This window comes from Triticum urartu, chromosome 2A (assembly GCF_056163025.1).
Source record: "Triticum urartu cultivar PI428250 chromosome 2A, HENAU_Tu73, whole genome shotgun sequence".
In the NCBI taxonomy this organism is placed as follows: Eukaryota; Viridiplantae; Streptophyta; class Magnoliopsida; order Poales; family Poaceae; genus Triticum; species Triticum urartu.
Window position 1 is genome coordinate 458366904 of NC_141874.1, and position 72089 is coordinate 458438992.

General features: G+C 44.8%; 1 protein-coding gene across 3 annotated transcripts; it reads left to right on the forward strand.

Moving 5' to 3' along the window:
* The first annotated feature begins 23757 nt into the window (after nt 1-23757).
* On the forward strand, nt 23758-27710 carry LOC125537774 (uncharacterized). Of its 3 annotated transcripts, none has more exons than XM_048701088.2 (4): nt 23758-24051; nt 24661-25036; nt 25133-25264; nt 26371-27710. In XM_048701088.2, exons 2-4 carry the CDS (start codon nt 24680-24682, stop codon nt 27586-27588), a joined length of 1707 nt encoding a protein of 568 aa, XP_048557045.1. In that variant the 5' UTR covers nt 23758-24051; nt 24661-24679; the 3' UTR covers nt 27589-27710. The 3 variants fall into 3 exon arrangements, with proteins under 3 accessions (XP_048557045.1, XP_048557046.1, XP_087400219.1); XM_048701089.2 differs by lacking the exon at nt 23758-24051 and adding an exon at nt 24066-24269; XM_087544093.1 differs by lacking the exon at nt 23758-24051 and having other exon boundaries at nt 24280-25036.
* Nucleotides 27711-72089: the final 44379 nt, after the last annotated feature.

Sequence of the window (72089 nt, forward strand, 5' to 3'; positions counted from 1 at the left end):
CGAGTCGACTCATCAGGACCTTGCATGCATAGGGAGAGCTGGCGAGGCTTGGGAGGACGCTTGTACGTGCTGGTGAAGTTGCGAACGAATGCTTCGATGAAGTCGACCCAGCTGTTGATGCTGCGGGGCTTTAGGCTGTTCAGCCATGTCTGAGCCGTGCCCTGGAGCATGAGCGGAACGTACTTTACGGCGACACGCTTGTTGCCATTTGCTATGCTGACAGCCGTGGAGTAGTCGACTAGCCAGTCTTCTGGCTTCACGGAGCCGGTATACTTGGGCGTGTCTCTTGGGAGTGTGAACCCTCTGGGAAAGGGCTCGTCCCGAATGCGGGGCTCGAAACAAGGCGGACCCAGCTCGTCTTCTTCTTCCAGCGCCAGGGACCGGTGAAGTCGGTCGATCCGGTGGCGGGCGTCATTCTCCCCGACTCCCTCTCGGCGGCCAAGGCGGTCACCGAGAGTCGGATGGTCAACAGGCGGCGGGGAGACTCGCTTCTCCTTGCGGGGAGGGGGAGGCGGACAGTCGTCCCGTCGTTCCACTGCTCTCGGGCGGCCATCTCGGTCGCGCTCTATGGTAATCCAAGTCCGACTGTGGCTGACAGCCGGCTCCTTGTCCTTCCTTCCTCGGGTACCGCCAGTCGGCATCCGAGACGACGCCGCCTTGATCTCGGTGCGGGTCGTCGTTTGGCCGCTGCGGTGCCTCCGTGCAGCAGCCGGCCTCATTCTGCGCGGCGGCCGCGTCGAGGAGCCGCTGGGCTCGCTCCATCATGAGGCGGCACTCTTCGCCCTCGAAATTGTCCAGCTCATCCGCCGCTGCCTGGGCGGCTCGGATGTTCTCCGCTGGCGTGGCATACACGGAGCGGCTAGCCCCAAACAGGCTGGCAATGGCTACGCCGCGCTGCTGAACCGCGCCAAGGCGGCTGGGCCCTGCCGGAGCCGGCGAGCCGCCAACAGCGCGATCCATCTCCCGCTGGTAAGCTTCTGACAGGCGTCTCATGCTGGCTAGCTTCTTCGGCCTTCAACAAGCTGAAGGCGGCGCGCTTCTAACATCTCTGCGTCAGCATCTTCTGGAATGGGCGCAGCTAGGTCTTGCAGCGCCGCGCCGAGTGAGTCGGACGCCCTTCCACCAGGGAACTCATCATGACTGATGACCAACACCTCAGTGACGGTGCTACCGTCGCTCTCCGCATGGGGGAGAGGTTTGTCGTAGACCACCATGTTGGAGGGGAAAGCGTCGACCGACACGGTGTCGGAGTCGACCAGCATCGGGTCAGTGGAGCCTACGGACTCCAAGTCTACGGCGGGCTCGCCGGAAACGTGGAGTTGATCGAGGAGGCCCGCGAGGAGGTTTTCGGGGCCGCCTACGCCTGCGTCGGACGCAGGTTCGTCGGAGAGGCGGACCTCGCCGACAAGTTCGGCCAAGGAGCTGGCTGCACAGGCGATCTCCACGCCGCGCAGCGCGTCGACGCAAACTTCGTCTGGCATGCCTGGCTGGCTGCGCTCGTGAGGGAGGAAAAGGGTTCCCGTCCAGAACAGATCTCCGGACGGCGGTGCACCATGCCCCACGGTGGGCACCAAATGTCGGGGGTTTGGTGCGACATATGCCAACGGATGGCTTATCATGGTGGGGGCGAGTAGAACGTCGCCGGTGCCTGGAAACGGGATGAGGCGAAGACATGCACGCCAGCGAATCTTACCCAGCTTCGGGGCTCTCCGGGGAGATAATACCACTACTGCTGCTCTGCGGGGTCTCCGCATGATCACTATGGTCGAGTGTTTACACGGTTGCTTCTTGAGCTGTGTATGTGGTAGGAGAGGGCAAGGCTAGCTCTCTCCTTCTATCTGTATGGTCTAGAACTTCTGGGATCCAACCCTTCGCATGGGTGCCCTGGGGGGTTTATATAGGCCTACCCCCCAGGGGTACAATGGTAATGCGACTGGGCGCGGGCCCAGCCGTCAGTGTCTCTGACCTCCGACTTCTCCGCCGCCTGCTGGGGCCCGCCGACTGGTGGGCCCCACCGACTGGTCTGGTACGGAGCCGACAGGCCGCGTCTGCCGCGGGCGGGTCTTGCCGGCTGCTGATTACTGTAGCCGTGCTCCTGATGATGCAAGCTTGGTCATGGGGTCGTGGCAACAGCCCCGCCGCCTGGCGGGCGATCACTATGGCCACTCCCCATCTCTTCTTGATTAATGGCGCGTGGGCCCGGGGGAGGGCTCGGCCGACTCCCCCGGGCCGACTCCCGTTGGGTCCGACTGGCGGTGCCCCCGCCGTCTCCCGAGGTCTCACTGGTTGGTGGGCCCTGCTACCTCCAGGCCGTACAGACAAGCCGTCGTGGGCGCAGGACTAGGTACAGTGGTGCTGATGTCAGGGCCGACTGGGCAACAGTGCCACGCCGCGGGGAGATCTTCCCAAGTACGGCGCGCTGTAGCCATGCCTGCCCTTGGTAAGGGGCGGGGAGTGGGCTTCATTGTAGCCATGCCCCTGCCCCGTCCCCCTCGATGAGGTCACGGTTTGCTGGAGGCGCCGGCCGACTCCCCAAAGCCGGCTTCTCTGGAAGTCGTCCCTGGGACTCGGCTGTGAGCGGGCAGTCGGCCGCCTTGCCGTAGACTCCCCCGGAGGCGGCTCTTCGCCCTGTGGTCTTGAGGGGCGCAGCCTGCCCTGATGTCTTGAAAGGTCGTGGGGCTCGGGTTGGCCTACCCATGGCCCATTACTCCGACACCGTCCCTCGCTGACGCCAAGCTCTGGCCGCGCACCAAGCTTCTGTTGCAGCCGCCGCTGCTCCTGTTCTACAGGAGTTGATGAGACAGACCGCTCGCTCGCCTCCCCTGCTTCGTGCTTGTGGGCATCGCAGCCGCAGCCCAGCTGCCGCCCTCCTTCACGTCCTGCCGTCGCCACGACCCCTCCCCGTAACAGGAGCTCCGCGGTCTTCCACACGGCCATGGGCGTTTTGGAGTCGTATGCCTCCTGCACACGTCGTGGTTTCCACCAAGTCCATCGAAGGCCACCCTACAACAACTACCAAGTACCCCTTCGTTTTTTCTAAGACCGTCAAGCCCCTCGACGACAAGTGCACGACTATGCGGATTGTGCCAAGTACCACGATGTCGAGACCCCTCAAGTTCGACTACACGAAAACGCCAAGTACCCCTACGCGCGAAGATGCCAAGACCGTTTCAGGATTCACCAAGTACCGCTACCGATGGTTCGAACGACTTCGAAACGTATATCACTACTGCCGCACGAACATCTACGGAACGTGTACCAACCATCGCCAAAGAACCGTGAACGTCTACCGATGACCCTCAAGTTCGTCCACGATTGCTATGTACCTCTATCATCGACGTGAACCACTACTTCCACTACGACATGAGTACAACTACTACCACTACGAACGTGGCGAGAACGTCTACTTCCTCTACTTTGCACCGAACCGATACGCTTCAAAACACATGCTTCGAAGGTATAACCCCAAGACGACCGTCCGAGAATGTTTGCATGTGTTGTATGAGATGCAGCCGTTGTCTGCACCATGTCTGGATTGATTCTCGCACATTCCTCGTTAGCCTTGTCGCGAACCCGTGGGACACCCAGAATCTGGGATCATCACACCATCTTTTGCACGCTCCCGCCACACTTCCTTTGCACCGGCATCTCCATGAGCTACCGGAACCGATATGTTGCGTGGCATCATTTTCGGATCCGTTGCCGTGGCACCCCTTTCGTTTCCGCCACAATGACAAATGCCCCATATCTTATAACATGCCAACATTTTCATAAATATTGCATAAAACTTGCACATGCCATCCGCATCATGATAATAACCTTTAAAATGTTTAAACTTGTTGTTTGCCTTGTTTTGCTATATTGCCATGTTAAAATGCTTTAATTCATAACTAAATAACTGTAGCTCCAGACTTAACAAACTTTATATGTAAATGGGGTAGAAAAATTCCTAGTTTAACATGGTGCACTCTTCTTGCATGTTTAATAACTCTAAAATATGGTTTAGGGCAGAACAGTACCAAACCTAAATATATGCACATGAGGATTTTCCGGAATTGTTGTTTGTTCTTTCCGGCCTCATTTAAACTTGGATAGATAGTTAGTTTACTTATGCTTCACCCCCTTGCCATGTTTAATAACATTTAACATTGTTGGGTACATGACGAGAGAGAACTAAATAATTGACGTGGTGTTTCGTCAATATGCAACGGAGTTGCATATTGAGCTCCACTTAATTTGTAGTATTGTTTGTGCACTTTGCCATGCCATGCCTATTTAAACTGGACATGCATCATACTTGGTTGGGCATCATGCCATGCTTATGTGGTGGTTGTTTACTATGTTGTTTGCTTCTTTCCGGTGTTGCTTCTTCGGGTGAGTTCCGTTAACGTCGCGTTTGTGAGGATCCGTTCGACGTCGTCCGTTTGTCTTCTTCATGGACCCATTCTTCTTCCTTGCGGGATCTCAGGCAAGATGACCATACCCTCGAAATCACTTCTATCTTTGCTTGCTAGTTGCTCGTTCTTTTGCTATGCCGCGATACCTACCACTTGCTATATCATGCCTCCCATATGGCCATGTCAAGCCTCTAACCCACCTTTCCTAGCAAACCTTTGTTTGGCTATGTTACCGCTTTTGCTTAGCCCCTCTTATAGCGTTGCTAGTTGCAGGTGAAGCTTAAGTTTGTTCCATGTTGGAACATGGTTATGTTGGGATATCATAATATTTCTTATTTTAATTAATGCATCTATATACTTGGTAAAGGGTGGAAGGCTCGGCTTTATGCCTGGTGTTTTGTTCCACTCTTGCCACCCTAGTTTCCGTCATACTGGTGTTATGTTCATTGATTTTGTGTTCCTTACACGGTTGGGTGTTATGGGGACCCCTTGACAGTTTGCTTTGAATAAAACTCCTCCAGCAAGGCCCAACCTTGGTTTTACATTTGCCTCACCTAGCCTTTTTCCCTTGGGTTTCCGGAGCCCGAGGGTCATCTTTATTTTAACCCCCCCCCCTCGGGCCAGTGCTTCTCTAAGTGTTGGTCCAAACTGAGCGATGTCCGGTGCCCCCTGGGCAATCAGGGTCTATGCCAACCCGATGTCTTGCTCATCCGGTGTGCCCTGAGAACGAGATATGTGCAGCTCCTATCGGAATTTGTCGGCACATTCAGGCGGCTTTGCTGGTCTTGTTTTACCATTGTCGGAATGTCTTGTAACCGGGAATCCGAGTCAGATCGGGTCTTCCTGGGAGAAGGAATATCCTCCATTGACCGTGAGAGCTTGTGATGGGCTAAGTTGGGACACCCCTGCAGGGTTTTGAACTTTCGAAAGCCGTGCCCGCGGTTATGGGCAGATGGGAATTTGTTAATATCCGATTGTAGAGAACTTGAAACTTAATTTAATTAAAATGCATCAACCGCGTGTGTAGCCGTGATGGTCTCTTTCTGTCGGAGTCCGGGAAGTGAACACGGTTCTCGTGTTATGCTTGAACATAAGTAGTTTCAGGATCACTTCTTGATCACTTCTAGTTCACGACCGTGCTTTGCTTCTCTTCTCGCTCTCATTTGTGTATGTTAGCCACCATATATGCTTAGTGCTTGCTGCAGCTCCACCTCATTACCCCTTTCCTACCCATAAGCTTAAATAGTCTTGATCTTGCGGGTGTGAGATTGCCAAGTCCTCGTGGCTCACAGATTCTTCCAAACAGTTACAGGTGCCAATGATACCAGTGCAGATGACGCAACCCAGCTCAAGTGGGAGCTCGATGAAGACCTTTTCATTATTGTGTTTCGTTTCCTTTCGATCGGTAGTGGAGCCCAGTTGGTGCGATCGGGGACCTAGCAATAGGGGTGGTCTTTCTTTATTTTGGTTCCGTAGTCAGACCTTGATTGTATTCTGGATGATGTAATGATATAATTATGTATTGTGTGAAGTGGCGATTGTGAGCCAACTCTTTATCCCTTCCTTATTCAGTACATGGGATGTGTAAAGATTACCCCTCTTGCGACATGCCTACTATGCGGTTATGCCTCTAAGTCGTGCTCCGACACGTGGGAGATATAGCCGCATCATGGGTGTTTCAAGTTGGTAATCAGAGCCTTCCCCGACTTAGGAACCCCCTGCTTGATCGAATCGCTGATGTTGTTGAGTCTAGAAGAAAATGTTTTGAGTCTTTTAGGATTATATATATATATATCGGATAGTAGGATTCGTTTACTCCTCAGTCCCTTCGTCGCTCTGGTGAGGCCTCCTAACGTAGAGTTTTGACTCTTCTCTTCTCAAATTTCATGAAAAAAATTAGGATCACGCGGGTATCTTGGAATCGTTCTGATGGTTTTGTGATGACAACATTGTTCTTGGTGCCTCCTGACATTTAGGGGTTGTGGCAGTGTCCCGGGGAGTTGAGCTCTGAGGTGTTGTCGTCACAATTTTATCGTTGCAGTTCTGGAATACCTGAGTTTCGCCGACATCAAAAATCTCTTTTTATGCAGTTGTTGGTGAGATAACCTCGACGCCACCCAGTACTGGGGCGGGAGTTCGGGAGTATTGCCATAACTCGTATAACGGATGCTTTTCGAAGGTTGACGTAAATGATTTCCGAAGGTTTCTTGGTTATGTGTTGAAGGATGGATACAGCTGGATGAAGGATTTGCTAGTTTTGGGTGAGATATTATGCTTCCCCTGTATCCCCAACACCTGATTGCATAACCAGAAAGTTTCGGGAGTTTATAAGTGGGAATTCAAGTAGCTCTTAGGATATCTTTCCGACAGATGCATGATATGAGATTGGGGTTCGACGTCTAGTGGTCCGCCTATCCACGGTTGGTTTTACAGTGGTCTCGTTGTGTCTTAAAGAGTCCTTGGCCATGCTGACTCGGGGACGCTTCGTATGTCATGTGCACTGCCTTGTACATGATGGTGTTGTACGATCGATCCCGTGTGGGCCCCACCACGAAAACTTCGGACGAAATCTCTATCATATGTTTGTTCCGGCTTATTTTGCAAGCCAATCCTTTGTTTTTGTTTTCAGTTGTGGTATTCGAGTTGCTTCGAAGTCAAGTGTTGATTCCATACCTTTCCTAAACGGAGTTCTCATACTCCGATGTGAATACCAATCCTTCTTGATCATCGAGATTGTCATCTCAATTTCTTCTCTACCGGCGTGCTTCTCTTCAAGTGGATCCGATCATTTCAACATTTGCAAGATACAATCTCAGTTCTTCTCAACGGTGTTCATTTCATTCATCCCAAGCTGCCTTTGTTTTCCCACCCTCCCACCCTTTTCTTCAAGGACTTGGTTTTCTTAATCAACTATCATTTTATTGATGGGAAGTCTCTCCATTCTTATCTTTCAATGTTCTTATCCGGTGATTCTCATGAAGATGCTAAAGGAAGCTTCAAGTTTATCATTCTTTGTTCTTCTTATCCTCCCGGTGAAATAAGTTTCTCGTCTTCTTGTTCATATCAATCCAATCTATTGTTTTCGTCAGTGGCAGTATTTCACCTCAAGATGTTTTCAATAAGCCCACAACAAGCTTAGTCTTTTCGTTGTTGGTTTTTCCAACAACTCCGTTATAACCTTCTTGGAAGGGTGCTCCCCAAGCTCTTTTGTGGCAAAAGTTGGCATTTTCTTCTCTATTCTTTTATTCCAATGATCTATCTTCTATTATTTCTTCTGGAGGCATTGTGATGTTTCACTCTTCGACCCATCATTCCATTTTTGTCAAAGATCATGTTCTTTCCTTTGCTAATCCATTCAACCGGAGTGTCGTGTCCTTCATTCAAGTTCTCTCATCTTATCAAGTTATACCTCCCTTCTCAACCGGAGTGCGGTCTAAAATCTTTCTTACACCTTGAGCCTTCCTTTCAATAGTTCCGGAGGTAGTGTGTTTTTGATTTCATCAAGTATCTTCTCATCTTGTCAAGTTCATGTTCGATTCCTTCCATTTATAGTCGGAGTATTGTCCAAGTTATACCAGTCTTATTCCATCTCTATCTTGAGTTAACCGGAGTGTTATCGTAATTGATCTTTATCGTTCCTTGTACATCTCGTTTCAACCAGAGTGCTTGCATGTACTTCTTGCCCATTGCAACCCTTTTTATTATGTCTTTCAACCTACAAGGTTCTAGTAATGTTCCTTGTTCCTCTTTTTCTAACGGAGTGTTTCCAACTTTGTTCGTCTTCGTTGTATCCTTTCTTTCAATTTGTTCGACCACTCAAGGTTCATTGGTTTCACTCGTTTTTCAAAGAAGCAACTTAGTTGTAACTCTTCTCTTCCTCTTTCGTTTCCATCCGGTGCCATCCTAGATCTCGGGACGAGATCCTCTCGTAGTGGTGGAGTGTTGTGACGCCCCAAGACTGGAGCTCCAGAAGACTTCCATCTTTTCCGAGTTTCGTCGTGTGTTTTATTTTCTTGCTCTATTTATATTGCATTTCATCATGTCATCATGTGCATGGTGTGATTTCTCATACATATTATGTTGTTGCATGTTCCATGCATGAATCTCGCATCATCACCTTCTCCTTCCCTCCACTTCCTTCTTTTGACAAGTGCCATTTTTCCCTTCTCCTTTAATGTTCATTTTCTCGCAAATAGTCAAACTTATTGTCCTAAACCCCTCCGCCAAATTTCACCTCTTTTGGAAATGTTTTGGTTAGGTTTTAAAATGGCTCAAGTTTGAATTTAATTCAAACTTGAATTATTTTTCAACCTCTAAAATCCCCCAAATCATTTTTTGAAATAGGGCATAATTCCAGGGTCCTGAGGATATTTTCATATCTCTCACCACCCCCTCCAATCACTCTGTACTTTTGTCCTTTTATTTTTGTTTGAAGAAATAGAAAAGAGGCAGCAGTAGTCCAGCGCAGCCCAGTCCAGCACCACCAGTGATTAGCCAGCCCAGCTGGACATCCCTACCTTCTGCGCCTAAGGCACACTAGCGGCCTGACCTAGCCGGCCCGAGGCCCAACCGCGCCCCGTGGTTACCCTAGCTAGCTCGATCCCCTGGCCTCTCCCTCTCGTGTTCTCCCCTCGCGCCGCCACAGGGAGAGCGCTGCCCGATCCCATCCCCGTGCGACCGAACCTCCCATCTCCCTCATCTCGAACTCGCTCTCTCCCATTTCCCCTCGCTTGCGCCGCCAGGAGAGCGAGAACGCACGCAGCCCGATCCCCATCTCTCCCTCTCGTCCCCGAGGCCGCCGCCACACATCGCTCACAGGGGAAGCGCTCGATCCTCCTCCTCTCGCTCGTTTCCCTTCCCCTCCTTCCACCTAGTGACCTCACCGCCCGAGCCGCAACCACGGTGCCCGAGCTCCACCTCCTCGTCCCCATGCCCACAACAGCAGAGCAGGAGCACCGGCGCCCGCCTTCCTCCGCCTCGCCCGTGTCCTCCTCTGTACAGGATCCGTCCCCGATTCCTCATCCCCCACGTCCTCGTTCGATTCCTCGTCATCGTAGCCTCGCCAAGTCCTCTGCTCCGTCCAGGAAGTGGGCGCCTGTCTTCATCTCCTGAAACGACCCCAGTCCGTCGAGCAGGGACGCCACGGCTATCCTCTTCTTCAGATCAAGGCTCCGGTAGTCGGTTCCGGTTCCCCTCAGCAACACATCGAGCTCCGGCCGGTCCAGCCTCGCGCCTTCCTCGCCGTCCCTCGCTGACGCCAAGCTCTGGCCGCGCACCAAGCTTCTGTTGCAGCCGCCGCTGCTCCTGTTCGACAGGAGTTGACGAGACAGACCGCTCGCTCGCCTCCCCTGCTTCGTGCTTGTAGGCATCACAGCCGCAGCCCAGCTGCCGCCCTCCTTCGCGTCCTGCCATCGCCACGGACCCTCCCCGTAACAGGAGCTCCGTGGTCTTCCGCATGGCCGTGGGCGTTTTGGAGTCGTATGCCTCCTGCACACGTCATGGTTTCCACCAAGTCCACCGAAGGCCACCCTACAACAACTACCAAGTACCCCTTTGTTTTGTCTAAGACCTTCAAGCCCCTCGACGACAAGTGCACGACTATGCAGATTGTGCCAAGTACCACGATGTTGAGACCCCTCAAGTTCGACTACACGAAAATGCCAAGTACCCCTACGCGCGAAGATGCCAAGACCGTTTCGGGATTCACCAAGTACCGCTACCGATGGCTCGAACGACTTCGAAACGTATATCACTATTGTCGCCTGAACATCTACGGAACGTGTACCAACCATCGCCGAAGAACCGTGAACGTCTACCGATGACCCTCAAGTTCGTCCACGATTGCTATGTACCACTACCATCGACGTGAACCACTACTTCCACTACGGCATGAGTACAACTACTACCACTACGAACATGGCGAGAACGTCTACTTCCTCTACTTTGCATCGAACCGATACGCTTCGAAGGTATAACCCCAAGACGACCGTCCAAGAACGTTTGCATGTGTTGTATGAGATGCACCCGTTGTCTGCACCATGTCTGGATTGATTCTCGCACGTTCCTCGTTAGCCTTGCCGCGAACCCGTGGGACACCCGGAATCCGGGATCACCCCACCATCTTTTGCACGCTCCCGCCACACTTCCTTTGCACCCGTATCTCCATGAGCTACCGGAACCGATATGTTGCGTGGCATCATTTTCGGATCCGTTGCCGTGGCAACCCTTTCGTTTCCGCCACGATGACAAATGCCCCATATCTTATAACATTCCAACATTTTCATAAATATTGAATAAAACTTGCACATGCCATCCGCATCTTGATAATAACCTTTAAAATGTTTAAACTTGTTGTTTGCCTTGTTTTGCTATATTGCCATGTTAAAATGCTTTAATTCATAACTAAATAACCGTAGCTCCAAACTTAACAAACTTTATATGTAAATGGGGTAGAAAAATGTCTAGTTTAACATGGTGCACTCTTCTTGCATGTTTAATAACTCTAAAATATGGTTTAGGGCAGAACAGTACCAAACCTAAATATATGCACATGAGGATTTTCTGGAATTGTTGTTTGTTCTTTCCGGCCTCATTTAAACTTGGCTAGATAGTTAGTTTACTTATGCTTCACCCCCTTGCCATGTTTAATAACATTTAACATTGTTGGGTACATGACGAGAGAGAACTAAATAATTGATGTGGTGTTTCGTCAATATGCAATTGAGCTCCACTTAATTTGTAGTATTGTTTGTGCACTTTGCCATGCCATGCCTATTTAAACCAGACATGCATCATACTTGGTTGGGCATCATGACATGCTTATGTGGTGGTGGTTTACTATGTTGTTTGCTTCTTTTTGGTGTTGCTTCTTCGGGTTAGTTCCGTTAACGTCGCGTTTGTGAGGATCTGTTCAACGTCGTCCGTTTGTCTTCTTCATGGACCCGTTCTTCTTCCTTGCGGGATCTCAAGCAAGATGACCATACCCTCGAAATCACTTCTATCTTTGCTTGCTAGTTGCTCGTTCTTTTGCTATGCCGCGATACCTACCACTTGCTATATCATGCCTCCCATATTTCCATGTCAAGCCTCTAACCCACCTTTCCTAGCAAACCGTTGTTTGGCTATGTTACCGCTTTTGCTTAGCCCCTCTTATAGCGTTGCTAGTTGCAGGTGAAGCTGAAGTTTGTTCCATGTTGGAACATGGATATGTTGGGATATCACAATATCTCTTATTTTAATTAATGCATCTATATACTTGGTAAAGGGTGGAAGGCTCGGCCTTATGTCTGGTGTTTTGTTCCACTCTTGCCGCCCTAGTTTCCGTCATACTGGTGTTATGTTCCTTGATTTTGCGTTCCTTACACGGTTGGGTGTTATGGGGACCCCTTGATAGTTCGCTTTGAATAAAACTCCTCCAGCAAGGCCCAACCTTGGTTTTACATTTGCCTCACCTAGCCTTTTTCCCTTGGGTTTCCGGAGCCCGAGGGTCATCTTTATTTTAACCCCCCCCCCCCCCCCCCGGGCCAGTGCTTCTCTAAGTGTTGGTCCAAACTGAGCGATGTCCGGTGCCCCTGGGCAACCAGGGTCTATGCCAACCCGACGTCTTGCTCATCCGGTGTGCCCTGAGAACGAGATATGTGCAGCTCCTATCGGGATTTGTCGGCACATTCGGGCGGCTTTGCTGGTCTTGTTTTACCATTGTCGAAATGTCTTGTAACCGGGATTCCGAGTCTGACCGGGTCTTCCTGGGAGAAGGAATATCCTTCGTTGACCGTGAGAGCTTGTTATGAGCTAAGTTGGGACACCCCTGTAGGGTTTTGAACTTTCGAAAGTCGTGCCCGCGGTTATGGGCAGATGGAAATTTGTTAATATCCGGTTGTAGAGAAGTTGAAACTTAATTTAATTAAAATGCATCAACCGTGTGTGTAGCCGTGATGGTCTCTTTCCGTCGGAGTCCGGGATGTGAACATGGTTCTCGTGTTATGCTTGAACGTAAGTAGTTTCAGGATCACTTCTTGATCAATTCACGACCATGCTTTGCTTCTCTTCTCGCTCTCATTTGCGTATGTTAGCCACCATACATGCTTAGTGCTTGCTGCAGCTCCACCTCATTACCCCTTTCCTACCCATAAGCTTAAATAGTCTTGATCTCGCGAGTGTGAGATTGCTGAGTCCTAGTGGCTCACAGATTCTTCCAAACAATTGGAGATGCCGATGATACCAGTGCAGATGACGCAACCCAGCTCAAGTGGGAGCTTGATGAAGACCTTTTCGTTGTTGTGTTTCGTTTCCTTTTGATTAGTAGTGGAGCCTAGTTGGGGCGATCGGGGACCTAGCAATAGGGGTGGCCTTTCTTTATTTTGGTTCCGTAGTCGGACCTTGATTGTATTCTGGATGATGTAATGCTATATTTATGTATTGTGTGAAGTGGCGATTGTGAGCCAACTCTTTATCCCTTCCTTATTCAGTACATGGGATGTATAAAGATTACCCCTCTTGCGACATGCCTACTATGTGGTTATGCCTCTAAGTCGTGCTCCGACACGTGGGAGATATAGCCGCATCGTGGGTGTTACATATCACCATCTTCATATCTCAAAACAATCATAAAGAATCAAACTTCTCATAGTATTCAATGCACTTTATATGAAAGTTTTTATTATATCCCTCTTGGATGCCTATCATATTAGGACTAAATTCATGACCAAAGCAAATTACCATGCTGTTTAAGACTCTCAAAATAATATAAGTGAAGCACGAGAATTCATTAATTTCTTCAAAATAAAACCACCGCCGTGCTCTAAAAAGATATAAGTGAAGCACTAGAGCAAATGACAAACTACTCCAAAAGATATGAGTGAAGATCAATGAGTAGTCGAATAATTATGTAACTATGTGAAGACTCTCTAACGTTGAAGAATTTCAGATCTTGGTATTTTATTCAAACAGCAAGCAAAACAAAACAAAAGAAAATGATGCTCCAAGCAAAACACATATCATGTGGTGAATAAAAATATAGCCTCAAGTAAAGTTACCGATACATGAAGACGAAAGAGGGGATGCCTTCCGGGGCATCCTCAAGCTTAGGCTCTTGGTTGTCCTTGAATATTACCTTGGGGTGCCTTGGGCATCCCCAATCTTAGGCTCTTTCCACTCCTTATTCCATAGTCCATCAAATCTTTACCCAAAACTTGAAAACTTCACAACACAAAACTCAACAGAAAACTCATAAGCTCCGTTAGTATAAGAAAATAAATCACCACTTTTGGTACTGTTGTGAAATCATTCTGAATTCATATTGGTGTAATATCTACTGTATTCCAACTTCTCTATGGTTCATACCCTCCGATACTACTCATACATTCATCAAAATAAGCAAACAACATAATGAAAACAGAATCTGTCAAAAACAGAATAGTCTGCAGTAATCTGGAGAATTAAAATACTTATGTAACTCCAAAAATTCTGAAAAATTAGGAATACCAGGATAAAAAGTATATTGATCTACTTCAGTTGGAATTGGTATTTTATCGCTCTCTGGTAAAAAATGATAATTATTTTCGTGAGTGCATACTTTCTGTTTTTATCAGCAAGATCAAACAACAATCACCCAAGAAGATCCTAAAGGCTTTACTTGACACTTTATTGAAACAAAAGCTATAAAACATGATTACTACATCAGCATAATCATGTGAACACACAAAATAGGAAGGGTAAATATTGGGTTGTCTCCCAACAAGCGCTTTTAGCTAGGCATGATGATTTCAATGATGCTCGCATAAAAGATAAGAATTGAAATATAAAGGGAGCATCATGAAGCATATGACTAGAACATTTAAGTGTAAAACACTTCCTATGCATAGGGATTTTGTGAGCAAACAACTTATGGGAACAAGAATCAACTTGCATAGGAAGGTAAAGCAAGCAAAACTTCAACATTTTCAACACATAGAGAGGAAACTTGATATTAGTGCAATATGTAGAAGCATATGTTCCTCTCTCATAATAATTTTCAGTAGCATCATGAATGAATTCAACAATATAACCATCACATAAAGCATTATTTTCATGATGCACAAGCATAGAATTTTATTACTCTACACATAAGCAAAATTTTCTCATGAATAGTAGTGGGAGCAAACTCAACAAAATAACTATCATGTGAGGGATAATCCAATTGAAAGTTAAAATCTTGATTACAATTTTCATGGATATCATTATTCTTTATAGCATACGTGTCATCACAATAATCATCATAGATAGGAGGGATGCTTTCATCATAATAAATTTTCTCATCAAAACTTGGGGGATAAAAAATATCATATTTCATCAAACATAGCATCCCCAAGCTTGTGGCTTTGCATATCATTAGCATCATGAATATTCAAAGAATTCATACTAACAACATTGCAATCATGCTCATCATCCAAAGATTTAGTGCCAAACATTTTAATACATTCTTCTTCTAACACTTTATCACAATTATCGGAATCCTTATTTTCATGAAAGACATTAAAAAGATGAAGCATATGAGGCAACCTTAATTCCATTTTTTTGTAGTTTTATTTTATAGACTAAACTAGTGATAAAACAAGAAACTAAAAGATTCGGTTGCAAGATCTAAAGAAATACCTTCAAGCGCTAACCTCCCCAAAAACGGCGCCAGAAAAGAGCTTGATGTATACTACACAACCTTCTTCTTGTAGACGTTGTTGGGCCTCCAAATGCAGACGTTTGTAGGACAGTAGCAAATTTCCCTCAAGTGGATGACCAAAGGTTTATCAATCCGTGAGAGGCATAGGATGAAGATGGTCTTCTCTCAAACAACCCTGCAACCAAATAACAAAGAGTCTCTTGTGTCCCCAACACACCCAATACAATGGTAAATTGTATAGGTGCACTAGTTCAGCGAAGAGATCGTGATACAAGTGCAATATGGATGGTAGATATAGGTTTTTGTAATTTGAAAATTTAAAAACAGCAAGGTAACTAATGATAAAAGTGAGCGAAAGCGGTATTGCAATGCGTTGAAACAAGGCATAGGGTTCATACTTTCACTAGTGAAAATTCTCTCAACAATAATAACATAATTGTATCATATAACTATCCCTCAACATGCAACAGAGAGTCACTCCAAAGTCACTAATAGCGGAGAACAAACGAAGGGATTATTGTAGGGTACTAAACCACCTCAAAGTTATCCTTCCTGATCGATCTATTCAAGAGTTCGTAGTAAAATAACACAAAGCTACTCTTTCCGTTCAATCTATCCTAGAGTTCGTACTATAATAACACCTTAAGACACAAATCAACCAAAACCCTAATGTCACCTAGATACTCCAATGTCACCTCAAGTATCCGTGGGTATGATTATACGATATGCATCACACAATCTCAGATTCATCTATTCAACAAACACAAAGAACTTCAAAGAGTGCCCCAAAGTTTCTACCAGAGAGTCAAGATGAAAACGTGTGCCAAGCCCTATGCATAAGTTCACAAGGTCACAGAACTCGCAAGTTGATCACCAAAACATACATCAAGTGGATCACGTGAATATCCCATTGTCACCACAGATAAGCACATGCAAGACATACATCAAGTGTTCTCAAATCCTTAAAGACTCAAGCCGATAAGATAACTTCAAAGGGAAAACTCAATTCATCACAAGGAGATAGAGGGGGAGAAACATCATAGGATCCAACTATAATAGCAAAGCTCGTGGTACATCAAGATCGTGCCATATCAAGAACACGAGAGAGAGATATCAAACACATAGCTACTGGTACATACCCTCAGCCCCGAGGGTGAACTACTCCCTCCTCATCATGGAGAGCGCCGGGATGATGAAGATGGCCACCGGTGATGATTCCCCCCTCCGGCAGGGTGCCAGAATAGGGTCCCAATTGGTTTTTGGTGGCTACAAAGGCTTGCGGCAGCGGAACTCCTGATCTAGGTTTCTTTTCGGGGTTTTTTGTATTTATAGGAATTTTTTGCATCGGTCTCACGTCAGGGCGGTCTCCGAGTCATCCACGAGATAGGGGGCGAGCCCAGGGGGTAGGGCGCGCCCTCCACCCTTGTGGATGGCTTGGGACTCTTCTGGCCCAACTCTTTTACTTCGGGGGCTTACTTTGGTCCATAAAAAATCATCAAAAAATGGCACATCAATTGGACTCCGTTTGGTATTCCTTTTCTGTAAAACTCAACAAACAAGGAAAAAACAGAAACTGGCACTGGGCTCTAGGTTAATAGGTTAGTCCCAAAAATCATATAAAATAGCATATAAATACATATAAAACATCCAAGATAGATAGTATAATAGCATGGAACAATCACAAATTATAGATACGTTGGAGACGTATCAAGAACCAAACACATCAAGAGACGCTTCAATTCCATCCGCGATCAAGTCAAGGAGGGAGACATAGAGATTTGCAAGATACATACGGATTTGAATGTTGCAGACCCGTTGACTAAGCCTCTCTCACGAGCAAAACATGATCAGCACCAAGACTCCATGGGCGTTAGAATCATTACTATGTAATCTAGATTATTGAATCTAGTGCAAGTGGGAGACTGAAGGAAATATGCCCTAGAGGCAATAATAAAGTTGGAATTTGTATTTATTTATATCATGATAAATGTTTATTATTCATGCTAAAAATTTATTAACTGAAAACTTAGTACATGTGTGAATACATAGACAAATAGAGTGTCCCTAGTATGCCTCTACTAGACTAGCTCGTTAATCAAAGATGGTTAAGTTTCCTGACCATAGACATGTGTTGTCATTTGATGAACGGGATCACATCATTAGAGAATGATGCGGTGGACAAGACCCATCCGTTAGCTTAGCATAATGATCGTTTAGTTTTATTCATATTGCTTTCTTCATGACTTATACATGTTACTCTGACTATGAGATTATACAACTTCCGAATATCAGAGGAACACCTTATGTGCTATCAAACGTCACAACATAACTGGGTGATTATAAAGATGCTCTACAGGTGTCTCCGATGGTGTTTGTTGAGTTGGCATAGATCGAGATTAGGATTTGTCACTCCGTGTATGGGAGAGGTATCTCTGGGCCCTCTCAGTAATGCACATCACTATGAGCCTTGCAATCAATGTGTCTAATGAGTTAGCCACGGGATGATGCATTACGGAACGAGTAAAGAGACTTGCCGGTAACGAGATTGAACTAGGTATGATGATACCGACGATCGAATCTCGGGCAAGTAATATACCGATGACAAAGGGAACAACGTATGTTGTTATGTGGTGTGACCGATAAAGATCTTTGTAGAATATGTAGGAGCCAATATGAGCATCTAGGTTCCGCTATTGGTTATTTACCGGAGATGTGTCTCGGTCATGTCTACATGGTTCTCGAACCCGTAGGGTCCACACGCTTAACGTTCGGTGACAATTTGTATTATGAGTTATGTGATTTGATGAACCGAAGTTTGTTCGGAGTCCTGGATGAGATCACGGATATGATGAGGAGTCTCAAAATGGCCGAGACATAAAGATTAATATATTGGAAGGTTATGTTTGGACACCAGAATGGTTTCGGAAAGGTTCGGGCATTTTCCGGAGTACCAGGGGTTACCAGACCCCCCCCCCCTCGGAGTTAATGGGCCTTCATGGGCCCTTGTGGAGGGAGGAGGCGGTGGCCAGGTGGTGGAGCCCCCCCCCCCAGCCCAAACCGAATTGGACTAGGATTGGGGGGGCTGCGGCCCCCCTTTCCTTCTCTCCTCCTTCTCCTAGTCGGAATAGGAAGGGGGGTGGGGGCGAATCCTACTTGGACCGGGAGTCCAAGTAGGACCCCCCCCCATGGCGAGCCCCCCTTAGGCCGGCCACCTCTCCTCCCCCCTTTATATACGTGGGAGGGGGCACCCCAAAGACACACCAAGCCTTCCCTTAGCCGTGTGCGGTGCCCCCTCCATAGTTACACACCTCGGTCATATCGTCGTAGTGCTTAGGCGAAGCCCTATGCCGGTAACTTCATCATCACCGTCGCCACGCCTTCATGCTGATGGAAGTCTCCCTCGTCCTCAACTAGATCAAGAAATCGAGGGACATCATCGAGTGAAACGTGTGTTGAACGCATAGGTGCCGTACGTTTGGTGCTTGGATCGGTTGGATCGCGAAGACGTTTGACTACATCAACCACGCTACTAAACTGTAAGGATGACTTGAGGCATCACCAAATAGCAGTATCTCCACTGTGTAAAATCCAGGAGATTTCCCTCTCGGCAGTAGCTAAGTGCAAACCAATTGTACTACATAACCTCGTTGTGTTGCAAACCTTAACCATGAATTTGCAGACCATAGCCATGTTGCGAGCCCTAAGATCTCTTACTCCCAGCCCTCCATTCACCCTCAGGAGCGTGACCATCTCCCATGCAACAAGGCACTGTCCCCCGTTAGCATGGTTCTTGCCTTGCCATAAGAAATCCCTCAGAATCTATTCAAGCTTGTCTAACGACTGTTTGGGCCACATAAAGCATCCCATAAAGTAGCTAGGAATCACTGCCAAGACATCATTGATCAAAGTAAGTCACCCTCCCCAGGATAAGTGTAAGTGCATCTAGTGCCACCCCTAGTTGGTTTTGGAGTATTGACGACAAACCTAGTTGAGGGACTAATGTGTTTGTGAGAATTGCAGGATAACATAGGTAGAAGTCCCTCATTGATTTGGTTTTCCTACCAGAGATGACCCCTAAAAATGTATGAAGACATTGAAGTCAAAGGTGGTATATGAAGATATTCACATTGAAGACTATGACAAGAGAAGACATCGCATGAAGCCTATGGAGCTTGAAGACTTAGATCTTTCGTAGGTCTTTTTCTTCCTCTTTGTTGAGTCATAGAAACCACCGTACTGTTAAGTGGGGTCCAAGAGAACTAGTCAGAATAACTGAAGTGATGCTTAAACAAAACCTATGTCTTCGCGTGAAGACTTTGAGAGCAAATCTTGTCCAGAGTCGGACAAGTCAGCTTTGCTTGTAGCCCAAGTAAAGTTGTCGTGTGAGTTTGAAATCTGACCGTTGGAACACGTGTCAGTTCCTTAGTGACCCAGGGTCATTTCGGACAAATCAGGTCGGGTTGCCAAGTGGCTATAAATAGCCCACCCCCTACAACCATAAACGGTTGGCTGCTCAGATTCAGAGTACGGCTTTTGTCTTTTGAGAGCAACCCACCTTGAAGTCTTTGAAAGAGAATTCCTTGCGAGAATAAATCCCTAACCACCCAGAGCCAAAGAGAATTAGGCATCACTTAAGTCTTCTTGTCGGTGTGATCTGAAGACTTATTACACTTGAGGACTGTGCATCCTCCAGCCGGTTAGGCGTCGCGTTATGAGCATCCAAGAGACATTGTGGATTGCCGGTGAACGAAGTCTGTGAAGGTTTGGGAGTCTACCTTGAAGACTTACTAGAGTGATTGGGCGAGGCCTGTGTGACCTTAGCTCAAGGAGAATACGGTGAGGACTGGGTGTCCTGAGCTGCGTGTTCAGGACTGGGTGTCCGGGACTGTGTGTCCTAAGTTTTAAATACCTAGCCGCCCTAACCAGACGTACAGTTGTCACAGCAACTGGAACTGGTCCAACAAATCATTGTCTTCAACGAGTCACTGGTTTCATCTTCCCTTCTCTTTACTTAATGTTACTCCTTGTGAAGTCATTGTATGATTGCACTTTCTTTTATCTTCACTGAGTGACTGCGTTTTCTGTTTGGCTTCATAATATCTTCCTACCTGATCCTTACTACATTGCTGCTATTAGTCATTGTGCTTTCACTCCATTGAATACTTGACTATGGCTTGCCTAGTGTAGTCTACCTTCCGCTGCAGGGTAATAGGTTTATTTCTATCGTTTGTCTTCATAACTTCCATGTTTTGAAGACTTTCATAAAAATCGCCTATTCACCCCCCCTCTAGTCGATATAACGCACTTTCAATAAGAAAGTGGCAAGCCAGCCAGCCAGCCTCTTGTCAACCTTATGGATCACGGGCATCAACATACCATGAGTGATCTTGTGAGGGGAGATAGGTAGACCCAGATATGTACAAGGATAGGATTCAGTCTGGCACTATAGGAGATCAACAATTTCCTGCCAAACTGGTTGGTCCAAGCAAATAGGAACAAAAGTGCTCTTATGATAGTTAATTTTCAGCCCAGTGAAACCAGAGAAAGCATCCAAAATCCCCTTAATAATCCCCACTTGCTGAACATATCCTTGTATCAATAGCAACATGTCATCCACATATTGTAAGACAAAAAACAGACCGTCGGCTCCAAGTGGGTGTTTGAGGTTTCCTATCATGTACTCTCTATTGCATAGTTGCTGCAGAATGTCTGTTGCTAGAATGAAAAGAGAATGTCTGTCACCTTGTCTCAGCCCACTTTTGGATAAAATTCTTTCCCCAAGGGTGCCATTGATTAGAATTCTAGAAGAGCTAGACGACGCTATATCACTAACCCATCTGCTACCGAAGCCTCTGGTTGTGAGAATGTGGCATAGAGCATAGGTGTCTTCCTCTTCTTGACCTGTTGCACTAGCTCAACCGTGAGTGCAAAGTTTTCAACTATGCAGTGACCAAGGAGAAAAGCAGACTGAAGCAGATGAATGAGGCTTGGAATTAATTGTTGCAACTAAACTACAAGGACCTTGGTTGCCAACGTACACTATGTACTAAGGAGATGGGTTTGAAATCCTTCATATCTGTTGGGTTCTTTCTTTCTGGGATGAGCACAATATTGGCGAAGTTGATACCCTGTAGGTTGCTGCCATGGTCATAAAATTCCTGAAAGAACCATAACAAATCCTCCTTCAGCAGTCCCTAAAAACTCTTGTAAAACTCATTTGTGTATTCATCAGGCCCAGGCCTCCGATTGTTGGGTGTTTTTTGAATTACAGTCGTGATTTCGCCCCGTGTGAGTGGCTCTTCCAGTGAGCTTAAATCATCTTGGTTATACAATTGAAAGGGGTCCAAAGTGGGCAAGGAAGGGGAATGCTTCCCGAAGATAACAGTGAAAACTCAGTAGCAATCGTAAGCTTGTTCTGATCACGGAAAAATTCTATGCCATCCTTAACAAGTAGCATGATCTTATTTTTTCTGTGCTGGCAATTGGCGGTTGTGTGGAAAAACTTCGTATTTTCGTCACCCAAGGTGCAACCTCGTATCTTTGCCCGGCGCCTCCAAACACTGGTCTGCCATAGAATCTGGCTCCTTTCTCCCAGCCCTTGTTCTTCTCAACTTGAAACTAAGCAAGGTTGATGTAGAAAGTTTCAAGCAAGGTTGATGTAGAAAAGAAGAATCTGGTGCCTTTCTCCCAGTCGTTGGCAACCAATCTCGGGCTTCTGGTATCTGTAGCCAATGGTTCTCGAACCTGAAGAAGTAGCTCTTAGCTGTGTCTGTGGAAAACTCGACACTAATCAGCACATGGCCAGATGTTGTTGCGGGAAGGGAAGTAGGCATAGTGTTGAGGAATCCTAAGCTCGATTCAGTGTTAACCAATACTCTATCGAGCTTGACCTGAGTTGGCTCCACCCTCTTGTTCGACCAAGTGAAACTTCTGTTAGCAACATCGATATCATCCAATGCATTCCCTCTGATCCATGAGTTGAACCTGTCCATCACTGCCCAAATTTTTCTCCCATGCGATTTTTCATGTGCAAACCTGTACATGTTAAAATCCCCTAGGATGACCCAAGGTCCAGTCACTTGCTCCGCAGCTTGTTCCATCACAACAAACCTGTACATGTTGAAATTCCCTAGGATGACCCAAGGTCCAGTCCTTTCCTGCAATTTCTCATGTGCAAACCTGTACATGTTGAAATTCCCTAGGATGACCCAAGGTCCAGTCCTTTCCTGCGATTTCTCATGTGCAAACCTGTACATGTTAAAATCCCCTAGGATGACCCAAGGTCCAGTCACTTGCTCCGCAGCTTGTTCCATCACAACAAACCTGTACATGTTAAAATTCCCTAGGATGACCCAAGGTCCAGTCCTTTCTTGCGATTTCTCATGTGCAAACATGTACATGTTGAAATTCCCTATGATGACCCAAGGTCGAGTCACTTGCTCCGCAGCTTGTTCCATCGCAACAAAAAGTTTGTGCGTTCATCATCATCACGTGGGGCATATACAGTGGATAAAACAAAGCTGTCGTTGTTACTCCTCGATTGGAAACATGCAAAGATGCTAAACCTGTGCTTGGTAATCTCAGAGCCGCACACCACATTGTCATCCCACGCCACAAGCAAGCCACCTGAAGTGCCGCAAGTCGGCGTGTAGATGAATGATCATTGATTTGGGTAGGGAGGAAGGAGGCTGCCTTCATCGTGTCCACCACCTGCAGTTTAGTTCCCTGCAGGAGACTGACGCTCGATCGACTAGACAAGAGTGCACCTTTGACTAATGAGTATTTGTCAGTATCACCAAGTCCGCTAACATTCCAACTAGCAATCCACATGATGAAAAAAGATGTACCCAAAGACAGGATCAAGGAGGAAGCTAATTAAGCTCAATAAGGATACTTGATTAATAGAGTGCTCAGGAGAGCTTACATAGCTTGAATTGCAAATCTTAAGTAAAGGAAAACATGCAGTACAACGCAGATAGAACGCCCAAAAGGACCACAATATAGGATGAACGACTACAACACATGACACATGCAGAGAGAAGCAACATATTGAGGTGACCCTGACAAGCATGCAGGCGATTCTTCTTCTGCCGCCTAGAAGTGGGTATTATGATGATATCACGGGGAGGGTAGTATGTAGTCATATTTCCAGATGTAGCCAAGCTTGATGGATCTCGTTAGTGAATCTCAATGTTATGCTTCGTGTGGTTGCTTTACGAAAAAGGGTTTTCCACTGCTTTATATATAAAGCACCCTTCGTGTGGTTGCTTTGCCCTGGATAGATGGACACGTGCCTTGGATTTTCTAACAAGCGGACGCACCGGCATTGCAGCTGTGACTCTGCAGGCAGACGAGCAGCATAACATGACCACGACGGCGCACATCACACCGCAAGTGAGAATTTGTTTGAACTTTCAGCTGATTGATTAAACGGCATTGGTGTGGTTCAAGTTGACACACGCGTAAGGTCTCCACACTCTCCGCACGTACGTAGTTCCGCCATTGCTCAACGGCTCAACCCACCTACCTACCTCAAGCCCGGCCCTCGGTTTCGAACACCCGCCGCACGCACGCACCTGCCCTGCTTACAGTTTACAGCAGTACTGAATACTGGTAGTACCGGCCACCCACCCATCGCGTCACCTCAACGGCGGGCGGGCGTACATGCGACAAGGCCTAATCATATGCGGCGCACCACGGCGACAGCTCACTCGCGCTTGCACCCCCCTCCCTCTCACTGCCGGCCGCCCCGCCCCCGCGTCGACGAGTAGTCCTACACAGTGCATAGGGTGGTGCACGCACACGCGCTCACTGACGCGCCCATCATCATCCCTGTCCCCTACCCCTCCCCCACTCGTGCGCTGTGCTGGTGTTTGCGCCGGCTCCAGCAGGCGCAGCTCACAACCAAAGCCTGCTGCTGCTGCTCATCCTCATCATGACGGCGTGTGCAGCCAGCTGATCGGGCGCAGGCGCCTCCCTTCATGCACCTGCTCTTAATGGGTACGCACTCCTCATGTCGCTTCTTCTTGGATGGTTTCTCATTTTCTAGGCCATTTTTGAGGTTCCTGCTGCGCCCTTCCTGGCGCTGCTCTGCTCTCCTCTCCTCTGCGCATTTCTTGGTTCTAGACTTCTCTCTTCCTTCTTGGAACTCCATTTATGCCCCTCCTCCTCGGTCTTTGCGAAAGCGTTTTTCACAAGCTTGTCATCTTCTTGCTGTGGTAGGTACCGCTCCTATGCACGTAGTTTACTTATAACCACGTTTACTTCTTGGGTTGGGCATTCGCACCTGCATTACTCTATTCGTTCAACAAGAGGTTTTACTAGCAACAGATTCCAGTTTGATTTAAAGGGAAGGGAATGGTGCATTGGTGACGGTCACATCGCATCGCCCCCTTTCGCCACTTCCTGCTTCTTATTCCTTCCTCTAAAGCTGCATCCATCCCATCTTTTTCTTTTCCGCTTTTGCTCTTTCCCCTTTGATCGGTTTCGATGCCGCCACACTCTTCATCTTGACCGCATCACTCACCACCACCCACATTGTGCTGCCTGCCATTGCTCTCTCTGTCTCTGTCTCACTCTCGCTCTTGCTCTCGTCTTGCTGGGAAGCAGAGGAACTTCCGGGGCTGCAATGCCGGGACGCGGCGGGGAGGAGGGCGCGGCGGTGAGGCTGGCCAGGATCCGCAAGCGCCGCGCGCTGTCCTCCTCCGACGCCTCCAACGCGGCGAGGAGGCTGAGGTCCAGGAGGCCTGCGGTGCTGCTGATACGCAGGGGGAGGGAAGGAGGCGCGGCCATGTCGGACTCGTCGTCCCGGAGCCGGCATTGCCGTCGCCAGGTCGCCGACGGCGCGTCGGCGAGGAGGCTCGTCACCGCCTTCTGGCAGTCGGACAAGGACAGGCTGTTCGGGGAGGAGCAAGATGTCCTGCTCATGGACAAGGACGCGTCGGCGCGCCGGAGCCTGGTTCCTCGGAGCAACGCCTCCACGGAGGTGAGAGATACTACTTGGACTTAGATTCATCTGTTTTGGTTGCGTCATTTGTCGAATCTGTGGTGTGGTTGGTTAACCGATCTAGCGGTGGTGTAGGTTTCCAAGAGCTCAAGAAGCAGGACCAAAATCAAAATGTTTGAGGAGGCCGGTGGCCGGAAGGGGAGCTGCCACAACGGCCATGGACAGTGGCCTTCAGCAGATGTCATGAGCAACTGCAGCGCAATGGAGGTAAATCCGCACCTTCTTTCCTTATCTTAGCTCTAGTTTTTTTTCTTTCCTTTTTCCGAGAAATGTTAGTTGTAGTTGTTGAGCCGTCAGAAGAAAGATTTTGTACTTCATCATCGAGTCTGGACTCTTGAGCAGGTGAATCTGCAACATTTCTACTATTAAACACTTAAATCTTGCATGCAAAAAAAAAGGGAACCAGCAAATTCTTACCCACCCTGACAACATAGATGAGTTCAAATGCTATCTAATTTCTTAATTCAGTCAGTATTGACGTGGGTAGGTGCAAAATTTCCAGTACTTGTTTAACTGAAAAAATATGAGAATCCCTTGATAGATCTTAGAATAGGAGAATAGGTTGTCTTAAGCCTGAACTAGCTCTGAGTTGCCGAGCTAGTGATGATTTTAATCAGAGCCTAGCTAGTTGCTAGCTAAAGGAATCTCTCCCCTCAGAAAGGACTTTCGACTTGTTGTTTCAAACGTAGCACACCTTTAAGTGCAAGTTGGTTCCTACAAATATGCAAACATTTGCGGAACTCAGAAATGCTTGTCCAAGAAGCATCTCAGTAGCCACCACCTTACAAATGCTATATGAGTAGAGTAGTGTATGCGTAGGCGCCGCCGTGCTGAGTTATAAAGTCACTGATAATTTTAGCGCTGTGCACCTTTAAGTATGAGCTGGTTTTGTAAAACATGAAAGCAGAAGCAAATGTGGGACGCATCTCCAAGGAACCATTTTCAGATGCACATGCGTCTCGTCCACTTGTGCATCAGTCTATCAGCTAGGCTTGATTGTTTATCCAGCAGCTGAAATGGCTCCGTAATAACTTTCCTTACGTCTAGGTCGTTAGGGGGTGTAGTTATTGGGCAGTTGCTAGTACTCCCTTTTAGTATATGGGTGGTCAGAATTATTGAAGCTAATTTCCGATTAGAAAGACCTGTATGCCTTGTCTCTGATTTTATTATCTATACTATCATATACTACCACTTTTACCTTCTGAATTGGGCGATTTCTACATTTCATATAAGAACCTTGCTATCTATGAATTGAAATAAAAAAAGAAGACAGGAGTTGAAGTTAGCACTAAACTTTGTCATTCTGTTTTCAGATTGGCACACACCCTCAAGACGATGTTTCAAGATGCCCTGAAGAGAAAGCAACCCAGCTGAAGGATCTGTATAACAGCTTGATTGCGTCCAAGGAGCTCGCCAAGGTGCTAGCACACATCTGGGGAGAGCTGAACCCATCAACCGTCTCACTCATCTCTGCGCTGCGCTCCGAGCTCGATCTTGCGCGCGCCCACGTGCGAAGGCTCATCAAGGAGCAGAAAGCAGAGCGCAGCGAGATCGACGACCTGAAGAAGGAGCTCGTGGAGGAAATGGAGGCCTGGAAGGCCAAGCAGAAGGAGAAGGCCGCGACCGCCCTGCAGTACGTCGTCACGGAGCTGGACAGCGAGAAGAAGTCGAGGAGAAGAGCAGAGAGGGCGAACGAGAAGCTCGGCGCCGCATTGGCCGACGCCGAGTCCTCGCTGCGCGCGGCCAACAAAGAGCTGGAGAGGGAAAGGAAGTGCAGAGGGAGGGTGGAGATGATGTGCGGCGAGCTCGTGAGAGGCATCGGCGAGGACAGGGCCGAGGTGGAGGCGCTCAAGAGAGAAGCTGAGGACGCGCAACGGGAGCTGGAGAAAGAGCGGGAGATGCTCCATCTCGCGGACGAGTGGCGCGAGCAACGGGTCCAGATGAAGCTGCTGGAGGCGCGGCTTCAGTTCGAGGAGAAGAACTCGGCGCTCACCCAGCTGCACGACGAGCTGCAGGCGTGTCTGGACGCCAAGAAGGGCCAGGAGCCTGAGAAAACCGATCAGATGCCATCAGCCCGTGCGTCTGAAAATGGAGGCGCTGCCTCTGGCCCTGTTCCAGCTCCAGACAATGCTGGTGACGGAGGATTCAGTGAGGATTGCGACTCGGAGGGGAGTGACATGCACTCGATCGAGCTGAATGTCGACGGCAACGGCAATTTGCATACCTGGAGCTACACTCCTTCGTCGAGGCGCGACCGGAGAGTGGGTGCGACGACGCATGGATCGTTTCCGGAGGACAGACGGACGGATGATGCCGGCTCGCGCGGCGGCGACCGGAAAACGTCCCGGGAGACAGATGACGCGCTGGAGGGGGACTGGGCAGAAGGGTGCAGCCACGGAGTGCTCAACTTTGATCATGACGAGGAGAGGTACCAGGCCATCAAGGATCTCAGGGAGCAGATGCTGGCTGGATCTGGGCTCCTCATGTCACAGGGCAGAGAAACTGCTCAAAGTCAGTACTGTATCTTGTGATGTTAATTGAACTTGGCCGATTACTGAAGTGTACCGACCAATCACTGCTGATGTTAGTTAGATATGACTTGCTCAATCAGACAGGGATATATAGTCAGGGTTTGTCTTTGTTGATGAGTTTTCTTTTGCACGAGTGCTTTGAGCTCTTGAAAATTGGGGATGCGGTTCAAGTGTACTCAGTTCCATGCTTGTAGTGTTATGTATATTATTATTACAAGGAGTATGTTTTTTTGCAGAAAACTTTCGATCTATTCATCTTTAGTCATGACAGTACAACAAGCACCAGAAATAATAGAGATTATATCCAAATACGTAGACCACCTAGTGACAACTACCTGCACTGAAGCGAGCCGAATGCGCGCCACCGTCATCCCCTCCCTTGTTAGAGCCGGACAAAACTTGTTGTAATAGACAGTCGGAAAATGGTCATGCTAAGGTCCCATGGGACCAGCGCACGAAAACCTCAACCGCCGCCGATGAAGAGTAGCATAGATCGGAAGAATTCAACCTAAAAACACACAAACGTAGATGAACGACGACCAGATCCGAACAAATCCACCAAAGACAGATTGGCCAGAGACACATACCCACATGTCTGACGACGATGCTAAACGCACCACCGGGACGCGGGCTAGATAGGAAAAACCTTATTCTATCTTCATGGAGCCATCGTCGTCTCATCTTCCTAAGCAGGACTCAAACCATAACAAAATTCGAAGAAGGATAAAAAAAATGAAGCCCTCCCATCGGAAAGGGACGTGATCCACCGCGCTGGAAGCAGAGGAACTCTAGGTTTCTTTCAAGAGGAGGCGGCTGTCCTTTTGACAGATGAATATGTATGCTATTGTCATAGTTATAGGTTCGGTGAGTGTTTCATGCAAAAGTAGACAAACAATTTTGCGGTGAAGAAAGCTGATGAAAACAAGCAATTGCTTAGGCGCTAAATATAAAAAATAATAGAAGAATTCTACAAGTTTCTCGGAAATTTTAGAAACACTATTCAACCAGTTTCGGTAAATATTAAATCACGATAATGTTGGAATTAATTTTGGAAGCTATTCCTTTCCGTTCAACGTGTTATCGACAAGTTCAAGCCGGCTCCAGTAGGGGAGCAACGATAACGACTCGTTCTGATGGCGTTAGTGACCGTTCGGTGGTCTCGAAATCTCGATATAATTTTTATTATGTTTAAAATGTTTTGTACTTCTGATGAACTTTTATAATTAATCTGATCCATTCGCAAAAACCTATTTTACTGAGAATATCCATAAAATTAAATAAATTTTAGCAACCTCAAAATATTTACTAGACAATTTACGCGCATCATTTTTATGTGTCCAAACTTATTGTAAAGAAAGAGATGACCACTGTATATTATACAGCGATTGATAAGACAATCTTATTTTAAGCCTACTACCACATAATTTAGAGATCACGACAAAAATATGATGTACGATGTTTTTATTTCTTAGTGTTGTCGCTGATAACTAGATAAATATATAGTGAGAGATATTGTTGTTGATATACCATCTCTTAACTTAGAGGATAAACCTTGTTGTTTCCTCTGATTTATCTCCCTTTCACCTCATGATTTATCCCACTGTCACTCCTAAGATAGTGACAGTGTCCCGAGCTCCCGGCTAAGGGGCCTCTCATCATGGATAAAAGTACACAACAATTTTGCGGTGAAGAAAACTGATGAAAACAAGCAATTGCTTAGGCGCTAAATATAGAAAATAATAGAAGAATTCTACAAGTTTCTTGGAAATTTTAGAGACACTATTCAACCAGTCTCGGTAAATATTAAATCATGATAATGTTGGAATTAATTTTGGAAGCTATTCCTTTCAATTCAAGGCTGTTATCGACAAATTCAAGCCGACTTCGGTAGGGGAGCAACGGTAGCGGCTCGTTTTGGCGGCGGTAGTGATCGTTTGGTGGTCTTGGAATCTCGACATAATTTTTATTATGTTTAAGATGTTCTGTACTTCCGATGAAGTTTTATAATTGATCTGATCCTTTCGAAAAACCTATTTTGCTGAGAATATCCATAAAATTAAATCAGTTTTAATAACCTCAAATATTTACTAGACAAATTACGGGCATCATTTTTTATGTGTCCAAACTTACTGTAAAGAAAGTGATGACCACCGTATATACGGTGATTGATAAGACAATCTTCTTTTAAGCCTACTACCACATAATTTATGAATGATGATAAAAATAGGATGTACAATGTTTCATTTCTTGGTGTTGTCGTTGATAACTAGATAAATATGTGCTAAGATACAATCTCTTAACTTAGAGGATAAACCTTTTTATTTCCTCTGATTTATCTCTCTTTCACCTCAGCATTATCCCAATGTCACTCCTAAGATAGCGACAGTGTACCGGGCTCCCGACTAAGGGGTCTCTCAACATGGCCTCTCGGTCTGACGCGCCAGGCTGAGGAACCCTTGTAGGTTCCGACCTAGGCCACATAGGGCGGCCCATGGCATATAATCAGAAGGTTCTACAAGAGTTGACGTACATGACAAGACACTGGATTCGTGGAGGACTTTGCCTCGCGTACGTAGCCGACTAGGATCTTTTACCCTAGGACCCCCTCCCCCCGGTATCTATATAAACGAGGGACCTGACTCGTAGACATCATCGTTGGACATCTCACATCATTACAATCTCGTGGTAGATTACATCTACTTTGTATTTACTCCAACGCAATAAACACAGGCAGGACATCGGGTATTATCTCCTCAGAGAGCCCGAACCTAGGTGAAATATCGGTATCCTTGCTACCCTCATTCCAAGACATCTAGCTTAGGATCCTCTACCTCAATATCTGCCGGTTTAGGTTCCGTCAGATAACACCATTGTTAGAAAAAAGATAGCATCATTGTACATGCTCTAAGTCATAAGTCATGCCCCAGCCATTCAAGTCCTTATCTGTGAGGGCTTCGATGGCCTGGACAACAACTAGTTCTCGAAATCTTGTACAATCTCTAAGTCATAAGCCATGCACCAGCCGGTCAAGTCCTTGTCTGTGAGGGCTTCCATGGCCCATGGCCTAGACAACAATTGGTTCTCGAGTTCCCACCCAAAATTCTTCTCTACCGCCCAAATTTTCAGGACCCCCCCCCTCACACACACACACACACACACACACACACACCGACTACTAGTGAAAAATGTCCACATGGCATGCCACTTTCTAGGCTCATGGTACCATTTTCTTTAGTCAGGGTCCAATCAAGGTAGGATTGTCAATCTACTAGGGTCAAAGCCAAAACCTGGTGGTACGATCGCATCGAGGTTGATATGCCCGAGCATGGTTACCTTGATTTGGATTGATCCTTGTAGTATCATGCGTTTTCCTCTAGAAACTCTAGATTTATGGAACCATTCGAAGATCAGGTTTTATTGAGTATTTCGGCCAACGCCTTTTTTGTTATGAAAATTCATGGAGGAGGGTAGACAGATATTTTGACACAAGTATGAGCGAGTGGAATGGGTAAAGTATAAATGCTAATGTGCTTGTACATATTACTAGTTGTTTGTCTTAGGTGAATTCAAAGTTGCGACGTTAGAGTGCAGAAAAAAATTGACCAGACCATAGACGTTGGAAGAAGGCTCGACAAATATATGAAGAGGAAATAGCTAATGCTTTGTACAGAGGGACGTCGAGAGAGGAGTAGGAACTTGCCAACCAAGTCTCTAAGTTTCTGTTATGTGAGGAAATCATGGTAAGACAACAATTTTGAGTTGACTAACTGAAGGAGGAGGAGGATAGCAACACGGTTGTAGCGACCTGACCTCAGACGGTCAAGTCTCTGTGCTTAAGTGTCATCCCTGAATCGGTATGCTGACACACATAGTACTCGAGGATTTATAACAGAGGTAAATCACATGTATAAAATAACATAAATACTATTACCTCAATCCAAATAGCGGAAATAACAACAAGGTTGTGGATTCTCATCAACACCAACGACAAAGTTGAGTGTAGAAATGTAACATCCCAAAATTCTAAATTTTGGAATGTTATAAACACATAGATAGATTGATTGATTGTTTGGTTGATTGCGTGAATTGAGTGAAATTCGAATTCTTTTTGAAAGTTAAATGAGAGGGAATAAAAGGACTTTCTCAAACTTTCATATTGGTTTTCTGATCTTCGTAAATTCAAATTCTTTTCAACACAAAACCCCGGAGAGAAGATGACATGACTTCTTCCATTTATTTAAATGACGAGGGGTGTTGAAAATATTTGAATTTCATTTGAAAATATTTCCAATTCAGAAACTTTAAGCAACTCAATGATTTTCACGAGAGAAGATAAAATGACTTCTTCAAATTATGAAATATGAGTTGGGAGTTTCAAAGAATTAAATTCAAAATTCTTTTGAATTTATTTTTCAAATTGGAATACATTAGATCATCATGCATATCCTATTTTCTTGCATTTTGGTCGATCCTAGAAATTTCACGCAACTCAACGACCTTCGGAGAGAGTTGGAGATTTCGTTATTTTCATATTTGAGAGTTTTCTCGAATTTAAAAAGAGGGTCATTTGATTTATTTATTTCATCTTCAATAATTTTTCCGTTATCAAAAATATAAGAGAGGGAATAATATGACTTTTCCAAAATATAGGAAAAATGAAGATTTAATAAATAGATCAAATTTCGTTTTTCGGTGTTTGTTTGTTTTTCTTTGGATAGGGAAAAATGCGCGTTTTAAAAAAAAATTATTTTAGGCCCGGAGAAAAGTTCATTTTGTTCGGCTCATTTTTATGATTCGGGGAAAATTTACTTTATTAGTTTTGGAGTCCGGTAGATTTTATTTTTCTGTGTTTTTCCGAGCGCGGAACCGTTTAAAAAAAAACTCAGCGCCTTGGGCCAAAGGCCCAAGCCGCCGCCTTTGTCTTTTGGAAGTCCTAGTAGGACTTTTGTCCTACTTCCGTATATTCCTTTTTTATTTCTAGATCTTTTCCTTTCCTCTTTTCTATTCCTATTCCTAGTCTATTTCTTGTCCCCTACCCCAAGTAAACCCCCCCCTCCCCAATATAAATACCCAAGCACCCCCCCTCTAAATCATCAAACCCAAAGCCTAGAGCTCCATCTCACCCCGCGCCCCACACCCCACGCCGCGTCGCCGCACCACCCAAGCCGCGCCTCACCCCGCGCCTCTCACCCGCGCCGCGCCCTGCGTCACCCGCCGCCGCGCCCCTCAACCGCGCCACGCCGCCTCGCCCGCCGCCTCACCCGCGCCGCCGCCCTTGTGCATCGCCGCCGCGCCCAACGCCGCCATACACCGCCGCCGCCGCCATGCGTCACCACGCCGCCGCCGCCCTGCGTCAACGCCGCCGTCGCCGCCGTTCGCCGGAGGTACCGCGCCGCGTCACTTCTTTCCCTCGGTTCGGTTTTCTTATAAACCGTTCCGATTCTTTTCTTCTCTACCGATTCATTTTCTCTCCGATTCTTCGCCAAACCGTTCCGGTGTTCTAGATCGGTTTTTCGTTTCGATCTCTTTTTCTGAAACCCTAGATCGGATTCGTTTTCTTTTCCGATTTAGTTGCTTTGGACCGTTCGCCGGACCGTTTGTCCTAACGAACGTGATCACCGGATTCTTCTAGGTTAACGAACGTCCGTTCGTATAACCGTTCTTCTTTTTCTTCTCGTCGGATTTATTCCGCGATCGCGATCTCAGATCCGATCTTCGTTCTAGTTTATCTTCTCGCCCGTTTATCGGAATCAGGTGATTCAAGCGCCTGGAGTTTCGTTTCGAAACCGCCGTTCCGTCTAATCAACTTGAACAAGTTTTTGCCACAGTAAAATTTGACCTAGTTTCAACTTGCTAGAACCGAGTTGTTTTTCCGCCGTTTTCCGCCGGTTGTTCGGTTCTTTCTTTCTTTGCAACCGGAGTTCTTAAGTTGAACTATCTGGTTCGTTCTCTTGTTTGAGTTTTACTTGTGCATTAGATGAGTACTTATTGTGTGGTTACTATTGTTTGCTTACGATAGATTGACCGGAGTGTGACGAGTAGATCTATCAAGAGTTTTGAGTGCGAATCATCTTCATCAACATTGCAGGCAAGTTCACACTTTGATCATACCTTTTCTACAACCCATGTTTTATTGCATTAGATCAATCCTCACACATTGCATGATTAGGATCTAATTAAATTGTGGGATGGGAAGTAGATGAGGTAGTACCTATTACCTGTATTATTATGAAACCTTTGGGAGTTACTTCTACGTTTGCTTATTATGCCATGCTATGCTAGTAGACGTGGATTGGGTGAGTGATATCCATGACAGATGTGAGTTGATAATTTTAATGGTTTATCTAAGGTGGCAACCTAACACACATCTGGGTGGATTGAGGCACCTGATGTCTATCAGGACTTGCCTGTTTTTTTTGGACCGCCACCCAGGCTCAAAGGGATCATAAGATCTTTCATGCTAGAAACTTCCGTGTGCAGCCACAAGCCATTATGGGCTCTGGCATAGTTGACTAAGTTGTGCGAACTCTTACGGGGTGGACTAGCAGATGTAGGGGTTGTAGGTGGTACGGTCTACCCCACATGTAAGGTGCTAGCGCTTCTGAAAGACTGTGTCTCGATCATCCGTTTCTCAAACACCCTGTAGTGCGAGAAACCAAACGGAGGCGATCGAGTCTTGTGGGGAAAAGTGCGCAAACCTCTGCAGAGTAACAAACTAATCATGATTAGCCGTGTCCCCGGTTATGGACAACTTGAGTATCTAGTACTTGAATATCATTGTGAATCTCAACATGTTACTTCTAATTAATGTTGTTGGGTTTTAATTATTTTTAATTGGGATTGAGAATGCTGTCAACCATTCTCAATGTTTCACAACCACCATGATAGTTAAATAAATTTATTCCTTTGTAGTAGGGAAAAATTGGCTTTACGCAAAAACCTTATAACCATAGAGCTTTCCACCAGCCAAATATGCATGTAGTGATAGCCATTGTTCATTATTCTCTATGGTGTGAATTTGCCAGTACATTCAATGTACTGACCCGTTTCGGGCTGCAACGTCTCATGTTGCAGGTTTCTTACGATGAGTAAGTGATATGTTAGGGTTACGGTTTCTACACTCAACTTTGCCGTTGGTGTTGATGGGAACCCACAACCTTGTTGCTTCCGCTATATGGATTGAGGTAATAGTATTTACGTTACTATATACATGTGATTTACCTTTGTTATAAATCCTTCGAGTACTGTGTGTGTCAGCATACTGATCCAGGGATGACACATAAGCACAGAGACCTGATCCATTCGGGTCGGGTCGCTACAAGATGGTATCAGAGCACATGTTGACTGTAGGACATGACCCTAGAAACTGGCAAGCCCATAGCAAAGATTTTTCTCTACAACTTTCCCTTTCAAAAAGATCTTTTACCTCTGTTCTCTTCCGAGCTTATTCAAAAATTCCCTTTAGTGAGACCATACCCCTTTCCCTTTTGACCACACGAAGATTCGACTAATGAGACCACTCCAAGAAGTACAGGATATCAGACTAGTAAGACCATTCGGAATGAAGAGGATTTTACCATACATTATGATAATGGAAACTACAGCTGTTGAAGACTCTGAAGACTAGGAGAATTGGAGGCTCTGAAGAATCCCTAGATTTGTATGACCTAGGAATGGCTACCCTTATGGAACTTGACAGATTATGGAAGTTGACAATACCCGAGATCAAGGTGTATCGAAGAAAGACTGAAACAAGGAGTACGAGAACTCGAAGAAAATCCTAAGGCAGGGGATATCAACTATGGAAGATAGCTCATGGCAATGACAAGGGCAGAAACACGGTTATCCGTGATGTCATCACCCGCTAATGCTATTGTCACCGTGCTGAGTTAAGGATGCAAGTCTTCAGAATGGATTTGATGGAAGAAGGCTGACAGAGCACCTATCATAAGATGAAGTTTTAACCCTAGCCGGTGTATCACCAGGATCTGGAGTATTACATCAAGAAGTTTAAGGTGGAGCTCCAGGAAGTCGTATTAGACAAAGAGCATTTCGTGAAGAACTTAGGTCCAAGAAGTTGAAGTAGCCAAGCTGGAGGAGCAAAACCTCTAGATACCGAAGATTTGTCGGGAACTTAAGGACAGTATGACCATGGTTCATGAGAAGGATGTTGAAACCAGAAGTTTGAAATGCAACTCCAGAATATTACAGGATGTCACGAGAGACTTCGCGTCAACAGAGTTGATCCGGCAAAAGAACTTGAGAAGGACAAGCATGATTGGAAGAAGCCATTGAAGGCATGAACAAGGCTTGAAGAGTTTGGAGACGTTGAAGATTTATTGACCTTTAGAAGACCAAACCCCTGTTATATACCTACGTTAGATGCGACGATTGTGAGCTGTCACTTGTTTGATGTTTTTCGACAGCCACAACAAAAATCTGTCTTTTCAAAACTGTTGTTTGCATTGTGTGTATCCCTCTTGATCTCTCTTATCTCACCCCAAAACCCATGGACCTAATATAGGATGAATGGAGATGAGCTTGTATTTTCAGGACCGAAGAGTCAATTGGAGACAGACCGATGGATTCAGAACATGGAGGATCATATGGAGAACAACCCTATAGTCGGAAAGGATATGGCCCAGCATGCTCTTCAATGCTTTGAAAGAGGTGCTGCTACTTGGTGGAGGATGTACCAAACCATGAATGGATGGCAAGGAGTAACCACTTGGAAAGAATTTAAGTTGACTTTGCCAAAGTCTCAGTTTGTGTCCCAGAAGTTGAAGCCTTATGGAAAGGATATGAAGAAAACTTGTGCATGCAAGCTTTGTGGAGAAATAGGACACACCCATAAAGAACACAAGGATGAATGCCCTAATTGTGAAGGAAGTCACCCAGTTGTAGAATGCCCAACCAGGCAGATCACTTGTTTCTTGTGTGAAGGGACTACCCACTACCCTGCTCAGTGTCACATTTACCCTTTGGTACAAAGAACCATCCAGCAGAAGGAAGAAACAATGAAAGGAGCCCTCATGGAAGGTTTAGAAGAACCTGTGATGAAGAAAGAGGTGGAGGACACACCCAAAGAGGAACCAATTAAACCCTACACCAAGTCTTGCTATTCATGTGGAGAAGAAGGACACATCTCCCAGAATTGTATGAATGGGGATCTAGTAGAATTCCCGATAGAGGAAGTAGAATATGACCCACAGGAAATAGAAGCCCTGATTGGAATGGAAAAGTCCAGAAAGAGAAACCGATTGGATTCCAGGAAGGACCTAAGTCATATCACCTGTTACAGGTGCAAGGAGTCAGGGCACTACCTCAACAGTTGCCCAAAAAGGAAACCTCGATACTTGCCAGAAGTAATATGTTTCAGTTGTAATGGAGCAGGGCACTTTGCCAGAGGTTGTCCGAAGGAGAAGGAGACTTGTGATAAATAGTTGAGTTTGTAACAGAAGTAATATAGTAGTGGTAGTGAGAACATTTTCTTTTATATAGAGGTAATGAGTTGAGGCATGTAATGGAAAAACAGGAGATTGTAATGATTTGAGAATTAATAAAGTTAGCCTCGTTGGTACTGATATGGATTTTATGAGTTGCTACTCTATGAAGGAGGATTTTGACCATTTTTGAGGATAAGAGAAATATGGTCTATGGAAGATTTGTGCATTTTAAAGGTGGTAGTACCCTGTAAGAACCCTTGACCCCCAGAAAGGATAAAGATACTCCACTGCGTGGATTTTGGACAAAATGAATACGAGTTTTGTCTCGATATGTGAGATGCCCCAAGAGTATGTGGGATGAAGTTGGAGACCGACAGTTGTTTGGACCAAATGTGATCAAGGAGTCAGAAGAGAATGTTAAGTTGATTCGAGATAGGCTGAAGGTAGCTCAGTCCAGGCAGAAGAGTTATGTAGACTCACAAAATCAAGGAGGTAGTCTATGAAATTGGAGACAGAGCATGTCTTCATGTGCTCCCTCTGCGAGGAGTTAAACGGATTGGAGTTAAGGGACAGTTAGCCCCGAGATTTGTAGGACCATACCGAGTTTTGGAGCGTATGAGAGAAGTGGCCTACAAGTTGAGTTACCCGAAGGACTGTCAGGAGTTCAAGATGTGTTTCACGGTTCCCAGTTGAAGAAGTGCCATGCAGAGATGGCCAATATTCCCTTGTAAGGACGCTTGACCGCAGAAAGGATAATGATGTTCCACGAAGTAGAGTATGGACTTCATAAGTATAAGTTTTTTATCTCGGTATGTGGAATAACCCACGAGGATGGGGAGATAAATTACTATTGGATATAAAGGAGGTATGATGTCGGAAATATGGATCAATGGAAACTCCATGATGAGTCAGAGTAATCATGTCCTAATATTGGTGCCAATAGAAGGAAGGAAGATGATACAATTGGATGGATTTAAGAATACTAGGAAGTTGGATGTTGGATTAGAGATCCCTGCCCCGATGAAGAGTTCAAAGGATTACAAGTGATGAGATGGGCCATAACCCACAGGCCCAGGACCTGCGAAGAAGCAAGCACATTCTTGCTGAAGGAAAAACCCTGGAAGAAGTTACGATTTTATCGACAGGCGATTTTATAGGAGTTTACGCAAAACCTGAGAGTTGTGAAGGAACGATAGATGTTTGTCTGGCTTGCAGAATCCATGGATTATCCGAACTTGGTTCGTCGACAAGAGAAATTCTGCAATGCTTGTGAGGATGACCGAGTGTTAGAATGCGAGATTCGCTAAACTGTATACATGGTAATGATTTGGGTGCGGGATGGATTGATCACCATACCGACTTACTCTTATTATTCGCCTTGCTATATGGGATGGTAAATCTGAGTGACTTGCCTATAGTATAGAGACGACGATATTAAACCTTGTTAAACCTTAGAATGGTATAAGAATTTTCCCTTGTACACGGCAGCTTTTTGCCAACCGTAGGTATTACGGTGAGGATCAACCAAGACCCATTTCCTGCAGGAGAAACCATAAATTGTTAACCACCATGAGATATCAATAGTTGTTTAGTTTTGGCGCCAGACCCGTCAGCTAAGAAGACCCAGTCTCGGAAGAACCTTACCTAGATGAAAGACAGAAGAATTGAGGAAAAAGTTATGCCACTACCGGAAGAGCCAGAGAAGGAATTTTCCGAGGATTTGAGAAGACCGACACTGTTAACAATATGGATGAAGTATATGAGTTTCGATGGAGCTGTAACCATACTTCTAAGGGTGGTAGCACCCCAGACCCCGGAGACGATTGATGGATTTTTTTAGGAGACCCCCAAACCCTAACCTATTTCCTGCTAGCCTCTCCGAATCTTGAGGACGAGATTCCTTTTAAGGGTGGTAGGTTTGTAACATCCCAAAATTCTAAATTTTGGAATGTTATAAACACATAGATAGATTGATTGATTGTTTGGTTGCTTGCGTGAATTGAGTGAAATTCGAATTCTTTTTGAAAGTTAAATGAGAGGGAATAAAAGGACTTTCCCAAACTTTCATATTGGTTTTCTGATCATCGTAAATTCAAATTCTTTTCAACACAAAACCCCGGAGAGAAGATGACATGACTTATTCCATTTATTTAAATGACAAGGGTGTTGAAAATATTTGAATTTCATTTGAAAATATTTCCAATTCAGAAACTTTAAGCAACTCAATGATTTTCACGAGAGAAGATAAAATGACTTCTTCAAATTATGAAATATGAGTTGGGAGTTTCAAAGAATTAAATTCAAAGTTCTTTTGAATTTATTTTTCAAATTGGAATACATTAGATCATCATGCATATCCTATTTTCTTGCATTTTGGTCGATCCTAGAAATTTCACGCAACTCAAGGACCTTCGGAGAGAGTTGGAGATTTCGTTATTTTCATATTTGAGAGTTTTCTCGAATTTGAAAAGAGGGTTATTTGATTTATTTATTTCATCTTCAATAATTTTTCCGTTATCAAAAATATAAGAGAGGGAATAATATGACTTTTCCAAAATATAGGAAAAATGAAGATTTAATAAATAGATCAAATTTCATTTTCCGGTGTTTGTTTGTTTTTCTTTGGATAGGGAAAAATGCGCGTTTTTAAAAAAATTTATTTTAGGCTCGGAGAAAAGTTCATTTTGTTCGGCTTATTTTTAGGAGTCGAGGAAAATTTACTTTATTAGTTTTGGAGTCCGGTAAATTTTGTTTTTCTGTGTTTTTCCAAGCGCGGAACCATTTAAAAAAAAAACTCAGCGCCTTGGGCCAAAGGCCCAAGCCGCCGGCCGGCCAGCGAAGGCCCAGGCCATCGCCGCACCGCGCGCGTGCCCAGGCTCGAGGAGCCGCCGCCTTTGTCTTTTGGAAGTCCTAGTAGGACTTTTGTCCTACTTCCGTATATTCCTTTTCTATTTTTAGATCTTTTCCTTCCCTCTTTTCTATTCCTATTCCTAGTTTATTTCTTGTCCCCTACCCCAAGTAAACCCCCTCCTCCCCAATATAAATACCTAAGCACCCCCCCTCTAAATCATCAAACCCAAAGCCTAGAGCTCCACCCCACCCCGCGCCCCACACCCCACGCCGTGCCGCCGCACCACCCAAGCCGCGCCTCACCCCGCGCCTCTCACCCGCGCTGCGCCCTGCGTCACCCGCCGCCGCGCCCCTCAACCGCGCCACGCCGCCTCGCCCGCCGCCTCACCCGCGCCGCCGCCCTTGTGCATCGCCGCCGCGCCCAACGCCGCCATACACCGCCGCCGCCGCCATGCGTCACCACGCCGCCGCCGCCCAGCGTCAACGCCGCCGTCGCCGCCGTTCGCCGGAGGTACCGCGCCGCGTCTCTTTTTTCCCTTGGTTCGGTTTTCTTATAAACTGTTCCGATTCTTTTCTTCTCTACCGATTCATTTTCTCTCCGATTCTTCGCCAAACCGTTCCGGTGTTCTAGATCGGTTTTTCGTTTCGATCTCTTTTTCCGAAACCCTAGATCGGATTCGTTTTCTTTTCCGATTTAGTTGCTTTGGACCATTCGCCGGACCGTTTGTCCTAACGAACGTGATCACTGGATTCTTCTAGGTTAACGAACGCCGGTTCGTATAACCGTTCTTCTTTTTCTTCTCGTCGGATTTATTCCGCGATCGCGATCTCAGATCCGATCTTCGTTCTAGTTTATCTTCTCGCCCGTTTATCGGAATCAGGTGATTCAAGCGCCCGGAGTTTTGTTTTGAAACCGCCGTTCCGTCTAATCAACTTGAACAAGTTTTTTCCACAGTAAAATTTGACCTAGTTTCAACTTGCTAGAACCGAGTTGTTTTTCCGCCGTTTTCCGTCGGTTGTTCGGTTCTTTCTTTCTTTGCAACCGGAGTTCTTAAGTTGAACTATCTGGTTCGTTCTCTTGTTCGAGTTTTACTTGTGCATTAGATGAGTACTTATTGTGTGGTTACTATTGTTTGCTTACGATAGATTGATCGGAGTGTGACGAGTAGATCTATCAAGAGTTTTGAGTGCGAATCATCTTCATCAACATTGCAGGCAAGTTCACACTTTGATCCTACCTTTTCTACAACCCATGTTTTATTGCATTAGATCAATCCTCACACATTGCATGATTAGGATCTAATTAAATTGTGGGATGGGAAGTAGATGAGGTAGTACCTATTACCTGTATTATTATGAAACCTTTGGGAGTTACTTCTACGTTTGCTTATTATGCCATGCTATGCTAGTAGACGTGGATTGGGTGAGTGATATCCATGACAGATGTGAGTTGATAATTTTAATGGTTTATCTAAGGTGGCAACCTAACACACATCTGGGTGGATTGAGGCACCTGATGTCTATCAGGACTTGCCTGTTTTTTTTGGACCGCCACCCAGGCTCAAAGGGATCATAAGATCTTTCATGGTAGAAACTTTCATGTGCATCCACAAGCCATTATGGGCTCTGGCATAGTTGACTAAGTTGTGCGAACTCTTACGGGGTGGACTAGCAGATGTAGGGGTTGTAGGTGGTACGGTCTACCCCACATGTAAGGTGCTAGCGCTTCTGAAAGACTGTGTCTCGATCATCCGTTTCTCAAACACCCTGTAGTGCGAGAAACCAAACGGAGGCGATCGAGTCTTGTGGGGAAAAGTGCGCAAACCTCTGCAGAGTAACAAACTAATCATGATTAGCCGTGTCCCCGGTTATGAACAACTTGAGTATCTAGTACTTGAATATCATTGTGAATCTCAACATGTTACTTCTAATTAATGTTGTTGGGTTTTAATTATTTTTAATTGGGATTGAGAATGCTGTCAACCATTCTCAATGTTTCACAACCACCATGATAGTTAAATAAATTTATTCCTTTGTAGTAGGGAAAAATTGGCTTTACGCAAAAACCTTATAACCATAGAGCTTTCCACCAGCCAAATATGCATGTAGTGATAGCCATTGTTCATTATTCTCTATGGTGTGAATTTGCCAGTACATTCAATGTACTGACCCGTTTCGGGCTGCAACGTCTCATGTTGCAGGTTTCTTACGACGAGTAAGTGATACGTTAGGGTTACGGTTTCTACACTCAACTTTGCCGTTGGTGTTGATGGGAACCCACAACCTTGTTGCTTCCGCTATATGGATTGAGGTAATAGTATTTACGTTACTATATACATGTGATTTACCTCTGTTATAAATCCTTTGACTACTGTGTGTGTCAGCATACTGATCCAGGGATGACACATAAGCACAGAGACCTGATCCATTCGGGTCGGGTCGCTACAAGAAATCGTAACCCTAACGTATCACTTACTCATCGTAAGAATCCTACAACATTAGACGTTGCAGCCACAAAGGGTCAGTACATTGAATGTACTGGCAAATTCACACCATAGGATAATGATGAATAATAGCTATCACTACATGCATATATGGCTGGTGGAAAAGCTCTATGGTTATAATGTTTTTATGAAAAGCTAATTTTTTCCTACTACAAAGGAATATAATTTATTTAACTACAAAATTGGTTGAAAATATTGAGAAGGTTCCTCCAACTCAATCCCAAATTAACATCAATAACCCAACAAATTATTTAAGTAACGTGATGAGATCAATATGATAATCCAAATATCAGAGACTCAAGATGTCCATAACCGGGGACACGGCTAATCATGATTAGTTTATACACTCTGCAGAGGTTTGCACAATTTTCCCCACAAGACTCGATCTCCTCCGTTGGATTTCTCGCACTACATGGTGTTTGAGAAACGGATGACCAAGACACATTCTTTCAGAAGCATTAACTCTCTACTCCGGATAGACTATACCACCTACAACCCACTACATCTGCTAGTCTACCTCTTCAAGAGCTTCACGCAACTTACTCAACTATGCTAAAGCCCATAATAGCTTGTGGCTGCACATGGAAGTTTCTAGCATGAATAATCTTATGATCCCTTTGAGCCTGGGTGGCATTCCATAGGGTGATCACACGGGTCCTCCGGGATCCCCTTGGGCAAACACTGGGTTCTCCAGGTGCCCGGGCAAACCACTGGGTGCTGCAGGGTGCTCCAACCAATCCACCCAGATGTGTATTAAAGTAGCCACCTTAAGTTAACCATTAAATAATAACTCTCACATCTGTCATGAATTCTCTCAAATCAGTCCACGTCTACGAGCATAGCATAGCAATATGAGCATAACATAAAAGTAACTCCCAGGGTTTGAATGTAGGGCAATAGGTTCCTACCTCATCAACTACTTCCCGATACCCACATGTTATCAAGTTCTAACCATGCAATGTTTGAGGGTTGAAATTAATGCATAAAAACTGGGTATGAAAAGGATATGATCAAAGTGTGAACTTGCCTTGTACTGTTGATGAAGATGATTCGCACTCATAATCTTGATATTTCTACTCGTCACACTCCGTTCAATCTATCGTGAGCAAGCAATAGTAACCACACATAAGCAATCACTCAAAAGATCAGGAAGAACGAAGAAGATAGTTCAGAAAACATCAAAACCAACAAATAACTCTTGCAACATAAAACAATTTATAACAGTACCAAAATTATGTGAATTTGGCATTATCATAAAGTTTAAGTCAAGAGCTTCGATTTGTAAAAAGAATCAACTAAATCGGAGTTATAAAACTCAAGTTATGAACAAAAAAGTTTGAATACAATCTGTTTGAATTCAAATTTTAAAACTTTCAAAAACATGTTTAAGTTGTTTTACTAGATAGAGGAGATCGTAACGAAGAAATGGGCGTTGGTTTCATCTAATTTGGATGAACGAGTAAAAAGTTATGGCTATTTGAAAAATCAGGGCCAAGCTGTTTTGCGGAAAAAATAGCTAGGGCTAAGGTCTAATGTATAAATATGTAGACTAATTGATAATCTAACTATTCTATCGTATTAGTCTAGAAATAATAAACTACGAAAGTATTAAAAAAAGAAATATACCTTTATAAGACAGAGAAAAGATGACTTTAGAGGAAAGAGACAATTTTCAGAAGTTGCGCCGGGGAGGAGAAATATATTTTTCTTAAATGAATCTAGTCAAACCAAAATATTGATTTAACCCGAATCGGATAATTTTTGAGGCTCTATGAGTCTATATTTATAGGTGAAAAGAGATTTAAATATCAAAAGCTAGGCAATGTGGAAGTAAACGTAGACGAAAATATACGAAATAGAGAAGAGAAAAGCTAACGCCTTGCACGGGCCTAAAGGCCTCGGCCGGCCGCACGCCGCTGCATTTTTTTCCGAAGTCCATTTTTTTCTGAAATTTGTTTAAAAAAACTAAACATTAATGAAAATAAAATAATAAAAAGACAAAAGGAAATAAAAGAAAAAGGGCCGGCCTACTGCTATGCTACGCATGTGGGCGGCGGTTAGTTCCAGGCGCATGCGTAGATTTTTTTCTCTTTTATATATAGAAACAAAAAACGAAAACTGGATAACGATAATAAAATAAAATTTTATATAGGCATATTATATATCAAAATTTTCAGAAAAAAGATTTTCTACAACATGAACCTCTAGTGCCAAATAAAATCCTAAAATATTCAAATAATTCAAACAGTGCTACTTCTACAATAAAGCCCAATAAAAATCATTTTAGAAATACCAAAATATTTTCAAAAATATTTCTCTCCAATTTTCTAATGTAGGGAATCATGTTACCCTATTTCCATATATTTTATTTGTGGAGAAAAATAATTTGAAAAAAATCCAAATAACTCCAAATTGAAAATAATTTCCAAAAGGACTTTAAACTTGATCCTTTTAAACTCCCAACTCATATTTCATATGTTTTGAAGAAGTCATTTTATCTTCTCTTATGAAAATCATTGAGTCGCCTGAAGTTTCTGAATTTGAAAATATTTCCAAATAAAATTCAAATATTTTCAAATACCCTTTTCATTTAATTAAATGGAAGAAGTCATGTCACCTTCTCTCTAGGGTTTTGTATTTGAAAAGAATTTGAATCACGGAGATCAAAATGCAAAAAGGTGAAAGTTTGGAAAAGTCCTTTTATTCCCTCTCATTTAACTTTCAAAAAGTTTCGAATTTCTCTCAATCAATCACACAAAAATCAAACAAACAATCAATCTATCTATTTATTATAACATTCCAAAATTTAGAATTTTGGGATGTTACAAACCTACCACCCTTAAATGAATCTCGTCCTCGAGATTCGGAGAGGCTAGCAAGAAAAAGGTTAGGGTTTGGGGGTCTCCTCAAAATTCATCAATTGTCACAGGAGGGGGTCTGGGGAGCTACCACCCTTAGAAGCATGGTTACGGTTCCATCAAAACTCATATACTTCATCCATATTGTTAACAGTGTCGATCTTCTCAGATCTTCAGGATAATTCCTTATCTGGGCTCTTTCGGTAGTGGCATAACCTTTTCCTCAATTCTTCTGTCTTTCATCTAGGTAAGGTTCTTCTGTGACTGGGTCTTCTTAGCTGACGGGTCTGGCGCCAATACTAAACAACTATCGATATCTCATGGTGGTCAACAATTTGTGGTTTCTCCTGCAGGGAATGGGTCTAGGCTTCTTTCTCACCGTATGTCCTACGATTGGCAACAGCTGCCTTGTACAAGGGAAAATGATTATACCATTCTAAGGTTCAAACAAGGTTTTGATCGTCGTCTCTCTACTATAGGTAAGTCACTCAGATTTACCATCCCATATAGCAAGGCGAATAATAAGAGTAAGTCGGTATGGTGATCAATCCATCCCGCACCCAAATCATTACTCGGTATATGGTTTAGCAAATCTCGCATTCTAACACTCGGTCATCCTCACCAGCATTGCAGAATTTCTCTTGTCAACGAACCAAGTTCGGATAAATCCATGGATTCTGCAAGACAAACAAACATCTATCGTTTCTTCACAACTCTCGGGTTTTGCGTTACTCCTATAAAATCGTCGGTCGATAAAGCCGTAACTTCTTCCAGGGTTTTTCCTTCAGCAAGAGTGTGCTTGCTTCTTGGCAGGTCCTGGGGCCTGTGGGTTATGGCCCATCTCATCACTTGTAAACCTTGAACTCATCATCGGTTGCAACTGATCATTATTCCAACTTCCAGCTCCCTAGCATTCTTAAATCCATCCAAATATATTGTCTCCCTTCCTTCTATTGGCACCAAACTCAGACATGATTACTCAGACTCAGACTCATCCTGGAATTACCATTGCTCCATATTAGCAACATCATACCACCGTTATATCAAATGGTACTTCCTCCCTTCATACTCTCGGGGTATCGCACATATCGAGATAAAACTCGTACTTAATTTTGTCCAAAATCCACTTCATGGAATATCCTCATCCTTTCCAGGGGTCAAGTGTCCTCACAGGGTACTACCACCCTTAAAAATACACAAACTCATCCATAGACCATACTTCTCATATCCTCGAAAATGGTCAAACTCTTTCTTCATAGGGTAACAACTCATAAAATTCCAAATCAGTACCAATGATGATAACTTTATTGATTCTCAATTTACTTCAATCTCCTGCATTTCCATTACAGGCCTCAACTCATTGCCTCAACATATAGGAAAATGTTCTCACTACTACTACTACTATACTTCTCACAGACACAACCAATTATCACAAGTCTCCTTCTCTTTGGGACAATCCCTGGCAAGGTGCCCTGCTTCATTACAACGGAAACATATTACTTCAGACAAGTCTCGTGGTTTCCTTTTTGGGCAACTGCTGAAGTAGTGCCCTGACTCCTTGCACCTAAAACAGGTGATATGACTCAGGTCCTTCCTCATATCCAATCTACTTCTCTTCCTAGACTTTTCCGTTCCAATCAGGGCTTCTATTTCCTGTGGATCATACTCTACTTCCTCTGTCAGGAATTCTACTAGATCCCCATCCAAACAATTCTGGGAGATGTGTCCTTCTTCTCCACATGAATAGCATGACTTAGTGCATAGTTTAATTGGGTCTTCTTTGGGTGTGTCCTTCACCTTTTTCTTCATCACTGGTTCTTCTAAAATTTCCACGAGGGCTCCTTTCATTGCTTCTTTCTTCTGCTGAATGGTTCATTGTACCATGGGGTAAATGTGACACTGAGCAGGGTAGTGGGTAGTCACTTCACACAAGAAACAAGTGATCTTCCTAGTTGGGCATTCTTCAGCTGGGTGACTTCCTTCACGATTAGGGCATTCATCCTTGTGTTCTTTATGGCTGTGTCATATTTCTCCACAAAGCTTGTATGCACAAGGTTTCTTCATATCATTTCCATAAGGCTTCAACTTCTGGGACACAAGCCGAGACTTTGGCAAAGTCAACTTAAATTTATTTCCAAGTGGTTACTCCTTGCCATCCATTGATGGTTTGATACATCTTCCACCAAGTAGCAGTACCTCTTTCAAAGCATGGAAGAGCATGCTGGGTCATATCCTTTCCAGATATAGGGTTATTTTCCATATGATCCTCCATGTTTTGAATCCATCGGTCTGTCTCCAATTGACTCATCGGTCCAGAAAATAAAAGCTCATCTCCATTCATCCTCTATTGGGTCCAGGGTTTTGGGGTGAGATAAGAGAGATAGAGAGGGGGATACACACAATACAAACAATAGTTTTGAAAAGACAGATTTTATTTTGTGGCTGTCGGGAAAACATCAAACAAATGACAGCTCACAAACGTCGAATCTAACGTAGGCATATAACAGGGGTTGGGTCTTCTAAAAGGTCAATAAATCTTCAAAGTCATCAAGCTCTACAAGTCTTGTGGCTTCTTTCGATCGTGCTTGTCCTTCTCAAGTTCTTTTGCCAGATCATTCATGTTGACACGAAGTCTCTCGTGACGTCCTTTAATATTCTGGAGTTGCGTTCCAAACTTCTGGATTTCAACATCCTTGGCATGAACCATGGTCCTACTGTCCTTCAGTTCCTGACGAATCTCTGGTATCTCGAGGTTTTGCTCCTCCAGCTTGGCTACTTTCAGCTTCTGGGTCCCGTGTTCTTCACGAACTGCTTCCTTGTCAAATATGGCTTCTTGCAGATCCACCCTAAACTTCTTGGTGTAATACTCCAGATCCTGGTGATACATCGGCTAAGGTTAAAACTTCATCTTTTGCTGATAGGTGCTCCATTAGCCTTCTACCATCCAATCCTTGCGAAGAAATGCATGCTTAACTCAGCCCGGTGACAATAGTATAAGCGGGCAATAACATCATGGATAACTGTGTTTCTGCTCTTGTCATTTCCATGAGCTTTCATTCCATAATTGATATCTCCCGCCTTAGGGTTTTTTTTTACAAAACTTTGAGTTTTTAACTCTCCATGTTCCGGTCTTTCTCCAATATACCTAGATCTCGGGTATTGACAGCTTCCATAGTCCGCCAAGTTCCATAAGGGGTGCCTTCCTAGGTCATACAAATCTAGAAATTCTACATGGCCTTCAAATTCTCCTAGTCTTCAGCGTCTTCAACCGTTGCAGTTTCCATTATTATAATGTATGGTAAAATCCTCTTCATTCCAAATGGTCTCAGTTGTCCGATATCTTGTACTTCTTGGAGTGGTCTCATCAGTCGAATATTCGTGTGGTCAAAAGGGGAAAGGGGTATGGTCTCACTAAAGGGAATATTTGAATAAGCTCAGAAGAGAGGATAGGTAAAAGATCTTTTTTGAACAGAAAGTTATAGAGAAAATCTTTCCTATGGGTTTGCCAGTTTCTAGGGGTCACGTCCTACAGTCAATATGTGCTCTGATACCATCTTGTAGTGATCCGACCTCAGACGGTCAAGTCTCTGTGCTTAAGTGTCATCCCTGAATCGATATGCTGACACACACAGTACTCGAGGATTTATAACAGAGATAAATCACATGTATAAAATAACGTAAATACTATTACCTCAATCCAAATAGTGGAAGTAACAACAAGGTTGTGGGTTCCCATCAACACCAACGACAAAGTTGAGTGTAGAAATCGTAACCCTAACTTTTCACTTACTCATCGTAAGAATCCTGCAACATGAGACGTTGCAGCCACAAAGGGTCAGTACATTGAATGTACTGGCAAATTCACACCATAGGATAATGATGAATAATAGCTATCACTACATGTATATATGGCTAGTGAAAAAGCTCTATGGTTATAATGTTTTTGCGAAAAGCCAATTTTTCCCTACTACAAAGGATTATAATTTATTTAACTACAAAGTTGGTTGAAAATATTGAGAAGGTTCCTCCAACTCAATCCCAAATTAACATCAATAACCCAACAAATTATTTAAGTAACGTGATGAGATCAATATGGTAATCCAAGTACCAGAGACTCAAGATGTCCATAACCGGGGACACGACTAATCATGATTAGTTTATACACTCTATAGAGGTTTGCGCACTTTTCCCCACAAGACTCGATCTTCTCCGTTGGATTTCTCGCACTACATGGTGTTTGAGAAATGGATGACCAAGACACGGTCTTTCAGAAGCATTAACTCTCTACTCCGGATAGACTATACCACCTACAACCCACTACATCTGCTAGTCTACCTCTTCAAGAGCTTCACGCAACTTACTCAACTATGCTAGAGCCCATAATAGCTTGTGGCTGCACACGGAAGTTTCTAGCATGAATAATCTTATGATCCCTTTGAGTCTGGGTGGCATTCCATAGGGTGATCACACGGGTCCTCCGGGATCCCCTTGGGCAAATACTAGGTTCTCCAGGTGCCCGGGCAAACCACTGGGTGCTCCAGGGTGCCCCAACCAATCCACCCAGATGTGTATTGAAGTAGCCACCTTAAGTTAACCATTAAATAATAACTCTCACATCCGTCATGAATTCTCTCAAACCAATCCACGTCTACGAGCATAGCATAACAATATGAGCATAACGTAAAAGTAACTCCCAGGGTTTGAATGCAGGGCAATAGGTTCCTACCTCATCAACTACTTCCCGATACCCACATGTTATCAAGTCCTAACGATGCAATGTTTGAGGGTTAAAACTAATGCATAAAAACTGGGTATGAAAGGGATATGATCAAAGTGTGAACTTGCCTTGTACTGTTGATGAAGATGATTCGCACTCATAACTCTTGATATTTCTACTTGTCACACTCCGTTCAATCTATCGTGAGCAAGCAATAGTAACCACACATAAGCAATCACTCAAAAGATCGGGAAGAACGAAGAAGATAGTTCGGAAAACATCAAAACCAACAAATAACTCTTGCAACATAAAACAATTTCTAACAGTACCAAAATTATGTGAATTTGGCATTATCAGAAAGTTTAAGTCCAGGGCTTCGATTTGCAAAAAGAATCAACTAAATCGGAGTTATAAAACTCAAGTTATGAACAAAAGAAGTTTGAATACAATCTGTTTGAATTCAAATTTTAAAACTTTCAAAAACATGTTTAAGTTGTTTTACTGGATAGAGGAGATCGTAACAAAGAAGTGGGCGTTGGTTTCATCTAATTTGGATGAACGAGTAAAAAGTTATGGCTATTTGAAAAATTAGGGCCAAGCTGTTTTACGGAAGAAAAATTGCTACGGCTAAGGTCTAATGTATAAATACGTAGACTAATTGATAATCTAATTGTTCTATCGTATTAGTCTAGAAATAATAACTACGGAAGTATTAAAAAAATAAAGAAGGATATCTTTATAAGGCAGAGAAAAGACGACTTTGGAGGGAAGAGACAATTTCCAGAAGTCACGCCGAAGAGGAGAAATATATTTTTCCTAAATGAATCTAGTCAAACCAAAATATTGATTTAACCCGAATCAGATAATTTTTGAAGGCTTTATGGGTCTATATTCATGGGTGAAAAGAGGTTTAAGGGTCAAAGGCTAGGGAATATGGGACTAAACAAAGACGAAAATATATGAAACAAAGAAAAAAAAGGCTAACGCCTCGCACGGGCCTAAAGGCCTCGGCCGGCCGCGCGCCGTACGCGGGCTGGCTGCAATTTTTTGCATTTTTTCCAAAGTCTATTTTTTCTGAAATTTGTTTTAGAAAAACTAAACATTAACGAAAATAAAATAAAAAAAGACAAAAGAAAACAAAAGAAAAATGGGCCGGCCTGCTGCTATGCTATGCATGTGGGCGGCGGTTAGTTCCAGGCGCACGCGTAGATTTTCTTCTTCTTTATATATAGAAACAAAAAAGGAAAACTGGATAACGATAATAAAATAAAATTTACATAGGCATATTATATATCAAAATTTTCAGAAAAAGATTTTCTACAACATGAACATTTCTCTAGTGCCAAATAAAATCCTCAAAAATTTAAATAATTCAAACAGTGCTACTTCTACAATAAAACCCAATAAAAATCATTTTAGAAATACCAAAATATTTTCAAAAATATTTCTCTCCAATTTTCTGATGTAGGGAATCATGTTACCCTATTTTCCATATATTTTATTTGTGGAGAAAAATAATTTGAAAAAAATCCAAATAACTCCAAATTGAAAATAATTTCGAAAAGGACTTTAAATTTGATCCTTTGAAACTCCTAACTCATATTTCATATGTTTTGAAGAATTCATTTTATCTTCTCTAATGAAAATCATTGAGTCACTTGAAGTTTCTGAATTTGAAAATATTTCCAAATAAAATTCAAATATTTTCAAATACCCTTTTCATTTAATTAAATGGAAGAAGTCATGTCATCTTCTCTCTAGGGTTTTGTATTTGAAAAAGAATTTGAATCACGGAGATCAAAATGCAAAAAGGTGAAAGTTTGGGAAAGTCCTTTTGTTCCCTCTCATTTAACTTTCAAAAAGTTTCGAATTTCACTCAATCAATCACACAACAATCAATCAATCAATCAATCAATTTATTATAACATTCCAAAATTTAGAATTTTGGGATGTTACAACGGTGTTTTTCCTTGCAAGGGCGGCGATAGATAGAAGACACAACAAAATCCTAGCTATGAAAAAACCCAGTTCATGTTCTTTGTGATCAAAATGCTGATGTCAATGTGATAATTTAGTCCTTTTAGCAAGTTTTGTCTAATACCAAGGGTATGTTGATATGGAGGCAGTAACATGTGTAGTGCAGACACGAGTAACATGTGATGAACAATATGTTGTGTCACAATTTTGAGGCTACAAAAGTTAAAAAGACTCTGTTTGCGATGGGGTCGTGATACGTCTCCAACGTATCTATAATTTATGAAGTATTAATGCCATGTTTACGACAATTTTATATGGTTTTGGTATTATTTGCTTAGAACTAACCCGAACTAGCGCTATTTTCAGCAGAACTACCGTGGTGTCGTTTTTTTGCAGAAATAAAAGTTCTCGGAATGGGCTAAAAATTTACAGTGATTTTTTATGGACCAAAAGAGACCCCCTGATACGGGGCTAACCCGGTATAGGCCGATCTTTCACGATTGGAGTGGATTCCCTCGAAGAGCACAAAGAACACAGGGAAGAACGGGGAGAAATCACAAGGGGAAACACTCAACAACAAGTCCAATCACACATCCACTAGACAATCAAACACACAAGATCCACAAGGTACATGAACAACAAAGGGAAAGATACAAGGTAAAGTTCATCTCCACGAGGAGGTCTTGATGGTATCCTAGACGAATCTTCTCGTGAGGGGCCTTGAAGATATCCCGCAGGATCTTCTCACATGGAGGCCTTGAACTCCATGGGAGTGGTAGTCTCTCTCTCTCTCAAGAGTAGAGGTAGGAGCAAAGCTCACCTAAGAATAAGCTATCACTTTGCTAACCCTAATTCGGAGCTAGGGGACGAGTACTTATAGTCCAAGGGGTAAGTTGGGGGTTACACGAGTCGTTGACCCTTTTACTGCTCGCAGGCAGACCAGTTGTACCGGGTATGTGAGCGGTTGTACCGCTAGGAGCTCAGGTACCGGTTTCTGGAGGTGTTCGTGAAGGTATGTAGCGGTTGTATCGGTGGTAGGACCGGTTGTACCGGTCTAGTCGTAGTTAGGGGAAAAATCAGGGTTGTACCGGCCTTGCACCGCTCGATTACAGAAGGTTGACCGGTAGTTGGGCGGTTGTACCGGTCGACCGGTAGTTGGGCGTTACATGGGCGGCTGTACCTCTCTTTCTGCGTGGGAAGATAGTTGTACACTTGCGCTTGCACTCCTCCTCGTCATCCGTGGTGTTCCAACAATACCTATGTATGCACACGAGAGGAGTGCCACGTAGTATACCATCCTAGAAGGGGTCAAGTGAACACGCGTAAAGCAGATGATTCACCTTTGTGTATGTGAAGTAGATGTCGCACATGTCACTTGCCGAACGGACTCTTGACATGGTGATGTCCGTAGGATGCTCCGCATCATCCCCTCCCCCTTGGGAAAGATCCGACCTCAGATCAAAAACCAAATCACCACGGGAAAGAGATGGCGTCGCTGTGTAGAAGTGGGCGATCACCAAGTACTTGTCATCTTGAAGCTCAAAATGGGCACTCTCCAATGTCACACCGTCTTGGGATTCCTTCAAAGGTAGCAAGGACAACAAACACTTGGAAAAACAAATGTGGTTAGCGTTAGTGCAAAACCAAGCATTCAAGTAGTGATTCACCAAACAAGTGTCGTCATCATGCAAAGCGTATGGTGTGATAAAGGATTGTGACATGAAATGTAAGCATATCAATCAAGCACAAGCAAAGATATCATGGGGACAAGCATGTAAAAGTGAGGTAGTGATGCAAATATGCGTGACAAGAGAATGGGCATCTACCTCAAGGTCATAGCAGGCATTCACAAATTGCTTAATGAAAGGTCTATGGTAGGCATAAGAATCATTCACAACACCAAAGAAGATGAGATGTCTAAATACATGGGTCAAATGCAAGATAATCCAAGCATAAGGTGCATAGGGTGTAGTGAAGATAGTATGGCACTCAACACAATAGAAAGATCAATTGTTCATCATGTGTGAGGCAATCAAGTCAATCATGTGACAAGCAATGGGACATGGCATATGTGAAGAAATGACATTTTTGCAACCAAACATATGATAGGAGAAAGTAATCCAAGAATTGGATGCAACACACAAGGCATATATATCATGATGCATGGAATGGGGAAAATGAAAGTCGAAGCATGATCTCTAACATGTGTGAAATCAAATGGTCCAATATGGCCAATAAGTCTCATGGTGCAAGCAACACAAGTAGCACAATATCCATAATATCCATGCTCATGGTTTGGGGGTTCTCAAAGGAGAAGGATATCACCTTGAAAGCATGTCCTTGTGTGTCCTTCACAATGTCGAAGCACAAGCAAGTGCGATGTAGAATCGTCGTGGTAGAAGGTGGTTCGCTCTCAAGAGCTCGAATGGTCAACTCACGTGAAGTGGAAGTCGACACAAAGTCCAAGTTCCTACACATGCACAAATAAAAGGAAAGAACGTATGTGTATGGTCGATGAACACATCATCCATCATGATGGTTCTCTTCTTTTGCACATAGCCATTTGGAGCACAAGTGCACGAATAATATGATGCAACAATGGCTATATTCATGGCACTAGGTATATGGTGCAAAGAGGTTAGACAAGCATGCTTCACAAAAAATATGTCAAAATCTCCAAATATATGCGAGAATGCTATGGGGGCAATCTCACGAGCAAGACTATAATCATTGTTGCTATCAATACATGGCAAATCATCTAGCATGAGAGATGCAACATATGGAGATATATGACAAGAAGCAATGTGAATCATGTGTAAAGCATGATAATGGTTGTCATCAACCGCAAGAAGTGAGAAAGTATGAACCATTGGTGATGCAACATAATCAAGCATACAAATCATGTTGTGCAAACTAGTTGAGTGAAGATGCTGAAGGAAATATGCCCTAGAGGCAATAATAAAGTTATTATTTATTTCCTTATATCATTATAAATGTTTATTATTCATGCTAGAATTTTATTAACCGGAAACATAATACATGTGTGAATACATAGACAAACAGCGTGTCACTAGTATGCCTCTACTTGACTAGCTCGTTGATCAAAGATGGTTATGTTTCCTAACCATAGACATGAGTTGTCATTTGATTAACGGGATCACACCATTAGGAGAATGATGTGATTGACTTGACCCATTCCGTTAGCATAGCACTTGATCGTTTAGTTTGTTGCTATTGCTTTCTTCATGACTTATACATGTTCCTATGACTATGATATTATGAAACTCCCGTTTACCGGAGGAACACTTTGTGTGCTACCAAACGTCACAACGTAACTGGGTGATTATAAAGGTGCTCTACAGGTGTCTCCGAAGGTACTTGTTGGGTCGGCGTATTTCGAGATTAGGATTTGTCACTCCGATTGTCGGAGAGGTATCTCTGGGCCCTCTCGGTAATGCACATCACTTAAGCCTTGCAAGCATTGCAACTAATGAGTTAGTTGCGGGATGATGTATTACGGAACGAGTAAAGAGACTTGCCGGTAATGAGATTGAACTAGGTATTGAGATACCGACGATCGAATCTCGGGCAAGTAACATACCGATGACAAAGGGAACAACGTATGTTGTTATGCGGTCTGACCGATAAAGATCTTCGTCGAATATGTGGGAGCCAATATGAGCATCCAGGTTCCGCTATTGGTTATTGACCGTAGACGTGTCTCGGTCATGTCTACATTGTCCTCGAACCCGTAGGGTCCGCACGCTTAAGGTTTCGATGATAGTTATATTATGAGTTTATGAGTTTTGATGTACCGAAGGAGTTTGGAGTCCCGGATGAGATCGGGGACATGACGAGGAGTCTCGAAATGGTCGAGATGTAAAGATTGATATATTGGACGACTATATTCGGACATCGGAAAGGTTCCGAGTGATTCGGGTATTTTTCGGAGTACCGGAGAGTTATGGGAATTCGCCGGGGAGTATATGGGCCTTATTGGGCCATACGGGAATAGAGGAGAGAGGCCAAAAGGAAGGAGGCGCGCGCCCCCCCCCTCTGGTCTGAATTGGACAAGGGGTGCAACCCACTTTTCCTTGTTCCTCTCCCCCTCTTTCCTTCTCTCCTACTCCAACAAGGGAAGGAGGACACCTACTCCCGGTGGGATTTCTAGAAAGATAAGCTGATGCAGCCCTCAGGGATGGAGTGCCTAAACTAACCTTCCTGAACAGAAGTAGCAGAGGTAGAAGATATGTAAATCGTACCATCAAGGGGAAATGCACTATTGTTATGCTTGGGCCAGGTTAGCTGATCAAGGGAATATTCCTATCGGAAGAACAATCAGAAAATAAGGAGATAGTCAGTTGGCACTTTTCACACAAGAACCGCTTTTCGTATTAAGCACGGGAGTCGTAAGGAAAGACCTCTGCGTAGCTATCAGAACGAATTAATGAACGAAATGACTCCCCCTTTGGCGCGCCCTCCTCCTAGGCCGGCTGCCTCCCCCCTTGCTGCTTTATATACGGGGGCAGGGGCACCCCATAGACACACAAGTTGATCAGTTGATCTCTCCCAGCTGTGTGCGGTGCCCCCCCTCCACCATATTCCACCTCGGTCATATCGTAGCGGTGCTTAGGCGAAGCCCTGCGTCGGTAGCAACATCATCACCATCACCATGCCGTCGTGCTGACGAAACTCACCCGTGAAGCTCTGCTGGATCGGAGTTCGCGGGACGTCATCGAGCTGAACGTGTACTGAACTCGGAGGTGCCGTGCGTTCGGTACTTGGATCGGTCGGATCGTGAAGACGTACGACTACATCAACCGCGTTGTGCTAACGCTTCCGCTTTCGGTCTACGAGGGTACATGGACAACACTTTCCCCTCTTGTTGCTATGCATCACCATAATCTTGCGTGTGCGTAGGAATTTTTTTGAAATTACTATGTTCCCCAACAGTGGCATCCGAGCCAGGTTTTATGCGTTGATGTTATATGCACGAGTAGAACACAAGTGAGTTGTGGGCGATACAAGTCATACTGCTTACCAGCATGTCATACTTTGGTTCGGCGGTATTGTTGGATGAAGCGACCCAGACCGACATTACGCGTACGCTTACGCGAGACTGGTTCTACCGACGTGCTTTGCACACAGGTGGCTAGCGGGTGTTAGTTTCTCCAACTTTAGTTGAACCGAGTGTGGCTACGCCCGGTCCTTGCGAAGGTTAAAACAACACCAACTTGACAAACTATCATTGTGGTTTTGATGCGTAGGTAAGAACGGTTCTTGCTAAAGCCCGTAGCAGCCACGTAAAACTTGCAACAACAAAGTAGAGGACGTCTAACTTGTTTTTGCAGGGCATGTTGTGATGTGATATGGTCAAAACGTGATGCTATATTTTATTGTATGAAATGATCATGTTTTGTAACCGAGTTATCGGCAACTGGAAGGAGCCATATGGTTGTCGCTTTATTGTATGCAATGCAATCGCCCTGTAATGCTTTACTTTATCACTAAGCGGTAGCGATAGTCGTAGAAGCATAAGATTGGCGAGACGACAACGATGCTACGATGGAGATCAAGGTGTCGCACTGGTGACGATGGTGATCATGACGGTGCTTCGGAGATGGAGATCACAAGCACAAGATGATGATGGCCATATCATATCACTTATATTGATTGCATGTGATGTTTATCTTTTATGCATCTTATCTTGCTTTGATTGACGGTAGCATTATAAGATGATCTCTCACTAAATTTCAAGATAAAAGTGTTCTCCCTGAGTATGCACCGTTGGCAAAGTTCGTCGTGCCCAGACACCACGTGATGATCGGGTGTGATAAGCTCTACGTCCATCTACAACGGGTGCAAGCCAGTTTTGCACACGGAGAATACTCAGGTTAAACTTGACGAGCCTAGCATATGCAGATATGGCCTCGAAACACTGAGACCGAAAGGTCGAGCGTGAATCATATAGTAGATATGATCAACATATTGATGTTCACCATTGAAAGCTACTCCATTTCACGTGATGATCGGTTATGGTTTAGTTGATTTGGATCACGTGATCACTTAGAAGATTAGAGGGATGTTTTTCTAAGTGCGAGTTCTTAAGTAATATGATTAATTCAACTTAAATTTATCATGAACTTAGTCCTGGTAGTATTAGCATATCTATGTTGTAGATCAATAGCTCGCGTTTAGCTTGCCTGTTTTATTTTTTGATATGTTCCTAGAGAAAACTAAGTTGAAAGATGTTAGTAGAAATGATGCAGATTGGATCTGTGATCTGAGGTTTATCCTCATTGCTGCACAGAAGAATTATGTCCTTAGTGCACCGCTAGGTGACAGACCTATTGCAGGAGCAGATGCAGACGTCATGAACGTTTGGCTAGCTCAATATGATGACTATTTGATAGTTTAGTGCACCATGCTTAACAGCTTAGAATCGGGACTTCAAAGATGTTTTGAACGTCATGGATCATATGGATGTTCCAGGAGTTGAAGTTAATATTTCAAGCAAATACCCGAGTTGAGAGATATGAAGTCTCCAACAAGTTCTATAGCTAAAAGATGGAGGAGAATAGCTCAAGCAGTGAGCATGTGTTCAGATTGTCTGGGTACTACAATCGCTTGAATCAAGTGGGAGTTAATCTTCCAGATAAAATAGTGATTGACAGAATTCTCTAGTCACCATCACCAAGTTAGTAGAACTTCATGATGAACTATGATATGCAAGGGATAACAGAAACGATTCCCAAGCTCTTCATAATGCTGAAATCGACGAAGGTAGAAATCAAGAAAAATATCAAGTGTTATGGTAGACAAGACCACTAGTTTCAAGAAAAGGGCAAAGGGAAGAAGGGGAACTTCAAGAAGAACGGCAAGCAAGTTGTTGCTCAAGTGAAGAAGCCCAAGTCTGGTCCTAAGCCTGAGACTAAGTGCTTCTACTGCAAAGGGACTGGTCACTGGAAGCGGAACTGCCCCAAGTATTTGGCGGATAAGAAGGATGGCAAAGTGAACAAAGGTATATTTGATATACAGATTATTGATGTGTATTTTACTAGTGTTCGTAGCAACCCCTCTGTATTTGATACTGGTTCAATTGCTAAGAGTAGTAACTCAAAACGTGAGTTGCAGAATGAACATAGACTAGTTAAGGGTGAAGTGACGATGTGTGTTGGAAGTGGTTCCAAGATTGATATGATCATCATCGCACACTCCCTATACTTTTGGGATTAGTGTTGAACCTAAATAAGTGTTATTTGGTGTTTGCGTTGAGCATGAATATGATTTGATCATGTTTATTGCAATACAGTTATTCATTTAAGTAAGAGAATAAATTGTTGTTCTGTTTACATGAATAAAACCTTATATGGTTACACACCCAATGAAAATGGTTCATTGGATCTCGATCATAGTGACACACATATTCATAATATTGAAACCAAAATATGCAAATTTAATAATGATAGTGCAACTTATTTGTGGCACTGCCGTTTAGGTCATATTGGTGTAAAGCGCATGAAGAAAATCCATGCTGATGGGCTTTTGGAATCACTTGATTATGAATCAGTTGATGCTTGCGAACCATGCCTCATGGGCAAGATGACTAAGACTCCGTTCTCCGGAACAATGGAGCGAGCAACAGATTTGTTGGAACTCATACATACTGATGTATGTGGTTCGATGAATATTGAGGCTCGCGGCAGGTATCATTATTTTCTGATCTTCACAGATGATTTGAGGAGATATGAGTATATCTACTTGATGAAACACAAGTCTGAAACATTTGAAAAGTTCAAAGAATTTCAGAGTGAAGTGGAGAATCATCATAACAAAAATAAAAGTTTCTACAATATGATCGCAGACGTAAAATATTCGAGTTACGAGTTTGGCCTTCAGTTAAAAACAATGTGAAATAGTTTCACTACTCACGCCACCTGGAACACCACAGTGTAATGGTGTGTCCGAACGTCATAACCGTACTTTATTAGATATGGTGCGATCTATGATGTCTCTTACCGATCTACCACTATCGTTTTGGGGTTATGCATTAGAGACAGCTGCATTCACGTTAAAAAGGGCACCATCTAAGTCCGTTGAGACGACACAATCTGAACTGTGGTTTGGCAAGAAACCAAAGTTGTCGTTTCTTAAAGTTTGGGGTTGCGATGCTTATATGAAAAAGTTTCATCCTGATAAGCTCAAACCCAAATCAGAGAAATGTGTCTTCATAGGATACCCAAAGGAGACAGTTGGGTATACCTTATATCACAGATCCGAAGGCAAGATATTCGTTGCTAAGAATGGATCCTTTCCAGAGAAGGAGTTTCTCTCGAAAGAAGTGAGTAGCATATAGTTTTATACAGACTTGCGGTGAAGCCTGTATTTACAAGAAAGTGAGTGGGAGCACTACAGCATTTCTGATAAGTATATGTATGACATAATGTTGATCGGAGATGATGTAGAATTATTCTGCAAAGCATAAAGGAATGTTTGAAAGTTTTTTTAAGAAAGACCTCGGTGAAGCTGCTTACATATTGAGCATCAAGATCTATAGAGATAGATCAAGACGCTTGATAAGTTTTTCAATGAGTACATACCTTGACAAGATTTTGAAGTAGTTCAAAATGGAACAGTCAAAGAAGGAGTTCTTGCCTGTGTTACAATGTGTGAAACTGAGTAAGACTCAAAGCCCGACCACGGCAGAAGATAGAAAGAGAATGAAACTCATTCCCTATGCCTTGGCCATAGGTTCTATAAAATATGCCATGTTGTGTACCAGATCTATTGTATACCCTACATTGTTTTTGGCAAGGGAGTACAATAGTGATCTAGGAGTAGATCACTGGACAACGGTCAAAATTATCCTTAGTGGAATATGGATATGTTTCTTGATTATGGAGGTGACAAAAAGGTTCGTCGTAAAGGGTTACGTCGATGCAAATTTTGACACTGATCCAAATGACTCTAAATCTCAATCCGGATACATATTGAAAGTGGGAGCAATTAGCTAGAGTAGCTCCGTGCAGAGCATTGTTGACATAGAAATTTGCAAAATACTTACGGATCTGAATGTGGCAGACCCATTGACTAAACTTCTCTCACAAGCAAAACATGATCACACCTTAGTACCCTTTGGGTGTTAATCACATAGCAATGTGAACTAGATTATTGACTCTAGTAAACCCTTTGGGTGTTGGTCACATGTCGATGTGAACTATGGGTGTTAATCACATGGTGATGTGAACTATTGGTATTAAATCACATGGCCATGTGAACTAGATTATTGACTCTAGTGCAAGTGGGAGACTGAAGGAAATATGCCCTAGAGGCAATAATAAAGTTATTATTTATTTCCTTATATCATGATAAATGTTTATTATTCATGCTAGAATTGTATTAACCGGAAACATAATACATGTGTGAATACATAGACAAACAGAGTGTCACTAGTATGCCTCTACTTGACTAGCTCGTTGATCAAAGATGGTTATGTTTCCTAACCATAGACATGAGTTGTCATTTGATTAACGGGACCACATCATTAGGAGAATGATGTGATTGACTTGACCCATTCTGTTAGCATAGCACTTGATCATTTAGTTTGTTGCTATTTCTTTCTTCATGACTTATACATGTTCCTATGACTATGAGATTATGCAACTCCCGTTTACCGGAGGAACACTTTGTGTGCTACCGAATGTCACAACGTAACTGGGTGATTATAAAGGTGCTCTACAGGTGTCTCCGAAGGTACTTGTTGGGTTGGTGTATTTCAAGATTAGGATTTGTCACTCCGATTGTCGGGGAGGTATCTCTGGGCCCTCTCGGTAATGCACATCATTTAAGCCTTGCAAGCATTGCAACTAATGAGTTAGTTGCGGGATGATGTATTACGGAACGAGTAAAGAGACTTGCCGGTAACGAGATTGAACTAGGTATTGAGATACCGATGATCGAATCTCGGGCAAGTAACATACCGATGACAAAGGGAACAATGTATGTTGTTATGCGGTCTGACCGATAAAGATCTTCGTAGAATATGTGGGAGCCAATATGAGCATCCAGGTTCTGCTATTGGTTATTGATCGGAGACGTGTCTCGGTCATGTCTACATTGTTCTCGAACCCGTAGGGTCCGCACGCTTAAGGTTTCAATGACAGTTATATTATAACACGATGGCGACACAAATTGAGAATGCAATTATATGGCACATCACACTACAAAAAAAAGACACATCCGTGACATTTTGGGCCGAACGAAATTTTTTTCTGTCATACATATGACACTTCTATGACGATAATTGTGACAAAACCCGGTATCATCATAGATGTGGTGGGCTCCTACTTCTATGACAAAAAATCATGACAGTTGGGCCGTCCATGACGGAAAAAACCATGGTAGAAGCGAGGGGGAGGAAAATTTCGGGGAGTTTCCGGTTACGGTGGGAGGTCGGGGGCCGAGCGATGCGTGTTTCTCTCGTACACGTACGCACGTGTGTGCGAGGCGTTGGCTCTAACTGAACCCGAGTGAGGCGTTGGGCTCTAACTGAACCCGAGCGATTGCACTGTAGGCTACGCGTTACTGAACCCAAGCGATCGATCGATGACTGTTAACTGAACTCGATCAAGCGATTCCTTCGCTACTGCTGCTAACTGAAGCCGATCGATGGGATGAACAGTGAGCGTTGTGTGGGGGGGGGGGGTTGGATGAACAGTGAGCGGTGGAGTTGCCTCTGGATGAACAGGACCCCATGGTGTGGTGGAGGGATGGATGAACAGTAGACGGTGGAGGGGTGCCCGTGGAGGGGTGGATGAACATGACCCCGTGGCGTGGAGGGCTGGATGAACAGTAGAGGTGGAGGGGTGGTTGAACAGGACCCCGTGGTGTGGAGGGATGGATGAACAGTAGACGGTGGAGGGGTGCCCGTGGAGGGGTGCCCGTGGAGGGGTGGTTGAACAGGACCCCGTGGTGTGGAGGGCTGGATGAACAGTAGACGGTGGAGGGGTGGTTGAACAGTAGTCGGTGGAGTAGCGCGCGGTGGAGACTGGATGAACAGGAGCCCGTGGGGGCTGGATGAACAGGAGCTCGTGGAGGCTGGAGGAGGTAGACGGTGGAGATGAACAGTATCCCGTGGAGTCCCGTTTTGCGGTACGCCACACCCCTCCCGATGAACAGGACTCCCGTTTCGACCGTAGCGCTCCAACACAAGTCCGTTTCCTCCGTTTTGCAGTACGCCACACCCCTCCCGATCAACAGGACCCCCGTCTCGACCGTAGGAGGTCCGTTTCCTCCGTTTTGCGGTACGCCAAACCCCTCCCGATGAACAGGATCCCATTTTGAACGTGGCCGGTCGAAACAAGGCCGTTTCCTCCGTTCTGCGGTACGTCAGGCCTCGTTTCCATCGCCTGTTCCGTCCAAGCCCTCTCGATGAACACGACGCATTCCGTTGTCCCCCCATGAACACGACGCATTCCGTTGCCTCCCCATGAACACGACGACAACGCTGTTTCTCCGTTCTGACCCAACCATGTACACGAGCCCTGCCCTTACGTATGTGTGAGTAGGCGTTCGAGACCCCGCCCGTATGTACACATACGTGGCCGTATTTTCTTTCTTGCACCCCGGCCGCTGTACGTACGTGTAAATGCTATGTGCGCGCCTCTACTACGACACGTGCGCGCCTCTACTACAACACGTGCGCGCCTCTACATCGACCAGTATGTACGTACATGTTCGCGACCAGAATGACAACGCTACGTACGCTTCGACCAGGTGGGTCCCGACTGTCAGGCACTTCCTTGCCTGCGAAGATGTAGCTGGTCGGTCCCAGCAGTCAGGGGGTGAATCGTTTTGTTTTTTGCCCGAACGCACTTCCTTGCGTGCGAAGATGTAGCTGGTGGGTCCCAGCAGTCAGGGGGAAACATTTTTTTGACGAAATACAGTGGCCCGTCCGGTGGGTCCCAGCTGTCAGGTGGAGGAATCATTATTTTCCGCGTAATAAGGAGGCACTTCCTTGCTGCGGGCGTGGACCCAGTTGTCAGCCTCTCCATGTACACTCCACGTCCGATGGAAGTTGTTCCTTGACCACGTTGACCACGCCGCGCCGAGAGCACCAGGGCGGTGGACGACGGCGAGGCCTAGGAAGGGGACGACACGGAGGCAGGGAAGACTCGGCAGTTGTTTCCCACGCAGAGGGGAGTACGACTGTACGAGGGTTTACTGGTTCGTCTGCCGTCGCCAGAGAATAACAGCAGGTGTGGGTGAGTAGAGGGATGGCTAGGCCAGCGATGGGAGTACGGTCGGGCGGTGAGGCCTGCGCGGCAGCACAGCCGGCCGCGAGGAGGAGGGAGCAGGCAATCCCGCCGGCGCTTGTTTGAGCGGCTGGAGCAGGAAGAGCAGAGATTGAAGAAGCACGACGGCCGTTGGATGGACATCCAACGGTCAGTGCTTGTGCGTCAACCTTTTTTGGGAAAGCCTCAAATCTATGGAAAACAGCATACAACCCATCTGCCATTATTTCTAATAAGTTACAGCCCATTTGCTAATTCTTAAGTTTTTTTGGAGTCCATATTCTTTTTGTTAGCATTGCAGCCCATATTGTGGCAACGGTTAAAAAATTATACGAAATTTTGCATATTTCGGTGTGGTCTGAACTGTTTTTAATCCCAAAATTTCGAATCACATTCAAACTAATTTTAAAAATAAATGTATATCAATATAAAATCCAACAAATTCTCCACGCATAAAAATTAATGTAATTTAAAATCTTGAAATGAAAAAAAAGATATTTGAAACTAATTGCTGGTTTGATGTGTTTTAAAAATGTACAACCCATTGCTCATTACTGATGGGCCATTTTCTCGGCCAGCCGAATGAAAGCTCTCCTCGTCTTGAAAGATTTGCAGCCCAACAGGCCTGACAAGGCGACTTAGCAAATCACAAAAAAACTGGGCTGTGGCCGTGGACCCAGCTGTCAGCCTCTCCACGTACAGTACTCTTTCGATGGAAGTCGTTCCTTGACCACGTTGACCACGCCGCATGGAGAGCACCACGGCGGTGGACGACGGCGAGGCCTAGGAAGGGGACGACGCGGCAGTGGAAGCCCGCGCGGAGAGGACTACGAGGGTTCACTGGTTTGGCTGTGGTGTGAGGCTGCTGTCGCCACAGGGCCTGGCCAGCGGTGGGAATAGTAGGGGGCGATGAGGCCTCTGCGGCAGCACAGCCGGCCACGGGAGGCAGGAGCATGCGACGACCGACGCTGCTTTGGGCGGCTGGAGCAAGAAGACCAGAGGTTGAAGAAGCACTACGGCCGTTGGATGGACGTCGTACGGTCACCGGAGCCTAGAATCGTTCATATTGACTAAGTTGACAAAGCCCTTCATCCCCATCAACTTAGTAGGCCCACAAGCCAGCCTCCCAGCAAGGTGGATCCTAGCTAGCCGGGGGAGTATTCATTTTTTTGTGCGTAATAAGGAGGCACTTCTGATGGGTCCGAGCTGACAGCGGGGGGAACGTTTTTTTCGCGAAATACGGTGGCTCGTCCGGTGGGTCCCAGCAGTCAGGGGAAACGATTTTTTTCGCAAAATACTGGTGGCCCGTCCGATGGGTCCCCGCTGTCAGGTGGAGGAATAATTATTTTCCACGTAATAAGGAGGCACTTCCTTGCGGCTGCCGTGGACCCAGCTGTCAGCCTGTCCACGTACAGTACTCTTCCGATGGAAGTCGGTCATTGACCACGTTGATCACGCCGCGCCGAGAGCACTAGGGCGGTGGACGACGGCGAGGAGTAGGAAGGGGACGACTCGGAGCCGGGGAAGACGCAGCAGTGGATGCCCACACGAAGAGGAGTACGAGGGTTCACTGGTTCGGCTGCGGTGTGAGGCTGCTGCCGCCGCAGAATAACAGGGGGTGTGGGTGAGTAGAGGGATGGTCTGGCCAGTGGTGGGAGTAGTAGGGGGCGGTGAGGCCTCGGCGGCATCACAGCTGGCCACGGGAGGCAAGAGCACGCGGCACGACCGGCGCTGGTTTGGGCGGCTGGAGCAAGAAGACCAGAGGTTGAAGAAGCACTATGACCGTTGGATGAATATCGTACTGTAGCAGGAGCTAGAATCGTTCGTATTGACTAAGTTGACAAAGCCCTCCGTCTCCGTCAACTTGGTAGGCCCACAAGTCAGCCTCCCACTATGCTGGGTTCTAGCTGGCAGGGGGAATATTCATTTTTTGTGCGTAATAAGGAGGCACCTCCTTGCGTGCGAAGATAGCTGGTGGGTCTGACATGTTAGCGGGGGGCACTTTATTTTGTGAAATACAGAGGCCCTTCCGGTGGGTCCCGGATGTCAGGTGGAGGAATCATTATTTTGCGCGTAATAAGGAGGCATTTCCTTGTGTGCGGCCGTGGACCCAGCTGTCAGCCTCTCCACGCATAGTCTACTTCCGATGGTGTCGTTCGTTGACCACGTTGACCACGCTGCGCCGAGCGCATCCAAGGTGGTGGACGACGGTGAGGCCCCGGACAGCAACGAGCCGGAGATGGGAAGACGTGGGAGTAGAGTCGCAGACAGAGAGGTGTACGAGGGTTAACTGGTTCTAGTGCGGTGTGGTTCGGCAGTCGGTGGAGAAGACCAGGAGGTGTGGAGGGGTGGAGGGATGGCCTGGCCAACAGTGGAGTAGCGCTTCATAGCGAAGCGTGCTAAGCGGAGCTGCTAGCAGCAGGAGGCGGGAGGTGGTCCGGGCGGCGCTGGAGGAAGAAGACGAGAGATTGAAGATGGATGCCGGTCATTGGATGTAAATCCAACGGCTAACATGTCAGAATCATTTGTTGACTAAATTGACAACGACTTGCATTGGCTTTGACCTATTGGCCCACATTTCAGCCTCCAAAAATGTGGCACGTATTCAACCCATTTTTTCAGAATTTACAGTCTTTTTTGCGTGGTAGAATTTACAGTCAATTTGATCTTTTTTTTGAATTACAGTCATTAGCTGGGCTGGGTGAACAAATAATGTAGCATCCATGCGGCTCATTTATTTTATTTCCTAAAAAATTACAGCCCATTTGCACTTTCTCGAAATACATGATTTTGCTGGGCTGATTCTAATTATAATGTTGGGTTGGGCCAAGAATGTTATCAAAAAATAAAAAGGGGCTGAGCATTTTGTTATAAATATATTTAAATAATATGTGATGTTATTACATTCGTCCTTAAATTTACAGTCTTACCAAGCTTTATATAATAACATATAAAATAATTTTTTTAGAAAAACAGGGAGCATCTCCCCGGTTCCATTGCTGAGAACGAAACCACAACATATTCTGATACAACAGCTCAAAGAGCAGTTCGAAAGCAAAGGTAGAAAAGCTACAAACTAGGGGGGTGGATGAACAAGTTCTCTGAATAACACAAATCACCCGAGCGGTGCCAAAAGCAGAGCAGATAGAGCACTCAAATGACACAAGGAGGGTCCAGCGAAGCCTTCATGGTCTTCAGCCGAGGGGCCGTGTCAGCCTGCGGCGACCAGTAAGCAAGCGGAGACACTGGGCTGGAAGGCGTAGCATGGTGGATGTCCCTCTTTTTCGGCGCCAGGTGCCCATCATCTTCATCAGAGATCTTGAGACGAGCCCACGGGTCCAGCCCCAGAGCAGGTCGAGCCTTGTTCAGCCACAAGTGATCGCCAACAGTTTCTGGAGGGATCTTGTTAGGGTTTCCACGAAGCTCATCAACTTGTCCTTGTCCGATCCGGTGGAGAGAATCACCCAGTTCCTCACCATGTTCCTGATCAACCTCAAGACCTGCGGAATGGAAATCCAGGAGGTGTTGCTGAAAATCATAGCATTTCTATATTTCCAGAGGCACCAAAGGACAGCTGAGCTAACAGTGTTTAAAACTGAGCACTTTTTGGTAGCAACCCAGAATCTGGCGACAGATTCAAAGGATGAGCCAATCTGACTAGAGAAATATTCCTCAATGTGGGTCCAGAGATGTTTAGCAACTATACATTCAAAAAATAGGTGAGAACAAGACTCTTGTTTCAAGCAGTAAACGCAATCAAGGAGTTTGATGATGTGTCTCTTCCTAAGGTTATCCCTAGTCATCAATTTGTTTTTGGAGTGAAGTCAGAGAAATACATGAATTTTAGGGGAAACTCTCAATTTCCAGACAACAGGGATAAACACGGGTTGAACCCCTCTAAAGTTGATAACATGATAGAGGGAGCTGGAGGAATACTTCCCCTTATTGTCCAGCTGCCAAATCAGGGCATTCGGCTCGGCAGTAAAGGTAATGCTTTTGGCAATTTCCTCCAACTGGAACCATTGTTCCATGAGACTATCACTAAAGTTCCTTCTAAAAGAGAGTTTTAGGCATTGACCGTCCCAAACTTCATTGACATTTTTGTTAAGCTCATCGCGGATAGAGTAAATAGGCCAAAATTGGACTGCTAGGGGGGATGTTCCAAACCAAGTATCTTCCCAGAACCTGGTTCTGCTCCCATCCCCTATGTTCCATCTGTAGCCAAATTTCACAACATGCATAATAGATTTTAAACCTTTCCAGAATCTAGAGGTCTTAGGGTTGGAGGAAGGGACACAAATATTAGGTTTATTTCCTAGGTATTTATGGGCAATAAGAAGCTTCCAGGGTTTCAGGTCTTCCTCATAGAATCTTTTAATCCAAGACCCTAGAAGACAGATGTTAATTTCTTGGAGGTTAGGTATGCCTAGGCCTCCAAAATCTTTTTTCATAGAGACTAGGGCCCAATTAGCAAGGTGTAGCTTCCTTTTCCCTCAAAATCATTCCACAAGCAATGAGACATCTGAGAATTGATGAGGTTCACTGCCCATTTAGGGAACTTGAAGAAGGAGAGGAGATACACTGGAATGCTAGCCAAACAAGCTTGTATGAGGATCAATCTACCTCTGTAAGAGAGAAGTTTGCCCCTCCACCCAGCAATCCTTTTAATGATTTTATCCAGACGGGGTTGGATATCATCTCTCCTCAGTTTATCATAGTGGAGAGGGATACCTAGGTACTTAATGGGGAAGTTACTTTTATTATAGACTAGAATAGAGAGGAAGTCAGCTAACTCCTGATCATCCATGTTGATAGGGATGAGTTCACTTTTAGAGTAGTTGATTCTCATGCCTGAGACTTGTTCAAACCAGGTTAGAACAGTTTTCAGATTGCTAGCATGTGTGGAGTCATTGTCTAAGAAAAGGATGGTATCATCTGCATATTGAAGGCAGATGATGCCACCAGGGCAGACCTCAGGACAGAGCCCTGCAATCAGACTATGATCAGCAGCTTTGCTCAGCATTTTAGTAAGAACGTCCACTACTAAATTAAACAAAAGCGGGGAGATGGGGTCACCTTGCCTAAGGCCTTTACCAGTAAGGAAAAATTCACTTTCACAGTTATTTAACTTGACCCCAACAGACCCCCCATGAGTAAGTTGCTGGATCCAACTCTCCTCTATGAAAGGCTTGGAAAAGATCTAAGAGATCATTTTTCACCAAGTCCCAAAAATGCTGGTAAAACAAGAAGGGAATCCCATCAGAACCAGGATCCCCATCAGGATAAGAGCTAAAAATGGCTTCCTTCACCTCTGTCTCTGAAAAAGGGGCTTCTAGCAGCTCATTTTCAGCAGGAGAGACTTTTTCAGAAGCAGAGAAAAAAATGTTTTGTAGAGAGAACCCAGAAGGGTTTTCTTTCTTAAACAGGTCTTTGTAGAAGTCACTAGCCACTTTCAGCATCTCATCTACCTTAGTAATAGGGCCATTAGGGCCATCAAGGGAGTGAATGAGGGTTTTCCTCCTCCTCTGGTTAGCTACCGCATGGAAGTAAGCAGTATTTCTATCACCCTCCTTAATGTTCCTATCTCTAGACCTTTGTTTGGCTTTGATTTCTTCTTGAAGCCAAATTTTCTTGAGCTCTCCATGGACAAAGTTTAATCTATTAGTCTCAGCCTCAGAGTGGTCAGTGGTTTCTGCCTTAATATCTAGAGAATCAAACTCAAGGAGGAGAAGCCTTTTGTATCTTCTAAGATTAGCTTCCTCATTGGAGTTCCACCCTTTGGTAGTTCTTCTAAATCTCCTGATTTTGATCTGCCAATTTTCTAGGGGGCAGCTACTCCAAGTAGGCTCATTCCAGATTTTCCTGACTAGCTCAGTAAAATCTTCTCTAAGCAACCACCACTTTTCAAATTTAAAACTATTGCTCTTTGAAGTTTGGTTAAGACCAGAGTCCCATAGCAAAGGAGTGTGGTCACTACCACATCTGGGCAGAGCTCTACAACTAGAAAGGGGAAAAACTATCTAATTCTGTGTCACAGAAAATTCTGTCAATGGTGGACATAATCCTGGAGCAGCACTTCCAACATATCTAGCAGAACTGTGGGTTTTCCTTCTGACAGGGCAATTCTCAACTTTATGGGTAACCATTTTGCAGATAAAACAACTCTTGGGCTTGACACATTTATCCAAATGATGCCATGGTTCCCCATAGTTGTAGTAGATCACCTCAGAGTATGCCATAAGGCCCGAAGCAGGGACAGGAGCAGTTTTCTAGATGTCCTATCTCTTCTTTTACTGATTCTTGCCTTGAGATTTCCCGCTGATCTGAGAGTCAGAACCACCAACAGATTGATCTTGGGCAATTACTGGAGCCTGCCTAGATTGTGCCCCCATTTGGGGCGGAGGTGGGCCGTACCACTACCCAACCGGCGCTCCCCCCATTGTGATAGGGGAAATTCATCGGAGTTCTTGGTTCCTTCTCATCCTCCAGCCAAATGTTGTCTCTCAGGAAGCAGAAATAACCACCAGACAACTCAATTGAAGCAGATTGCAAGCCTAATTTCAATTTTCTGCAGGTTTGGGGGAGAGGTAAGGTAGGGGATCCACCTGCTCCGGCTCTAGTGGCATGTTGGTGGGCAGGAGTCCAGTCGAGCATTCCCATCTCGCAGCACGACGCGGATCTCCTGAATTCACTTCTCCTTTCGCCCATCGAACGAATGCAATCGACGGCTCACTTGGGTGGGGCATCCTATGCTTCTCCGAGAAATCTCCTTCGAAGTAGATCCGCTTGGCTAAATTCAGCAGCTCCCAATCTACATGATCCTTGCACATCCGAGCATACCTGCGCGAGTGAGAGAACAGATTCGGTCCCTCCTTGGCTTCCTCCCTCGCAGCTTCCTCCTCTGCTTCCCTCCATTCACGTGTGCACTGGGTCCAGGAGAGAGTTTCGTCGCGGATCCGCATCGCCCGCTCCCTCCATCTCCTCCCTCGAGTCTCCCGCAGCACCGCCGGCGCGACGGAGTCGAGCGGCTGGAGCATCCGCGGGAAGGTGTTGTAGACATGTGGGAGATGCATCTTGTATATCTGCCTGTCTTCCAGCCATTCCCCCATGGATATGGCCGGCGACTCCATGGGGCGCGCGAGCGGACTTGCTGAGGGGGGCAGGCGCGCCTGGAGTCAGGAGGCGGGGGGTGGCGGCGGGATCTATGGCGGCGGCGAGGGTGGAGGTAGTGGCGGGGGCAAAGGGGATCGCGAGAGCGGTCATCTATTTGCCAATTATGTGAACTAAACAGTCAACATACAAAATAATTTAAATATATATAATATAGTTAGAAGGGAAACATAAGTTGGACCTGGCGTTCCTATTCTTATATAGAAAAATAGAACAGACCTTTGTGTTTTATTCAAAAAAATACATAAATTGGGCTGCCAAAAATAAAACCTCGGATGGGAGGTCCATAGGCCGGTTGATACATGATGGCCCTAAGAAAATACAAACAGGCCTATGGACCTCCCATCCGAGGACGTGGGATGCGCATGTTAAAAATGAAAGCCTAGACGGGGCAGCCCAAAACCACGTCCAACACTTGCCAAAACTTCGTCCCTCGTTTTCTCTGTGTTTCGCACACTCGACATTGTGTGGGCATTTTGACTGTGCATCATATGAAGATGTGCTATGCATGAATGTTGATCAGCATGATGTTAACTGGCTGGTAGTTCCATTTTCGACCATGAATAAAACTTCCAACATGATGTTAACCCTGTTTGAAAAGGCCGTGTTAATATAAATGCTCTGCCTTTGAAAGTTGCAGTTTCTTATCTGAAACTGAACTTGCAGTTTCTTATCTGAAACTGAAA

What these genes read in the sequence shown, in the direction of transcription:
- LOC125537774 (XM_048701088.2), top strand. Translation starts at nt 24,680, where the DNA reads ATGCCGGGACGCGGCGGGGAGGAGGGCGCGGCGGTGAGGCTGGCCAGG. An exon ending in GGAGCAACGCCTCCACGGAG is followed by an intron (nt 25,037 to 25,132) that starts GTGAGAGATACT and finishes GCGGTGGTGTAG; the next exon opens with GTTTCCAAGAGCTCAAGAAG. An exon ending in GCAACTGCAGCGCAATGGAG is followed by an intron (nt 25,265 to 26,370) that starts GTAAATCCGCAC and finishes TTCTGTTTTCAG; the next exon opens with ATTGGCACACACCCTCAAGA.